At 42.6% G+C, this 72,089-nt stretch overlaps 1 protein-coding gene across 1 annotated transcript; it reads left to right on the plus strand.

Annotated features, from left to right (window-relative positions):
* Positions 1-18,469: 18,469 nt before the first annotated feature.
* Positions 18,470-38,958, plus strand: LOC138367118 (uncharacterized). Its single transcript, XM_069328523.1, has 4 exons — positions 18,470-18,827; positions 22,326-22,508; positions 26,058-26,201; positions 36,382-38,958. The coding sequence occupies exons 1-4, from the start codon at positions 18,641-18,643 to the stop codon at positions 36,612-36,614; spliced, it is 747 nt and encodes a 248-aa protein (XP_069184624.1). The 5' UTR covers positions 18,470-18,640; the 3' UTR covers positions 36,615-38,958.
* Positions 38,959-72,089: the final 33,131 nt, after the last annotated feature.

Consider the following 72,089-nt stretch of genomic DNA (forward strand, 5'->3'; position numbering starts at 1 on the left):
ACTACACCACGCCACTACACCACTACACCAGGCCACTACACCACGCCACTACACCAGGCCACTACACCAGGCCACTACACCACGCCACTACACCACACCACTACACCAGGCCACTACACCACGCCACCACACCAGGCCACTACACTACACCACTACACCAGGCTACTACACCACACCACTACACCAGGCCACTACACCAGGCTACTACACCACAACACTACACCAGGCCACTACACCACACCACTACACCAGGCTACTACACCACACCACTACACCAGGCCACTACACCACACCACTACACCAGGCTACTACACCACACTACTACACCACGCTACTACACCACTACACCAGGCCACTACACCACGCTACTACACCACTACACCAGGCCACTACACCACGCCACTACACCACACCACTACACCAGGCAACTACACGCCACTACACCACACCACTACACCAGGCCACTACACCACACCACTACACCAGGCCACTACACCACACCACTACACCAGGCTACTACACCACACCACTACACCAGGCCACTACACCACACCACCACACCAGGCCACTACACCACACCACTACACCAGGCTACTACACCACACCACTACACCAGGCTACTACACCACGCCACTACACCACTACACCAGGCCACTACACCACACCACTACACCAGGCCACTACACCACACCACTATACCAGGCCACTAGACCACACCACTACACCAGGCTACTACACCACGCCACTACACCACTACACCAGGCCACTACACCACACCACTACACCAGGCTACTACACCACACCACTACACCAGGCCACTACACCACACCACTACACCAGGCCACTACACCACACCACTACACCAGGCTACTACACCACGCCACTACACCACTACACCAGGCCACTACACCACGCCACTACACCAGGCCACTACACCACACCACTACACCTGGCCACTACACCACACCACTACACCAGGCCACTACACCACGCCACTACACCTGGCCACTACACCACGTAACTACACCACGCCACTACACCAGGCTAATACACCACGCCACTACACCACACCACTACACCAGGCCACTACACCACACCACTACACCAGGCTACTACACCACACCACTACACCACGCCACTACACCACACCACTACACCACACTACTACACCACACCACTACACCACACCACTACACCACGCCACTACACCACACCACTACACCACACCACTACACCACACCTCTACACCACACCACTACACCACACCACTACACCACACCACTACACCAGGCTACTACACCACGCCACTACACCAGGCTACCACACCATGCTACTACACCACGCCACTACACCAGGCCACTACACCAGGCCACTACACCGCGTCACTACACCACACCACTACACCAGGCCACTACACCACTACACCAGACCAGTACACCACGCCACTACACCACACCACTACACCAGGCCACTACACCACTACACCAGGCCACTACACAACGCCACTACACCAGGCCACTACACCACGCTACTACACCACACCACTACACCAGACTACTACACCACTACACCAGGCCACTACACCACGCCACTACACCACGCCACTACACCTGGCCACTACACCAGGCCACTACACCAGGCCACTACACCAGGCCACTACACCACGCCACTACACCACTACACCAGGCCACTACACCACTACACCAGGCCACTACACCACGCCACTACACCACGCCACTACACCACTACACCAGGCTAATAGACCACACCACTACACCAGGCTTCTACACCACACCACTACACCAGGCTACTACACCAGGCTACTACAGTACGCCACTACACCAGGCTACCACACCATGCTACTACAACACACCACTACACCAGGCTACCACACCATGCTACTACACCACGCCACTACACCAGGCTACCACACCATGCTACTACACCACGCCACTACACCAGGCTACCACACCATGCTACTACACCACGCCACTACACCACGCCACTACACCACGCCACTACACCAGGCTACCACACCATGCTACTACACCAGGCTACTACACCACGCCACTACACCAGGCTACCACACCATGCTACTACACCACGCCACTACACCAGGCTACTACACCACGCCACTACACCATGCCACTACGCCACACCACTACACCAGGCCACTACACCAGGCCACTACACCAGGCCACTACACCAGGCCACTACACCAGGCCTCTACACCACGCTACTACACCACGCCACTACACCAGGCCACTACACCACGCCACTACACCACACCACTACACCACGCCACTACACCAGGCCACTACACCAGGCTACTACACCAGGCCACTACACCAGGCCACTACACCATGCCACTACACCAGGCCACAACACCACACCACTACACCAGGCCACTACACCAGGCCACTACACCACACCACTACACCACGCCACTACACCACACCACGCCACTACACCAGGCCACTACACCAGGCCACTACACCACACCACTACACCAGGCCACTACACCAGGCCACTACACCACACCACTACACCACACCACTACACCACGCCACTACACCACACCACTACACCACGCCACTACACCACACCACTACACCACACCACTACACCACGCCACTACACCACACCACTACACCACGCCACTACACCAGGCCACTACACCACACCACTACACCACACCACTATACCAGGCCACTACACCAGGCCACTACACCACGCCACTACACCACACCACTACACCACACCACTACACCACGCCACTACACCACGCCACTACACCACACCACACCACTACACCAGGCCACTACACCAGGCCACTACACCACACCAGTACACCACGCCACTACACCACGCCACTACACCACACCACACCACTACACCAGGCCACTACACCACGCCACTACACCACGCCACTACACCAGGCCACTACACCAGGCCACTACACCACACCACACCACACCACTACACCAGGCCACTACACCATGCCACTACACCACGCCACTACACCACACCACACCACTACACCAGGCCACTACACCACGCCACTTCACCACACCACTACACCTGGCCACTTCACCACACCACTACACCAGGCCACTACACCAAACCACTACACCAGGCCACAACACCACGCCACTACACCACGCCACTACACCAATACACCAGGCCACTACACCACACCACTACACCAGGCCACTACACCACGCCACTACACCAGGCCACTACACCACGCCACTACACCAGGCCACTACACCACACCACTACACCAGGCCACTACACCACACCACTACACCAGGCCACTACACCACGCCACTACACCAGGCTACTACACCAGGCCACTACACCAGGCCACTACACCACACCACTACACCAGGCCACTACACCACGCCACTACACCAGGCTACTACACCAGGCCACTACACCACGCCACTACACCACGCCACTACACCACGCCACTACACCACACTACTACACCAGGCCACTACACCAGGCCACTACATCAGGCCACTACACCACGCCACTACACCACGCCACTACACCAGGCCACTACACCACGCCACTACACCAGGCCACTACACCAGGCCACTACACCACACCACTACACCAGGCCACTACACCAGGCCACTACACCAGGCCACTACACCAGGCTACTACACCACGCCACTACACCACGCCACTACACCAGGCCACTACACCATGCCACTTCACCACACCACTACACCACACCATTACACCAGGCTACTACACCACGCCACTACACCACACCACTACACCAGGCTACTACACCACGCCACTACACCACACCACTACACCAGGCTACTACACCAGGCTACTACACCACGCCACTACACCACACCTCTACACCAGGCCACTACACCACTCTACTACACCACACCACTACACCACGCCACTACACCAGGCCACTACACCACGCTACTACACCACACCACTACACCACGCCACTACACCACACCACTACCCCAGGCTACTACACCACGCCACTAAACCACACACCTACACCATGCCACTACACCACACCACTACACCACACCACTACACCAGGCTACTACACCACACCACTACACCACGCCACTACACCACACCACTACACCAGGCTAGTACACCAGGCTACTACACCACGCCACTACACCACGCCACTACACCAGGCCACTACACCACGCTACTACACCACGCTACTACACCACACCACTACACCACGCCACTACACCACTACCCCAGGCTACTACACCACGCCACTACACCACACCACTACACCATGCCACTACACCACACCACTACACCACACCACTACACCAGTCTACTACACCACACCACTGCACCACGCTACTAGTAGTAGGGATGGCTCCACACAGACGATTTTTTTTGGGGGAGGAAAAATCGTCTGTGCGGGCCAGGGTTTTCAGGTTCCAAAGGGAAAATATCGTCTGCGCGGGCCAGGGTTTTCAGGTCCAAAATCGTCTGTGCGGGCCAGGGTTTTCAGGTCAAATATCGTCTGTGTGGAGCCAGGGTTTTCAGGTAAATTTGGGGAGTCACAGATTTGGAAGTAAGGATTTCTTATGAGCAAGTAATTTCTGAGATCTTAGAAGTTTGTTAAAAATTTCTTATGATGAAAATAAGTAGGAAAATCTTAAAGAAAAGTTTTAGAAAAAATCGTGTTTGTGTCTCAGTATTTCCAGGAGAACTCTACGGACATGTTTTACATGTTTTCAACTTACAAATATCGTCTATGTAAGCCATAGTTTTTCAGGTAAATTTAGAAAGTTATCTGTGTAAGTCAGGGTTTTCAGGAGCTCGTACCTCACATCACCTCCCTCCCCCCTTACCTCGCAATCTCTCGCGTCACCTTTATTTACCTTACGCCCGGCCAGCCAGTCTCCTCTTATCATATCTTATCTTCTCCATAATATCTGGACCGTCCCTCCTCTCTCTCTCTCTCTCTCCTCCTATGTCCTTACAACTATTTTCAGAGTTTCAAATAATCATAGAAGTTTATTTATATGTTTATGACCGAATTTGTAAAAGGACCATTTTCAGAGAATATTGTCTTAGATGTTTTGTTAAGGAAAACAGACAACTTATCCATAACATTTAGTTTTATATCCATTTACGGCTATTTCATCTGTAAAGACCAAATTGAACAGAGCCCAGTTTTAAGCTCATATTTCATCAGAGTCCAGTTTATACCGAAAATTCGCCAGAGTCTACTTTGAGAGCAAAATTAGTCAGAGACAGTTTTAAGCTCATATTTCATCAGAGTCCAGTTTATACCAAAAATGCGCCAGAGTCTACTTTGAGACCAAAATTGAACAGAGACAGTTTTAAGCTCATATTTCATCAGAGTCCAGTTTATACCAAAAATGCGCCAGAGTCTACTTTGAGAGCAAAATTAGTCAGAGACAGTTTTAAGCACATATTTCATCAGAGTCCAATTATCAACAGAAATTCGCCAGAGTCTACTTTGAGATCAAAATTAGTCAGAGACAGTTTTAGCTCATATTTCATCAGAGACCATTTTATACCTAAAAATGAACAGAGTCCACTTTGTGAGCAAAATTAGTCAGAGACAGTTTTAAGCTCATATTTCATCAGAGTCCAATTATCAACAGAAATTCGCCAGAGTCTACTTTAAGAGCAAATTTCATCAGTGTCCTGTAATCTGTGAAAACTTGACAGAGTCCATTTTATACCCAATTTTCGGCAGAGTCCAGTTTATGCTCAAATTCCCCAGAGTCTACTTTGAGAGCAAAATTAGTCAGAGACAGTTTTAAGCTCATATTTCATCAGAGTCCAGTTTATACCGAAAATTCGCCAGAGTCTACTTTGAGAGCAAAATTAGTCAGAGACAGTTTTAAGCTCATATTTCATCAGAGTCCAGTTTATACCAAAAATGCGCCAGAGTCTACTTTGAGACCAAAATTGAACAGAGACAGTTTTAAGCTCATATTTCATCAGAGTCCAGTTTATACCAAAAATGCGCCAGAGTCTACTTTGAGAGCAAAATTAGTCAGAGACAGTTTTAAGCACATATTTCATCAGAGTCCAATTATCAACAGAAATTCGCCAGAGTCTACTTTGAGATCAAAATTAGTCAGAGACAGTTTTAGCTCATATTTCATCAGAGACCATTTTATACCTAAAAATGAACAGAGTCCACTTTGTGAGCAAAATTAGTCAGAGACAGTTTTAAGCTCATATTTCATCAGAGTCCAATTATCAACAGAAATTCGCCAGAGTCTACTTTAAGAGCAAATTTCATCAGTGTCCTGTAATCTGTGAAAACTTGACAGAGTCCATTTTATACCCAATTTTCGGCAGAGTCCAGTTTATGCTCAAATTCCCCAGAGTCTACTTTGAGAGCAAAATTAGTCAGAGACAGTTTTAAGCTCATATTTCATCAGAGTCCAATTATCAACAGAAATTCGCCAGAGTCTACTTTAAGAGCAAATTTCATCAGTGTCCTGTAATCTGTGAAAATTTGACAGAGTCCAGTTCATGATCGAAATTAATCAGAGTCCAATTAAAGACCCAAATTTGGCAGAGACCACATTTTCGCTACTAGCAGTCCAATCCCCCTGAAATTTTAAACAGTCATATTTCAGACGTAGTAAATAAGATCAAGTCAGTTACAGAGCTCCAGCTCTTGTCCCCCTGTATTTGCATATTTTCTCTATATTCAGCTGCGTTCTCCACATTTTGTCCATGTTTTCTGTGTTCATTCCATGTTCTACAAATGTTCACAGCATGCTCAGTTCAATTCTTTTCACCTGTTTTTTCTCATTTTTTCTGTAATCTTTCTCTTAGTCTCATTATGTTCTCTACAAATTCTAGTCATATTTTCTATGTACATCATATATTCTCTGTATAACTTTTATACTCAATATTCATGTTCTCAATGTTCTAGCTTGTTCTTCACACGTTCAGTGTTCATTCTTTGTATTCCCTATGTTCCTTATCATGTCTTCATATTCTCTATAAGTTCATATTCCCTGCATGTTCACTCTATTCTTCAACTTTTTCTTACATGTTTTCTGTGTTCACCGTATGTTCACTGTGTTCATTCCCTTACTTAACCTCAATTTTTTTTATGTTCTTTGTTTCTTCCATTCGCTAACTAGTTCTTTGTCAAATATTAGCATCAGCAATACAGTTACCTCAACAATTTTAGTCACCAAGTTTTATTTTCAAAACTATATCAAAGTAATTCTCGTTGTCAACTTAATAGTTCTACCAGCCATGTTCTTAAACAAATCTACACTTTATTCAGTTCCAAATTTACAAAAGACAAACCTTTCTTGTAACTTCTTAACTAAAAATCTTTCGCCAATCAACTGAAACATAGTCACTTTCCTCATTTCTCAACTAACTTATTATCCAATCAACCAAAAATTGCCAAAGGAATCTTTCCAACACTGTTCATAACTAAACTTATTCCCTAGTCATCAGAAAATAACCGTGTTCTTCATGTTTCATTGTCATTTCATAACTAAAAAATCTTTCGCCAGTCAACTAAAAAACATAGTCACTTTCGTCATTTCTCAACTAAACTTATTATCCAGTCAACTAAAAATAGTCAGAAATAGCCTCGTCCAACAATGTTCTTAACTAAAACAACCTTTCTCTTAGCTAAAAATTGTCAAAGGAAACTTCTTTCAGCACTTTCTTAACAGCCGCTATGTTTCATCAAGAAAAAATTGTCAAAGGAAACTTTCCAAAACTGTTCATAACTAGCTTTTTATCCATCGTCAATCAACTAAAAATAATAACTTTCATCATTTCTTAACTAAACATATTCCCCATTCATCAGAAAATAACCGTGTTCTTCATGTTTCATTGTCATTTCATAACTAAAATTATCCATCAATCAACAGAAAAAGCCATGTTCATCATGTTTTTGTCTTTTTGCTTAACTAAAATTATGTTTTGTCAAGTAAGAAAAAATAACCAAAGATATCTTTCATCGCTGTTCTTAACTGACATTATACTTTGGGGAGCACAAAAATAGTCTCCCTCGTCATGTTTTATCTTTTCCTTAACTAAGTATTCATCAGTCAACTAAAAAATAGTTACTTCATCATGTTTCCTTGTCATTTCTTAACTGAAATATCACTTCTCTCATTTAAAATAGTCATGTGTAACCTCTTTCCAACACTGTTCTAACTAAAGCAACCTTTCACATCGCTAAAATAGTTACTTCATCATGTTTCCTTGTCATTTCTTAACTAAAATATCACTTCTCTCATCTGAAATAGTCATGTGTAGCCTCTTTCCAACACTGTTCTTAACTAAAGTAACCTTTCACTTCGCTAAAACAGTCATATTCATCGTTGTTCCTAACTAAAATATATGTCGTTAAGTAAGAAATATAGTCAAAGACACTCTTCGAGACATCAAGGACATCCTTTAAGACTTCAATGGGACTCTTCGAGATATCAAAAGACACTCTCAAACACTCAAAAATTTACTTGCATCCTCAAAGTTATTCTCAGAGGCATAAAAGTAATTCTCAGAGCTATCAAACTTGTTCTCAAAGTCATCAAAGTTATTCACAGAGTCATCAAAGTTAATCTAAGACATCATTTTTCATCAAAGATATTCTCTCTAAACCATCAATGTTCTTCTCTAAGACATAAAAGTTATTCTCTATGTCATCAAAAAGTTATTCTCTGAGCTAACAAAATACTACTCATGTTCTCAAAGACGTTCTCCAATTCATCAAAGTTGTTTCAAAGACATCAAAGTTAATCTCAGAGTTATCCAAAGATATTCTCATGTCCACAAAAGTTAATCCAAGAGACGTCAAAGTTAATCTCAGACATCTTCGTTCATAAAAGTTATTCTCAGAGACATCTAAAGTTAATCTTGGTCATCAAAGTTGTTCTCTAAACATCAATGTTGTTCTCCAAGACATCAAAGATGTTCTCAAAATCATAAAAGTTATTCCCAGAGCTATCAAAGTTATTCTCAAAGTCATCAAAGTTATTCAAAGAGCTAACAAAAGTTATTCTCTAAGTAACCTTTCGTTCATCAGAGAAGCTTTCTAAGACATCTTCGTTCATCAATGTTGATCTCTAAGTCACCTTGGTTCATCAAAGAAACTCTCCTTCTTCCATCAAGTTATACTTTAAGACAACATTGTTGTTCTCTAAGACATCTTCAGGCATAAAATTTCTCTCCAAATGTAACTAGTTCAGCTTTTCATATCAAACTTACACTTCTGGTAAATATATTTTCTTAGACATTTTACCTTTTAAACTGTTCTCTGAACTACACTGTTCAAACCTACGTAACCTATCCTCTCCACCCAATGTTACTTAGTTAACGTAACGTTCCTAAACCTAACTTTACCTATCCTAACATAACTTACCTTACCTTACCTATCTTACCTAACTTTACCTATCTTACCTAACTTAACCTGCATAACCTAACTTTACCTATGTTACCTTACCTTACCTATCTTACCTAACCTAACCTAACTTATCCTGCTTAACCTAACTTACCTATCTTACCTAACTTAACCTGCATAACCTAACTTTACCTATCTTACCTAACTTAACTTTCATAACCTAACTTTACCTATGTTACCTTACCTTACCTACCTTTCCTAACTTAACCTGCTTAACCTATCTTACCTATCTTACCTAACTTTACCTATCTTACCTAACTTAACTTTCATAACCTAACTTTACCTATCCTAACATAACTTACCTTACCTTCCCTATCTTACCTAACTTTACCTATCCTATCCTAACCTAACTTGTCTTACCTAACTTAATCTTACATTCCCAAACTGATGTATCCTAACTTATCTAGTCAAACCAGACATGATCTAACTTACATAAGTATTCCTTCTTGTCTTTTGTGTTTCGTCAATCATTGTCTCATATTCATTTACTCATTTCATTAGTTAATTTCTCAAATGGTCACTTATGCATTTCAAGTGCTATTTGTTAGAGATTGGATATTTAAGCATTTCAAAGAATTTTTGTTATATATGGGCATTTACTCATTTCAAGGAATAATTTCTCAAATGGACGTTTTTGCATTTCAAGTGTTATTTGTTTAAGATTGGGTGTTTAACCATTTCAAAGGTTTTTGTTATATATGGGAACTTACTCGTTTCAAGGGCCAATTTCTCAAATGGTCATTTTTGCAGATCAAGGGTTATTTGTTAAAGTTCATCAAGTTGCTCATAAGTTGTATTTATTATGTTTGTTATCATATGTTCTTATTCCCCAACCCCTTAACCTAACCTCTTGTAATCTTAGTGTATTTGGTAGGTTCTAGCATATGTTCTTATTCCCCAACCCTTTAACCTAACCTTTCAGATGTAGTTTGTGGTGTTTTTGACGTATTTGTTGAATATATTATCCTTTTCCTAACCTTTCAGATGTAGTTTTGTTTCTCCTTTTTGTATATTTTTACCCAAACCCACCATCCCACTTAACTTTCTTTCCTTCTTTTACTTTGATTCTCCTACTCCTTCTAACCCTCCTTTTCTATCTCTCTCCCTTATTCGCTCTCTTCCTCCCCCTCTCTCTCCCTCATTTGCTCAAATGCTCTCTTGTTTCTCAAATTCAAGTCTTAATGCTCCCATTCTCACACCCTCACTCTCATTCACTTAGTTTTCTTTTTTCTCAAATTCAAGTCTTAGTTCCCCCATGCCCACACTCTCTCTATCATTCTCTCTTCTTTGGTCCCATTTTCTTCCGCCCCCTCTCTCTTACTCCTTGCTCTTCTTTCATGCTCTCACTCCCTTGAGCTCTTGTTTCTCAATTTCAAGTCATAGTAGATCTGATTCTTTACTATTGTAATTTTATTATTACTAAGATAAAGAATAAACTTATATGTGAAAACAAAGTAAAAGATGGAAAGAAAGTTAAGTGGGATGGTGGGTTTGGGTAAAAATATACAAAAAGGAGAAACAAAACTACATCTGAAAGGTTAGGAAAAGGATAATATATTCAACAAATACGTCAAAACACCACAAACTACATCTGAAAGGTTAGGTTAAAGGGTTGGGGAATAAGAACATATGATAGAACCTACCAAATACACTAAGATTACAAGAGGTTAGGTTAAGGGGTTGGGGAATAAGAACATATGATAACAAACATAATAAATACAACTTATGAGCAACTTGATGAACTTTAACAAATAACCCTTGATCTGCAAAAATGACCATTTGAGAAATTGGCCCTTGAAACGAGTAAGTTCCCATATATAACAAAAACCTTTGAAATGGTTAAACACCCAATCTTAAACAAATAACACTTGAAATGCAAAAACGTCCATTTGAGAAATTATTCCTTGAAATGAGTAAATGCCCATATATAACAAAAATTCTTTGAAATGCTTAAATATCCAATCTCTAACAAATAGCACTTGAAATGCATAAGTGACCATTTGAGAAATTAACTAATGAAATGAGTAAATGAATATGAGACAATGATTGACGAAACACAAAAGACAAGAAGGAATACTTATGTAAGTTAGATCATGTCTGGTTTGACTAGATAAGTTAGGATACATCAGTTTGGGAATGTAAGATTAAGTTAGGTAAGACAAGTTAGGTTAGGATAGGATAGGTAAAGTTAGGTAAGATAGGGAAGGTAAGGTAAGTTATGTTAGGATAGGTAAAGTTAGGTTATGAAAGTTAAGTTAGGTAAGATAGGTAAAGTTAGGTAAGATAGGTAAGATAGGTTAAGCAGGTTAAGTTAGGAAAGGTAGGTAAGGTAAGGTAACATAGGTAAAGTTAGGTTATGAAAGTTAAGTTAGGTAAGATAGGTAAAGTTAGGTTATGCAGGTTAAGTTAGGTAAGATAGGTAAGTTAGGTTAAGCAGGATAAGTTAGGTTAGGTTAGGTAAGATAGGTAAGGTAAGGTAACATAGGTAAAGTTAGGTTATGCAGGTTAAGTTAGGTAAGATAGGTAAAGTTAGGTAAGATAGGTAAGGTAAGGTAAGTTATGTTAGGATAGGTAAAGTTAGGTTTAGGAACGTTACGTTAACTAAGTAACATTGGGTGGAGAGGATAGGTTACGTAGGTTTGAACAGTGTAGTTCAGAGAACAGTTTAAAAGGTAAAATGTCTAAGAAAATATATTTAACAGAAGTGTAAGTTTGATATGAAAAGCTGAACTAGTTACATTTGGAGAGAAATTTTATGCCTGAAGATGTCTTAGAGAACAACAATGTTGTCTTAAAGTATAACTTGATGGAAGAAGGAGAGTTTCTTTGATGAACCAAGGTGACTTAGAGATCAACATTGATGAACGAAGATGTCTTAGAAAGCTTCTCTGATGAACGAAAGGTTACTTAGAGAATAACTTTTGTTAGCTCTTTGAATAACTTTGATGACTTTGAGAATAACTTTGATAGCTCTGGGAATAACTTTTATGATTTTGAGAACATCTTTGATGTCTTGGAGAACAACATTGATGTTTAGAGAACAACTTTGATGACCAAGATTAACTTTAGATGTCTCTGAGAATAACTTTTATGAACGAAGATGTCTGAGATTAACTTTGACGTCTCTTGGATTAACTTTTGTGGACATGAGAATATCTTTGGATAACTCTGAGATTAACTTTGATGTCTTTGAAACAAATTTGATGAATTGGAGAACGTCTTTGAGAACATGAGTAGTATTTTGTTAGCTCAGAGAATAACTTTTTGATGACATAGAGAATAACTTTTATGTCTTAGAGAAGAACATTGATGGTTTAGAGAGAATATCTTTGATGAAAAATGATGTCTTAGATTAACTTTGATGACTCTGTGAATAACTTTGATGACTTTGAGAACAAGTTTGATAGCTCTGAGAATTACTTTTATGCCTCTGAGAATAACTTTGAGGATGCAAGTAAATTTTTGAGTGTTTGAGAGTGTCTTTTGATATCTCGAAGAGTCCCATTGAAGTCTTAAAGGATGTCCTTGATGTCTCGAAGAGTGTCTTTGACTATATTTCTTACTTAACGACATATATTTTAGTTAGGAACAACGATGAATATGACTATTTTAGCGAAGTGAAAGGTTACTTTAGTTAAGAACAGTGTTGGAAAGAGGCTACACATGACTATTTCAGATGAGAGAAGTGATATTTTAGTTAAGAAATGACAAGGAAACATGATGAAGTAACTATTTTAGCGATGTGAAAGGTTGCTTTAGTTAGAACAGTGTTGGAAAGAGGTTACACATGACTATTTTAAATGAGAGAAGTGATATTTCAGTTAAGAAATGACAAGGAAACATGATGAAGTAACTATTTTTTAGTTGACTGATGAATACTTAGTTAAGGAAAAGATAAAACATGACGAGGGAGACTATTTTTGTGCTCCCCAAAGTATAATGTCAGTTAAGAACAGCGATGAAAGATATCTTTGGTTATTTTTTCTTACTTGACAAAACATAATTTTAGTTAAGCAAAAAGACAAAAACATGATGAACATGGCTTTTTCTGTTGATTGATGGATAATTTTAGTTATGAAATGACAATGAAACATGAAGAACACGGTTATTTTCTGATGAATGGGGAATATGTTTAGTTAAGAAATGATGAAAGTTATTATTTTTAGTTGATTGACGATGGATAAAAAGCTAGTTATGAACAGTTTGGGAAAGTTTCCTTTGACAATTTTTTCTTGATGAAACAAAGCGGCTGTTAAGAAAGTGCTGAAAGAAGTTTCCTTTGACAATTTTTAGCTAAGAGAAAGGTTGTTTTAGTTAAGAACAGTGTTGGACGAGGCTATTTCTGACTATTTTTAGTTGACTGGATAATAAGTTTAGTTGAGAAATGACGAAAGTGACTATGTTTTTTAGTTGACTGGCGAAAGATTTTTTAGTTATGAAATGACAATGAAACATGAAGAACACGGTTATTTTCTGATGACTAGGGAATAAGTTTAGTTATGAACAGTGTTGGAAAGATTCCTTTGGCAATTTTTGGTTGATTGGATAATAAGTTAGTTGAGAAATGAGGAAAGTGACTATGTTTCAGTTGATTGGCGAAAGATTTTTAGTTAAGAAGTTACAAGAAAGGTTTGTCTTTTGTAAATTTGGAACTGAATAAAGTGTAGATTTGTTTAAGAACATGGCTGGTAGAACTATTAAGTTGACAACGAGAATTACTTTGATATAGTTTTGAAAATAAAACTTGGTGACTTAAATTGTTGAGGGAACTGTATTGCTGATGCTAATATTTGACAAAGAACTAGTTAGCGAATGGAAGAAACAAAGAACATAAAAAAAATTGAGGTTAAGTAAGGGAATGAACACAGTGAACATACGGTGAACACAGAAAACATGTAAGAAAAAGTTGAAGAATAGAGTGAACATGCAGGGAATATGAACTTATAGAGAATATGAAGACATGATAAGGAACATAGGGAATACAAAGAATGAACACCGAACGTGTGAAGAACAAGCTAGAACATTGAGAACATGAATATTGAGTATAAAAGTTATACAGAGAACATATGATGTACATAGAAAATATGACTAGAATTTGTAGAGAACATAATGAGACTAAGAGAAAGATTACAGAAAAAATGAGAAAAAACAGGTGAAAAGAATTGAACTGAGCATGCTGTGAACATTTGTAGAACATGGAATGAACACAGAAAACATGGACAAAATGTGGAGAACGCAGCTGAATATAGAGAAAATATGCAAATACAGGGGGACAAGAGCTGGAGCTCTGTAACTGACTTGATCTTATTTACTACGTCTGAAATATGACTGTTTAAAATTTCAGGGGGATTGGACTGCTAGTAGCGAAAATGTGGTCTCTGCCAAATTTGGGTCTTTAATTGGACTCTGATTAATTTCGATCATGAACTGGACTCTGTCAAATTTTCACAGATTACAGGACACTGATGAAATTTGCTCTTAAAGTAGACTCTGGCGAATTTCTGTTGATAATTGGACTCTGATGAAATATGAGCTAAATACTGTCTGACTAATTTTGCTCACAAAGTGGACTCTGTTCATTTTTAGGAATAAAATGGTCTCTGATGAAATATGAGCTAAAACTGTCTCTGACTAATTTTGCTCTCAAAGTAGACTCTGGCGAATTTTCGGTATAAACTGGACTCTGATGAAATATGAGCTTAAAACTGTCTCTGTTCAATTTTGGTCTCAAAGTAGACTCTGGCGCATTTTTGGTATAAACTGGACTCTGATGAAATATGAGCTTAAAACTGTCTCTGACTAATTTTGCTCTCAAAGTAGACTCTGGCGAATTTTCGGTATAAACTGGACTCTGATGAAATATGAGCTTAAAACTGGGCTCTGTTCAATTTGGTCTTTACAGATGAAATAGCCGTAAATGGATATAAAACTAAATGTTATGGATAAGTTGTCTGTTTTCCTTAACAAAACATCTAAGACAATATTCTCTGAAAATGGTCCTTTTACAAATTCGGTCATAAACATATAAATAAACTTCTATGATTATTTGAAACTCTGAAAATAGTTGTAAGGACATAGGAGGAGAGAGAGAGAGAGAGAGGAGGGACGGTCCAGATATTATGGAGAAGATAAGATATGATAAGAGGAGACTGGCTGGCCGGGCGTAAGGTAAATAAAGGTGACGCGAGAGATTGCGAGGTAAGGGGGGAGGGAGGTGATGTGAGGTACGAGCTCCTGAAAACCCTGACTTACACAGATAACTTTCTAAATTTACCTGAAAAACTATGGCTTACATAGACGATATTTGTAAGTTGAAAACCTGTAAAACATGTCCGTAGAGTTCTCCTGGAAATACTGAGACACAAACACGATTTTTTCTAAAACTTTTCTTTAAGATTTTCCTACTTATTTTCATCATAAGAAATTTTTAACAAACTTCTAAGATCTCAGAAATTACTTGCTCATAAGAAATCCTTACTTCCAAATCTGTGACTCCCCAAATTTACCTGAAAACCCTGGCTCCACACAGACGATATTTGACCTGAAAACCCTGGCCCGCACAGACGATTTTGGACCTGAAAACCCTGGCCCGCGCAGACGATATTTTCCCTTTGGAACCTGAAAACCCTGGCCCGCACAGACGATTTTTCCTCCCAAAAAAAAAAACCGTCTGTGTGGAGCCATCCCTACTACTGCTACTACACCATGCCACTACACCAGGCTACTACACCACGCCACTACACCACGCCACTACACCACACCACTACACCAGGCTACTACACCACGCCACTACACCACGCCACTACACCACGCCACTACACCATGCCACTACACCAGGCTACTACACCACGCCACTACACCACACCACTACACCACACCACTACATCAGGCTACCACACCATGCTACTACACTACGCCACTACACCAGGCTACTACACCAGGCTACTACACCACGCCACTACAGCCATATGAGTGGCTGAGGTTGTGAGTGGCTGGGGTTGTGAGTGGCTGGGGTTGTGAGTGGCTGGGGTTGTGAGTGGCTGGTGCTGCGAGTGGCTGGGGTTGTTAGTGGCTGGGGCTGCGAGTGGCTGTGGCTGCGAGTGGCTGGGGCTGCGAGTGGCTGGGGCTGCGAGTGGCTGGGGCTGCGAGTGGCTGGGGCTGCGAGTGGCTGGGGCTGCGAGTGGCTGGGGCTGCGAGTGGCTGGGGCTGCGAGTGGCTGGGGCTGCGAGTGGCTGGGGTTGCCATTGGCTGGGGTTGCCAGTGGCTGGGGTTGCGAGTGGCTGGGGCTGCGAGTGGCTGGGGCTGCGAGTGGCTGGGGCTGCGAGTGGCTGGGGCTGCGAGTGGCTGAGGTTGCGAGTGGCAGGGGCTGCGAGTGCCTGGGGTTGTGAGTGGCTGGGGTTGCGAGTAGCTGGGGCTGTGAGTGGCTGGGGTTGCGAGTGGCTGGGGTTGCGAGTGGCTGGGGCTGCGAGTGGCTGGGGCTGCGAGTGGCTGGGGCTGCGAGTGGCTGGGGCTGCGAGTGGCTGGGGCTGAGAGTGGCTGGGGCTGCGAGTGGCTGGGGCTGAGAGTGGCTGGGGTTGCGAGTGGCTGGGATTGTGGGTGGCTGGGGTTGCGAGTGGCTGGGGGTTGCGAGTGGCCGGGGTTACGAGCGGCTGGGGGTTGCGAGTGGCTGGGGGTTGCGAGCGGCTGGGGTTGCGAGTGGCTGGGGGTTGCGAGTGGCTGGGGGTTGCGAGTGGCTGGGGGTTGCGAGTGGCTGGGGGTTGCGAGTGGCTGGGGGTTGCGAGTGGCTGGGGGTTGCGAGTGGCTGGGGTTGCGAGTGGCTGGGGTTGCGAGTGGCTGGGGTTGCGAGTGGCTGGGGTTGCGAGTGGCTGGGGTTGCGAGTGGCTGGGGGTTGCGAGTGGCTGGGGGTTGCGAGCGGCTGGGGTTGCGAGCGGCTGGGGTTGCGTTAAAGATTACTCAGTTAACTCGAGTCTCTTTCCTACCGCGGGCCACTTAAAGAAGCAATTGAAAGGTGTAGGAATGTACACCGGCGAGACACACTCACACACATACACATACACACACACACACACACACACACACACACACACACACACACACACACACACACACACACACACACACACGCAACATTCTACTTCTTATTTTAGACTTAGTTGAGAGACTGCCAGGTTACTGTAGTTGATTACAGAAACTTGCAAGTCTTGATTAGATTATTAAATATTTAAGTTCAATTTTACTTTCATTTGCTTTACCTAATGGGACAACACCCAGGAGGAACACGACAGCCAGACTCCATGTTGATCAACCACAGACTCCAGACACGCAATGTGTGTGGCCTCTTAGATGACTTAGGTTATTAGTGTGTGTTAAGAGATCGACACACTTCATCATGTCAAGTGGTCGACCCCAGCACAATGCGCAGGGGAGGAGTGGCCACAGGTCTTACACTCCACGCGAAGGGAATTGTTAACACTGCACCTCGATTGGGACGGAGTGGCCGCGTGCGCCCCCACCATAAACCCAGCACACACTTTAGGGAGGTGTGGCGGAGTGCTCTCAAGTCTTCATCAAAATAATATATCGCACCCAACGGCTGGGTGAGTGTACCAGCCCTGAGAGTGTACCAGCCCTGGGAGTGTACCAGCCCTGGGAGTGTACCAGTCCTGGGAGTGTACCAGCCCTGGGAGTGTACCAGTCCTGGGAGTGTACCAGCCCTGGGAGTGTACCAGTCCTGGGAGTGTACCAGCCCTGGGAGTGTACCAGCCCTGAGAGTGTACCAGCCCTGGGAGTGTACCAGTCCTGGGAGTGTACCAGCCCTGGGAGTGTACCAGCCCTGGGAGTGTACCAGCCCTGGGAGTGTACCAGCCCTGGGAGTGTACCAGCCCTGGGAGTGTACCAGTCCTGGGAGTGTACCAGCCCTGGGAGTGTACCAGCCCTGAGAGTGTACCAGTCCTGGGAGTGTACCAGTCCTGGGAGTGTACCAGTCCTGGGAGTGTACCAGTCCTGGGTGTGTACCAGTCCTGGGAGTGTACCAGTCCTGGGAGTGTACCAGTCCTGGGAGTGTACCAGTCCTGGGAGTGTACCAGTCCTGGGTGTGTACCAGTCCTGGGTGTGTACCAGTCCTGGGAGTGTACCAGTCCTGGGAGTGTACCAGTCCTGGGAGTGTACCAGTCCTGGGAGGTGAGATACAAGGTTGTAATGGTTGCCTGCAAGCACAGGCTTCAGGGCCTGCTGCTGAAGTCATCTCTGCTGCTGCTGCTGAACACTTCCACAGCAGACAAGGTGGCCGAGAGCCTTAACGATGGCTTCGGCTACTTCTACAAGATCTCTGGCTACGCCCTGAACGTCTCGTCAGACTACAAGTTGATTCACGTCAGCAGTAGATGTGAGTACTTGTTGCCTGAGGCTGGAGAGAGTGCTGAGGCAAGTGATGGTGAGTGTGGATGAGTTACGCTTGTGGCGGGGTGAGTGACCAAGTGACAGGTGAGTAATAACGATGCGATCACGACACCTCCACCTTTCCTCCTTGTAGAGCAGGATCCGTTGATAGGTTAAGTAATAATTGTAAATAAGAATAATAAGATGCTTATCTTAACATACTAAGAAGGTTAGGTGAGGTCGGTGTTTTCTATGAAGCTTTTCAAGGTAAACTAAAATATTCACAATCAATTAGTATGTCACATATGCACTTAATAAATAAGCCAATATTGACAGAAAGCAAGTGCGAGAACGGGTTGCAGGATCAGCAAGAGCCTAAGACACACTTAGTGTGCCAAGACACACTTGGCATACGGACACATACGGCACACTTAGCGCACTTTACACGGGTGACACATAAGATACACTTAATGCACCGACACATAACACACACTTAGTGCGCTCATACAGGATATACGTAAGACACAGGTGGCAAGAAACAGGAGACACTCAAGCCATAATAAACGAGTGATAGATGGCCCTAAGAGCTTCCACTTTACATCATCTAACATTGACACTCCGTGACGGCTGGAGGACGGCCGGGCATACATGTTCTCCCAAGAATCAGATGGTTGAAACTGCTGCAGTTATGAAGCAGTTTACAGGTGGCGTTTATAAGACGTATATATGAGGCCCTTAGGACGAGGAAGGCGCCCAGGAAACACGTCCAGGCCTCTGGCACTATGTCACTCCCCCAAACTGGCAGGAGGAATGGTCTGAGGTACGGGATGAACATAGGCTGGTCGGGGTGGCCAGAATTCAAAAGGGTACAGCGTGGCAGGGTATCATTCACACCCCCACGGCAATTTTTGACAGTGCCCGCCCGCTACACAGCTAAATATATTGAAAACAAACTTTTTAAAAAACTAAATTCTTACAGTAAAATGCATCGTTATGCACTGATCCCAGGAAAGTTAACAGACTTTATCTGCTATTCATAATTTAGCCGTACTGGCAAAAAAACAAAAATTACCCATTTTTCCAGCAGAAAAAGGGTTAACTATTCTATTTTTCTTCAGTATTTGACACCACTAATCTCCTCTGACTGGCGACCACCAGCACCTTAGAAAAAATACTTTTTTTTATAAGACAGACGGAGATGGAGACCGAGACAGACACAGAGATAGACAGACATAGAGACAGACATACAGTAGTTAAATAGATGCAAAGATAGATGGATATATAGATGTATGGATTGATGAACTGATAGATAAATGGATGTACTGATGCATGGATAAATAGGTAGACAGATGGAGTGGTAGATGGATAGATGGATTGATAGATGGACAAATACATGGATAAATGGATGAAAAGATAGCTGGATAGACAGATAAACAGATTGACTGATAAATAAATTGATGAATAGATGGATAGATGGAGAAATAGATAATCAGATACGTGGATGGTGAGATAGATAAACAGATGGGAGACAGACAGGCACCCGGGTAACGCCGGTTACCCCCCCCCCCCTTTAGTGTATATACATGTGTATATTCAATACATACAGTGTACATACAAAATACTTATACGCGTGAGAGAATTAAGCACTCTGCTGCCCTCTCGTCCTAAGTTGTTGTATACGATCTTGAAGATCTGTTGTAATTATTTTTCTTGAGAATTTTTGAGTAGTGGGATATCCTTGGGAGTAGTTGCTACATTAGAGAAATTTAAAAACGTTCTTTTGTTCACGTTACGTAATTTATAGAGTTCCTTTTGTAAGGAACAGTCCAGGAGAGTGTGTACACAAGAGGTTGATAGGACTATATATTTAACCCGTTCACTCAAATAATACATCGCATTTTGACGTACTGTTACGTAAATATACCGCATTTTGACGTACTGTTACGTAAATGTACCGCATTTTGACGTACTGTTACGTAAATGTACCGCATTTTGACGTACTGTTACGTAAATATACCGCATTTTGACGTATTGTTACGTAAATATACCGCATTTTGACGTATTGTTACGTAAAAATACCGCATTTTGACGTATTGTTACGTAAAAATACCGCATTTTGACGTATTGTTACGTAAAAAAACGCATTTTGACGTATTGTTACGTAAAAAAACGCATTTTGACGTATTGTTACGTAAAAAAACGCATTTTGACGTATTGTTACGTGAAAGTACCGCATTTTGACGTATTGTTACGTAAATATATACCGCATTTTGACGTATTGTTACGTAAATATATACCGCATTTTGACGTATTGTTACGTAAATATATACCGCATTTTGACGTATTGTTACGTAAATATATACCACATTTTGACGTATTGTTACGTAAATATATACCGCATTTTGACGTATTGTTACGTAAATATATACCGCATTTTGACGTATTGTTACGTAAATATATACCACATTTTGACGTATTGTTACGTAAATATATACCGCATTTTGACGTATTGTTACGTAAATATACCGCATTTTGACGTATTGTTACGCAAATATACCGCATTTTTGACGTGTAAACACCGTAAACGCCCGAAGACTGACTTACTAAAACTCACAGCGGCTCGTAAAGTAGACGTGATTTCCCGTTTTCTATTCGTCGGTCCTTGGTTAAGTTAGGTTTGGGCACTTTAGTGCATCAGTTTAGTGACGTTGCAAACGCTCGAGAGGACGGGCTAGTATATAGACCTAGGGCCAGATTCACTTAGCAGTTACGCAAGCACTTACGAACCTGTACATCTTTTCTCAATCTTTGGCGGCTTTGTTTACAATTATTAAACAGTGAAAGCGCTCCGAAGCACCAGGAGGCTGTTTATAACAACAGTTGTTTTGGGAAGTTTTCATGCTTGTTATCTGTTTAATAAATGTAACCAAAGCCGTCAAGGAATGATGAAAGATGTACACGTTCGTAAGTACTTGCGCAACTGCTTCGTGAATTTGGCCTCGCCGCTATTCAAATAGTAGGAAGGTGAATGGGCTTCCATCCAGGCATTCCCTCTCCTGATCTTAAGAATTTCCTGAACAAGAAACAGCGGGCTTTAACTCGTGATCTGTTGCAGGTTACAAGCGTGTTATCGCCCTCTGAAGGCGAGTGTTACCCCACGAGACATTAGCCTTGTTGCAGGCGATGAGTCACAATAACGTGGCTGAAGTATGTTGACCAGACCACACACTAGTCGTTGAACTTCACACTAGAAGTTGAAGTCGTCCCTTCAACTTCTAGTGTGTGGTCTGGTCAACAAATTAGCCTTGTTCTCATCAGCAAGAACTAAATAGATGGATGCTCAACACATACTTATTTTCCCTGATGTTAGCAACACATTAACTCCTTGTCTTGAGATTACCCACAAAGAACCAAATTACTCGTTTCTGTTGTGTGTGTGTATTCCATACGAGCAACTGTGCTTGCTAATAACCAGCCTCATATAATGCCAGGTCTTTTCCCACAGGTGAGTGCCTTCGCCGGTGCCAGGTGGTGCCAGCTTGCAGCTCTGTGTCGGTGGTGTCGTCAGCGAGTGCCGGGAGTGTGAACTTGGAGTGTCGCGTCTCTAACAGTCCCGCGCCCCTCACCAACCCCGCGTACCGCCCCAAGCTCTACCGCACGCCAGGAGCACTGCACTTCCTGTTTACAAGTATTAAGCTGTTGGTTCTCATCCCAACCTGTCCTCTTAAAAATAACGTTGATTTTGGCTGTTTGTCCGTATGGCCGAAAATGTACGTAATTTGAAAAAGAAAAAATGAAAATACATTTGGGATTTTTTTTTTCAACAACAGTAAGTTAAGGGTCCTCTGATACGTTAGGTGGGCAGGAAATTCTCGAAAAGTTTCAAAACGTTATGGAAAACGTTAATTGAAAGTTTCCTCTTCTAACCTTACCGAGTAAGCCGGACGACTCAAACAGAAAACAGGACAGTACGTCACTTTTGTGAGTCAATTTCATTTCAAATTACGTCCAAATTTGACCATAGTGCGCATACGAGCCAAAAGCGACGTCATTTTTAAGAGGACGGGTTGCTCATCCACCTTGATCACACGGTTGTAAGGCCTTGATAATCACCTTGATCACCTTGTGCACACTTCTGAACGAGTCCTTACACAAGTTGCTAAGGGCTCCTCCTATCTTGATCAACCTTGCATATGCCGCTGAATCTAAATATAAGTTTGATGTGGGATTCAGGGGAAAAAGTTTGTTGTGATATCAATCCCAAGACCTTTCTCTCTACCCAATTCTTGAAGGATTTCATATCCCATTGGTACCTTTTGTTTGATCTTCTGAATTTACTTCAGTTAAACTCAAGTAACCATTTATTTTACAATGCACACAGTTTGTCTAGGTCATCTTACCATCTGTGTGTTAATCTTCCTTATAATTTGTTTCATCATCAACAAAAATTCGGCTGAATAAAGCTGTTCTCTGTGGAATATCATTTACATATCAGAAACAGGATAGGTCCCAGGACTGAGCTCTGTAACACTCTGGTAGTGATATCTCGCCACTCTAAGAATTAACCCCTCACAGTAACTGGCTGTCTTCTGTTGGTTTGTAACTCCCATATTCACTGGAGTACCTGTCTGTCACTCCTGATTGCTTCTACAACTTGTACTATAAATAGTACATTAGAAAAGACTAGTATATATCAGTCTTTCTGGCAATTCAAACATATGCAGCTTGCCCACGTTTCCTTATCTCTTAATTTTTTATCGCCTTGTCATAAAATTCCATTAAACCTGTGGCAAGATTTAGCATCCCTGAACGCATGCTGGTAGTGTCCCGAAGTCCCTTCTCTCCAGATGTGATCCTCTTCTTTGTATAACAATCTTCCCCTTAACATTGAATGGCATGCGAGTTAAGGACATTGGCTACTAGTTCAGTGCCTCTTGTCTGTCTTGCTTACTGTATCCTGGGACAACAGTTCAGTGCCTCTTGTCTGTCTTGCTTACTGTATCCTGGGACAACAGTTCAGTGCCTCTTGTCTGTCTTGCTTACTGTATCCTGGGACAACAGTTCAGTGCCTCTTGTCTGTCTTGCTTACTGTATCCTGGGACAACAGTTCAGTGCCTCTTGTCTGTCTTGCTTAGTGTATCCTGGGACAACAGTTCAGTGCCTCTTGTCTGTCTTGCTTACTGTATCCTGGGACAACATTGTTTGTTTTCCAACTTTTTGGTGAAGGGAAGGGAACTATCAGGAGAAAGCGCTAAGCCATTCCGACTATATAGTACTTGGAAGGGGGTCAGGATAAGGATTTGGGATAGGACGGGGGGTGCCATCCTAGCCTCGTAATTACCTCGTAATTACTTTATTATTAATTTAATATTAAGACGTTTCTCGTACCCACATCTAATAGTTTAACTCTCCATGTATCTGTGCCTTTATGTGTTTTTTTTTTCTGGACCAGAAGACTCCTGGCTGGGTCTTCTCATTTAGAATCTTGAGATGATTTCGGGGCTTAGCATCCCCACGGCCCGGTCCTCGACCAGACCTCCTTTTTGTTACACATCCCCAGGAAGCAGCCCGTAACAGCTGTCTAACTCCCTGGTACCGGTTTACTGCTAGGTGAACAGGTGCATCAGGTGAAAGAAACTCTGCCCATTTGTTTCCGCCTCCGCCGGAACCTTAGGACTACGAATCCCGAGCACTGTCCACTCAGCTTCTTAGCTGAGTCCGTGATGATGTTTTGAAACACAGTTTAGCTCTCTTAAGGTTTTTCTCCAAGGCTTCTTTAGCTCTAGCAGCTTATACAGACTTCATGTTAGTGATGCTGGTCAGCTGCTCTTTAGTTTCTCCTTCCGTGTATAATAGCACGACATCAGCTGTTTCCCAATAGTCTGGAATCTCTTCGTTTTACAATGAGAAGTTGAATGTTCCATCAAGTGGTTTACCAAGCTCTTCTACTTCCACTAGTTGCTCTATTGCTCTCCTTGCTTCGTCTTGTGATTACTATTTCGGTGATTGTTTTTCCCTTGCGGGGTTATTATCCGTTGTGTTGGGGTATTTGCTCCTCCGGCAGATCGCATACTTTCTTGTCGTTCTCTGTGTTTACTTCCACTCTTTTGTGTCGTCTGATGACCTGGCCGCTGACAGACATCGTCACTATGATGTGGTTCTGGTGCACATTAGTCTGGTCGTTGTAAAAAGTTGCGTTTTGATTCTCCGCTTCGTTCCTAATTCACGTGCACTCGTTTCTCACTCTTTTTATACACGTTTTGGTGTCATTCTATTCCCTGCTATCTCTATTTTTACCTGCCATTATGTTTCTCGTTTTTTGCTTCCACCTATTACATGTCAAACCTTGTATTGGGGATTTTCCTGTTTTTCTTATATCTCAGGGAGGGGATGAGTTTCCCGTGTGGGTCTGTGAGTTTGGTCTCTGTAGTGTACCATAATTCATAATAATAATGATTCATTGTGTCGGGGGGACAGGAAGCCACTGTGTATTCATGCACGTTTGAATTTTATCAAGCCCCCCAGGATGCAACCCCACAAGAAGCTGACTCACTGCTGAGTACCTACTCACTGCTAGGTAAACAGAGGCATTAGGTGATAGGAAATGGGCCCAACCATTTCTGTCCCGCCTGGGATTCGAATCTCGAATTCTCAATTGTGCTTCGAGAACGAACCCGACTGAACTACCGGGGCCCCTCTTAACCATGTACTTGCAATGGTTGCAAGTACCATTGGTTGTTGCAATGGTTGAATTCTTGCAATGATTCTCCCCCACCCCCTCCCCGTATGATCGTCCTATTCTTTCCAGGAATTCTTTGACCCTCTGGTGCTCGCCAATATATGATACCTTCGGCTTCCTCGATGTCTTTATCCTATTTTGGTTGTGGGGACAACCTTCAGTGTTGGTCTCACTCTGTGCAGAGACCAGGTCAAGTCTCAGGGAATGATCACCTGTTGCTCGGGTGGATTCCTCCCACACAGGCTGTACCAAGATGTTCCTTACAACCATTTTACCATTTGTACTCTTTTTTTTCTCTCCTTTCGTGGTCATTATTACTTAATCAGTTTGGTCATAGTTGAAGTCCTCTTCATACTATTAACTTTTCTTGCAGTCTATAAACTGGCTCTGCCATCACTTAAACAATAATTAATTCATGTTGTGTTAGTGTTATCGTATTTTATTAAATTTTCCTAATCAAAATTTCGGAAAATTATATTCCCATTTCTGCATTTTCAGAGCTGCCATACTGGGACGAGGTAGACCACAAAGGCTTTGGCTTCATAGAAGGTTTTTGGCTTGATCTACACTTAATGTATGGATGTACGAAGGCTGTTATTACAACCCTGGAACAGATGATGTTTATTATGAGAACAACTACTCGTGAGTATCTAATGATCGCTGGGTGTGTTGTTAAGCTGAAAAACTTTGTTTTACTGTTTATAATTCTTGAGGAAAAACACAAAAAATCAAATAACACCTTGAATCTTGAATCTAATGTAATAAACACCATTGTAATTTCATTTGTCCTTCCATGCTCAGTCTTTTCTGTGATTAAATTAATAAAAGTAATTTAAGGGGGTGAGTACTGAAACATATTCGTATATGAAAAATAGTATGAAATGTTAAACAAATCTACCGTTATTTGGCACCAGAGTTGTGAAAATTTCATCCAAATATGTATAGAAATATATATTATTTGAATTAAAAAAAAAAGCTCGCAACTGTGTATTGATGATAACAATAGCACCTCCAAGTTAGTGAAATTCATGGATAATGCAGTGATAAAGAGCACCTGTCCGGAGCACAAAGAAGAACAGTAGTAGTAGTAAGGAAGGTCAACAAAGTGAAAATGCAATTGGCGCCTTCTAGGATTACCGATGGCTTTCTGGAGGGAAAAATTTCACACAAACAATATTTAGTATGTTATTTTGCTGTATTTCATTATATATCATTGTCCAGTTCCAATATTTCTTATGTCCTCCAATTTTGTTTGGGGTGGGGGGAAGGATTTTTTTCTCTTCTTTGTGTCGTATTTGTGTGGAGCTTCTATATCTTGGAGAATGCATACCAGTCACTAAGTATGTGAAGTTGGAACGAAGTTTGTCAACAGGTAAATCAGTCACAGGAGACAAAACTTGAGAAATTTAATTTTTTTTGCCCATTTTTTCACAGATTTTAAACTTTACTTTTTTTGTCTCATTACGTTGTATTACTGATTAGGGACCAAGTTAGGGTTTTATCACTTATATAAAGTGTTCATATATACCCCCCTAACCCATTATAATTATCCCTATATATTTTTTTTAGAGGGATTATATTTTATTGACTTCATTTCAACACATATTGACTTACAACTTTCACATATTCGAGAAAGAATGTCCAGAAACATTGACTGACACTTACATGAAAATCCGTGCAATAGAACGACCACAATTGTTGTCGTGAACTCCAAGTCAAGTTATTTACATGAAAAAATTATCAACTTTGCAAACCTTCAAAATCATTATTTACTGATCGATTTTAATAATGTTTATATATTATGTGCAGAGTTCCTTGTTCTAAAACTTTTATTCAAACACATTTGCATGAAGTCAAAACTTTATGAGTTAGAAATTATTTAGTTTTGAATGTGGCGGATAAAATTGTAAGGGTGCAGTAAAATTATTTTACACCAAACTATACTGTACAGATAAATCCATTTGAATAAATAATGCAGATTAGACTGAATTCTTATTTCAAAATGAAAATAAACAAAACTAGTAACAAATTTTAATTTTTTTGAAGCTTTTTGAAAAGTGCAAATTTTCGTTGTTTTCTTTCGTAATTTATTTTTGGTTGCCTTCCATTCTAAGTTACGATGTTGATTTATTGTGAAAAGTTAGTGCATTTATCATGTAGATTATGCTGTTCCTGCCTGTTTTACCCATACTGCCAGGAGCACTATACAACTGGTGTACAGATCTTAACTGCTCGACCATCACGACCGGGCAAAAGATAATGGTAGCCGAGGCTATTTCTCCATCATCCCGCTGGCGCTCTGATGGTAATTTTGGGCATGGTATTTTATCAAATCACCTCATTTTTTGGGGCCACGTGAGCAACACAAATGCAAAATTTTGTGAAATGCGAAATGCAAATTTTCAGTTGCATATACGCCTGGGGACCACTCAGGCTTGTTCGCATTTGTGTTGCTCATATGGCCCCACAAAATGAGGTGATTTGATAAAATACCATGCCCAAGAATCCCATCAGAGTGCCGGCGGGATGATGGGGAAATAGCCTCAGCTACCATCATCTTTTGTCCGGTCGTGATGGTCGAGTGGTTAAGGTGTCCTGTACACCAGTTGCATAGTGCTTCTGGCAGTATGGGTTCGAGTCACTTCTGGGGCATTGAGTTTTCATATATATATATATATATATATATATATATATATATATATATATATATATATAATATATATATATATATATAATGTCGTACCTAGTAGCCAGAACGCACTTCTCAGCCTACTATGCAAGGCCCGATTTGCCTAATAAGCCAAGTTTTCCTGAATTAATATATTTTCTCTAATTTTTTTCTTATGAAATGATAAAGCTACCCATTTCATTATGTATGAGGTCAATTTTATTTTATTGGAGTTAAAATTAACGTAGATATATGACCGAACCTAACCAACCCTACCTAACCTAACCTATCTCTATAGGTTAGGTTGGGTTAGGTAGCCGAAAAAGTTAGGTTAGGTTAGGTTAGGTAGGTTAGGTAGTCGAAAAACAATTAATTCATGAAAACTTGGCTTATTAGGCAAATTGGGCCTTGCATAGTAGGCTGAGAAGTGCGTTCTGGCTACTACGTACGACATATATATATATGCACAACTTGCCTAAACACGTAAGAGAAGTTATACAATCTTAGAACACTTTCCCACCAGGAGATTCGAACCCTAGCCAGCACAGAAGCCTTACAGCAACTGCCGTAACTAGTACGCCTTTAACCCACTGCACCACAACTCCCAGTAGTTATGCCAGTTGCTGTAAGGCTTCTGTGCTGGCTATGCGTGTTTAGGCAAGTTGTGCATTACTTTCTTTTGTGATCTGCATCAAAGCAGATTGTAAAAGCACCTATAACAGAAACATAATTGAATCTGCTTTGATACGGATCACAAAAGAAAGTAATTTGAACATTAGCAGTGGTTTATATAACTTAGATCCATTTTTAATATATCAATTAAAGGGCGATTTAAGTAGGATCATTGGAACACATTTGTCTCACTAATTCATTGTAAATATTTACTATTTTATGCTATAATTATCCATGTTTGGGTTTGTGTGTGATTGCTGCATCAGATGGGCCAATAGGCCGTCTGCAGTGTCCACGTATTGTACCTCACCTCACTCCACTATTCTCTCCTGCCTATTTATGTCCAGTACTCGACCTGTAAAACCACTCCTGAAGGTGTATTAATATACAAAAGTACTTAAGGAAATTCCTGTTTCAATTTTCCTCCGTGGTCTGACACTGTCATATATATATATATATATATATATATATATATATATATATATATATATATATATATATATATATATATATATACCTAGAAGGGGTACCACCTCTGGTGCAAGTGTAGGGACCCATAGCCTAGGAGAAGAAAATAATTATACATTATATATTTATATATGTTGTACCTAGTAGCCAGAACGTCATACTTGGCCTACTATGCAAGGCCCAATTTGCCTAATAAGCCAAGTTTTCCTGAATATATATATTTTTCTAATTTTTTTCTTATGAAATGATAAAGCAACCCATTTCATTATGTATGAGGTCAATTTTGTTTAATTGGAGTTAAAATTAACGTAGATATAGGACCGAACCTAACCAACCCTACCTAACCTAACCTATCTCTATAGGTTAGGTTAGGTAGCCGAAAAAGTTAGGTTAGGTTAGGTAGTCGAAAAACAATTAATTCATGAAAACTTGGCTTATTAGGCAAATCGGGCCTTGCATAGTAGGCCAAGAAGTGCGTTCTGGCTACTAGGTACGACATATTATATATATATATATATATATATATATATATATATATATGTCGTACCTAGTAGCCAGAATGCACTTCTCAGCCTACTATTCAAGGCCCGATTTGCCTAATAAGCCAAATTTTCATGAATTAGTTGTTTTTCGACTACCTAACCTACCTAACCTAACCAAATCTAACTTTTTCGGCTACCTAACCTAACCTATAAAGATAGGTTAGGTTAGGTAGGGTTGGTTAGGTTCGGTCATATATCTACGTTAATTTTAACTCCAATAAAAAAAAAATTGACCTCATACATAATGAAATGGGTAGCTTTATCATTTCATAAGAAAAAAGTTAAAGAAAATATATTAATTCAGGAAAACTTGGCTTATTAGGCAAATTGGGCCTTGCATAGCAGGCCGAGTACGACGTTCTGGCTACTAGGTACGACATATTATATATATATATGTCGTACCTAGTAGCCAGAACGCACTTCTCAGCCTACTATGCAAGGCCCGATTTGCCTAAAAAAGCCAAGTTTTCCTGAATTAATATATTTTTTCTAATTTTTTTCTTATGAAATGATAAAGCTACCCAGTTCATTATGTATAAAGTCAATTTTATTTTATTGGAGTTAAAATTAACGTAGATATATGGCCGAATCTAACCAACCCTACCTAACCTATCTTTATAGGTTAGGTTAGGTAGCCGAAAAAGTTAGGTTAGGTTAAGTAGTCGAAAAAACATTAATTCATGAAAACTTGGCTTATTAGGCAAATCGGGCCTTGCATAGTAGGCTGAGAATTGCGTTCTGGCTACTAAGTACGACATATATATATATATATATATATATATATATATATATATATATATATATATATATATATATATGTCGAATAATATATATATATATATATATATATATATATATATATATATATATATATATATATATATATATATATATTGGTGTATACTGGCAGCAGGTTTTCTTTCAAACATGTTTCATTGAATATGACCGCATATTCTGTATTTATTATTTTCTGGTTTAGGGCTTCTATCCCTCTAACTATTTTCTTAGCATCAGGGCTTAATTGGAATAGGAGTTCTCCAAAACTCATTTTCGTACTTTTAAGGTGAAGAAAAGAAGTGATTTACTATAGAGTGTATTACACTTATTTGTATAATTTGCACGACGTTTCGAACCTCCATGGTTCATTCTCAAGTGAACAGATCTTACAATACTAGTTGATTTTATACCCGCATTAGGTCAGGTGATAATACAATGAAGGTGAAAAACATGGGGGGATACATAAGGGATAAACATAGGGGCTGCAGAAGGCGTATTGGCCCATACGAGGCATCTCCTATCTAAACACAAAGATTAATCCAGTGTAATTGGCCTGTTATGTTGGACATTGTCTTCTGTGTTGGCATCGATATGTTCTTGTCTTGTCCTTACTCTCATGGTGGGTAGAGTAAATAGTTCCGTGATTTGGGTGTTCATGGTAGGTCGCTCTATTCTTATGTGAATTGCCTCAAGAATTTGTAATCTTCTTGAATCTTGGGTTTTGTCTATTATGCAAGTATTCTTGTTCAACATTTCTCTTGTTAGAGTAATGTCATGGGCTTGTCTCATGTGATTCCTAGGGGCACCAGATTGAAGATGGCATGTCAAACGCCTCGTCAGCCACAAGGAGACATGTATTTACAAATAGACGGAGTAGCAATGGGCTCCCCCTTAGGAGTTTTATTTGCTAATTTTTATATGGGAACCATCGAAGATAGGGTCTTCAGTAGCAGGCAAAAACCAACTGTATACTGCCGTTATGTAGATGACATATTCGTAATAGTAAAAGACTCAGATGAACTAATTGACCTAAAAAGACACCTAGAGAGAGAGTCAGTACTCCGATTTACACATGAAAATAGTGAAAATAACAGTCTGCCATTCTTGGATGTACTAATAACAAAAACAGGAACCTCTTTAAGCACCAACGTATATACCAAGCCCACCAACATAGGATTATGCCTGAACGGTAGAAGTGAGTGCCCCCAAAGATACAAAGCCAGTGTTCTCAATGCTTATATTCGTCGAGCGCTTACCCACTGCTCTGAATGGAGCAACGTGAGTAGAGAGTTTGAAAGAGTAACTCAGGTATTGGTGAACAACGGATATAGCAACGCGGAAATAAACGCTGCTATAAGAAGACACTTGGACCGTTGGTATAATTCAGAACCTAGAACAGAAACCACAACACCCCCAATAAAATTATATTACAAATCAACCATGCACAGTGAACATATAAAAGAGGAAAGAATAATGAAAGAAATAATCCGTAAAGGAGTAAAAAGCACTACTCCTAACCAAAACATAAACCTGATAATATTCTACAAAACCAAGAAGACTTCCGAACTCCTTATCAAAAACAGCCCGAAGCCGACGGAGAACCCTCTACAGCAGTCAAGCGTTGTATACATGTACACTTGCCCCCACGAAGGATGTAACCTTCAATGTAAGTACATAGGTATGACGTCGACCAAGCTGACGAGGCGTTTGACATGCCATCTTCAATCTGGTGCCCCTAGGAATCACATGAGACAAGCCCATGACATTACTCTAACAAGAGAAATGTTGAACAAGAATACTTGCATAATAGACAAAACCCAAGATTCAAGAAGATTACAAATTCTTGAGGCAATTCACAAAAGAATAGAGCGACCTACCATGAACACCCAAATCACGGAACTATTTACTCTACCCACCATGAGAGTAAGGACAAGACAAGAACATATCGATGCCAACACAGAAGACAATGTCCAACATAACAGGCCAATTACACTGGATTAATCTTTGTGTTTAGATAGGAGATGCCTCGTATGGGCCAATGCGCCTTCTGCAGCCCCTATGTTTATCCCATATGTATCCCCCCCATGTTTTTCACCTTCATTGTATTATCACCTGACCTAATGCGGGTATAAAATCAACTAGTATTGTAAGATCTGTTCACTTGAGAATGAACCATGGAGGTTCGAAACGTCGTGCAAATTATACAAATAAGTGTAATACACTCTATAGTAAATCACTTCTTTTCTTCACCTTAAAAGTACGAAAATGAGTTTTGGAGAACTCCTATTCCAATTAAGCCCTGATGCTAAGAAAATAGAGGGATAGAAGCCCTAAACCAGAAAATAATAAATACAGAATATGCGGTCATATTCAATATATATATATATATATATATATATATATATATATATATATATATATATATATATATATATATAGTGAGGGTACCACCTCTGGTGCCAATGTGGGGACCCATAGCCTCGGAGAAGAAAATAAAAAGTATTCAGAGGAGACCTTGTGGTTTCTCACTGAACATTAATATTATCTTCTCCTACCACCCCCATTCTTTTGTATGTACACATATATATTTACTTTATTTGAACTTTGTTACAAAAAAGGAGTTACATATGGGTTACAAAGATGGTTGTCATAGGTTGTCGAGTTCCTCCAGCTCCTCAGATGGCGGGCAGGAAACCTGGATGCAGTGCGCATTTCCCCTCTGTATCGCCACACTGAGGCGCTGGAAAAGAAAGCTTGCAGCTCTCGGGTCCCTTGTTGTTTCAATGAGCCTAGAACCCAGTTCCTTCAAAAAACTGGTAGCACTTTTACCCCAGGCGCCGAGCGTCTCGGAAGCAATGGGGACAAAATTGTAGTGGTGATCCAGTTCTCTATACTTACGGGATTTGGCTGCTTCCCTGTGGGTGGCAGCGCCACCTGGTTGTGCAACACTGAGGTTAATGTAGGTGTTAGCCAGGGTTGATACGCACGTGTAGTCCCATACCAACTGCTTGCCATTCTTCCAGGGGTTCACTGTGATACCATCCGGGCGACCAATAAGAGCATCAGAGTTACGGGGCGTTAGGTAACGGGGCTCTCTTTCAGCTGGGCATCCAGCTGTGGTGAGGCTCCTCTTGATGATGTCGTTAACTTCACTGTGCCTCGAGTGCCATCCCCCTGTGCTTTGGCAGAGTAGGCCATGGTGACCGTACCTGTCAGCCACCACCACGCCGCAAATACACCTATATCTGGTGTGGATTGGGGCAGCAAGGTGGAGGGCCACAGCAATTCGGAGGGCGTGTGGTGTGAGACGCGTGCCAGTTGCCGACATTGGGGTTGCTAACAGGAAATCCCCCTGCATGTGGAGCTGCTACTGCTGTGAGGCGAGCAATGTCGTGTTGTGTTGTTGCAGCACCCAGGCACTCTGCAGCAACTTGGTCTACAATGGGACCATCCCAGCTGGATTGCTTGTGGGATTTTGGGGATGGTGGTTGAGGTGATTGGCCTGCACGAGAGGCCCACTCTGTGGCACAGCGTATATATATATATATATATATATTATATATATATATATATATATATATATATATATATATATATATATATATATATATATATATATGTCGTACCTAATAGCCAGAACGCACTTCTGAGCCTACTATTCAAGGCCCGATTTGCCTAATAAGCCAAGTTTTCATGAATTAATGTTTTTTCGTCTACCTAACCTACCTAACCTAACCTAACCTAGCTTTTTTTGGCTACCTAACCTAACCTTACCTATAAATATAGGTTAGGTTAGGTAGGGTTGGTTAGGTTCGGTCATATATCTACGTTAATTTTAACTCCAATAAAAAAAAATTGACCTCATACATAGAGAAAAGGGTAGCTTTGTCATTTCATAAGAAAAAAATTATAGTAAATATATTAATTCAGGAAAACTTGGCTTATTAGGCAAATCGGGCCTTGAATAGTAGGCTGAGAAGTGAGTTCTGGCTACTAGGTACGATATATATATATATATATATATATATATATATATATATATATATATATATATATATATATATATATATTATTAAATATGACCGAAAAAGTAAGATTAATAATTCTAACACGAATTTTCTCAATCTTTCGTACATTACGCTTCACTGTTGGAGGTAAATCAAAAATTAATTCTCCAAAATTCATTTTTATTTCTAGTCTGACGCGACACGGGCGCGTTTCGTAAAACTTATTACAGGTCCTAGTCAATAACGGCTTCTCCAATGGTTTCGTCGAAGACATCATAAGAAGGAAAGTGAAAAGCCATACAACCTCTGAAGAGACAACTAACACAACACCTATACCCCCTATTAGACTATTTTACAGGAACTTCTTTTCCACAGCTCATAAAACGGAGGAAAGGGTCCTGAAAGATATTGTTAATAGAAACGTTATCCCTACAGACAAAAATCAGAGGATACAACTGACGATTTACTATAAAACCAGAAAAACGGCCAGCCTACTCATGAGAAACTCTCCAGACACAAAACAGAACGTTTTAAAAGAGACTAACGTCGTCTATGCCTTCAAATGCCCACTTGGGGACTGTAAGTTAAAAAAAACCCAGTATATAGGCAAGACAACAACATCTCTTTCTAGGCGTTTAACGATGCATAAGCAACAGGGCTCCATTAAGGAACATATAATCTCTTCCCACAACCAAACCATCGCCAGAGAAATCCTAGTAAACAACACAGAAATCATCGATAGATACAGCGATAGCAGGCGGCTTGACGTTTGCGAGGCACTACACATCAAGAAGTCAACACCAGCAATCAACAGCCAATTATTGCACAACTATATTCTACCCACCTCAAGACTCCGCTCCAATATAGAAGCATCAAGAAATATGGACCAATAGGCTTTCTACAAACACTTCTATTCAATACCCATTGTTTGTGTTCTGTCTTGTGTTGATACTTTTAATACCCTATTAATATCCCCTCTTGTTCTGTCTTGTGTTAATGCCACATCACCCCTCCCACCTCACTCAAATGTAGATATAAAATCTGAGATACGTAAGTTCTATTCAGTTGTGTATTTGTGAACTAAAGTCTTTGAAAATGTAATAAGTTTTACGAAACGCGCCCGTGTCGCGTCAGACTAGAAATAAAATTGAATTTTGGAGAATTAATTTTTGATTTACCTCCAACAGTGAAGCGTAATGTACGAAAGATTGAGAAAATTCGTGTTAGAATTATTAATCTTACTTTTTCGGTCATATTTAATAATATATGTCTACAGGAAAGACTGCTACCAAAATATACTAATATATATATATATATATATATATATTCGAACCAGCTGTGAGGAGAGGTGAAGTAGTTACCAAGTGGAGGGAACTGAGCAGTTTTGCCCTGCTCCCTCATTGGTCGGCCCGAGTGTAGAGAGACAATTCTGTCTTGGTCTTGATGATGGTGGGACACACCCAGATGTGAGCTGGTGATCGATAAAGCATGAGAGTATGTCACTTAATCTAAATATCATTCTTGTCGTCCCTTGTTAGGGACAAGACATCTGACCATTCTCCATGAACTGTCCACATACACGCTCAGGCAGAGAGAGAGAGAACATAGGAACAACTTAAGCATCAGAAATAAATATATATTACAAGTTACTGCTCGACAAAAATCTAATTTATCTCATTTATTTCCAGGAAACAGACAATTCCTCGTCAATCTATCTCCAGACAAGTCAGGCATTCCCACCTGGGACTTCGGGGGAGCCAACATACGCTACAACCAGACCCAGCTCGACCCTTCACGGATCATCAATTTGCAACAGTATTTCTTCCTGTATCATAACGGCTCTAATTACTTCTTTAAAGGAGTCTCCTCTCTGTCCTTTGGATATGCTCTCTGCCAGACGAACCCACTCAACCTTGTGTAGTCTCTGAACTGTTACATTTTCTCACTTGTTTTCTCTTAGAATAGCCAAGTGATTGTTCAAAAAGTAACACTTGAATATGTTTCTGCACTACTTTGCATTCTACAGAAAATGCCTTTACAACTGAGAGAACACCCCCCCCCTCCGGGTAACTGACCTCAATGAGTATTGGAACTCATAATTACATTAGAAACAGTTAATTATCGACAAACAATACTCACAGTTATGACTGCGTTTCTGTAATCTTGATGATTATCACACAACACATTCCATCCGAGACTGAAATCTAAATTTATGCAATGTCGGACACCCTTATCAAGCGTTTTAGCCATGTAAATGCACATTTAGATACAGACATGTGATCGTAATTATATTTATCGTTCAAGTATCCACGGAAAGTTGAAAATAATATTTGTTATAATAATTACAGGAAAAAAATATTGACATCAAATTCGAATGCAGTTATTACAGTAGAAAACTTTAATCTTGTGAGGTCAGAGGACAGAAGTTATTTATGTTCATCTGTTCACTGTTGTCCTCTTTATCATTTACTAGTTTGTCTTAGCTTTTCCCATGTACATCATGGGAAAACAAACTCTCCCGTACATTTGAGTGTTCGTCCCCCGTACATTTGAGTGTTCGTCCCCCGTACATTTGAGTGTTCGTCCCCCGTACATTTGAGTGTTCGTCCCCCGTACATTTGAGTGTTCCTCCCCCGTACATTTGAGTGTTCCTCCCCCGTACATTTGAGTGTTCCTCCCCGTACATTTGAGTGTTCCTCCCCCGTACATTTGAGTGTTCCTCCCCGTACATTTGAGTGTTCCTCCCCCGTACATTTGAGTGTTCCTCCCCCGTACATTTGAGTGTTCCTCCCCCGTACATTTCAGTGTTCCTCCCCCGTACATTTGGAATATTTACCACCGATGACCTGAACAATCACCTTCGTTAGCTAGCTGAAAATTTGCTCCCGAGACTGACAATTTACACCTGGCTTTTCACCCATGTACATCTGTGATTTTACCCATTTGTACTACCGTTTACGCTCGTAATCTTGGCTATTCCGATGTACCCCCGTACATCGGTAAAATGTTTTCCCATATATCTGACCATTTACGCCTATACACCAGACTATTCACCCTTGAACACCTGACTATTCATTTCTATCTACTAGACCTGCCAAAACCATTCACAAGAAGAGCCATTCCGTACTCATAAACCTGCCCAGTTTACCACATAGACGGAGATAAGCATCCTGGTAAACTCGTCTAGTTCCCCATGTAAACCGGACCAGTTACCCCTTCACATGTCACCATAGACTGTAAAATCAGCCTCGCAAACCATTGAAATAAAATAGTATTTCACTGTTCTATAATTATAAAGTCCAAAAATGTTCACCGTTCTAAGAGTTTCACCGTCAATATTCCCCTTGTGAATTTTTGAGGAATGTTACTGCGCACCATCCGTGAATGATACGCATTATTTGCGCTCTTGTATCTACACATGGAGACCTCAGCGTCCTGTTTAGATAGTAGGTTTTGTAACCATGTGCACCATAGTACAACGACTGACGTACTAAGCAATTAGATAGTAGAATTTGGGACTATTCACTTTATAGAGTACGGAAAAATTATTATAAAAAGCAAACATAAATACTCCTAGGCCTAGTATAGCATAAAATTGTATTATATTAGGCCTCATATATCGTGTATTAGGCCTAGAAAGGTTAGGTTAGTTTAGTTTAGGTTGTCTTTGCATCATAACTACTAAACCTTTTCTGGTTTGTCCAAATTCAATAGGGCAGACTTCTACTTTCTAATTGCATTGCGGGTCGCTATATGTATTACGGGCTATTCATGCCCATGCCACCTCTTGGGTGGCTTAACCTTCATCAACTAAAGATGGGCTGAATATTGAGACCTCATCTTAGGAAGGACATGTGTGCTTGGGAGAAGATCAACGACGGGCGACGAAAATCATTCCAGAACTCAGTTGACTCATACCAGGAGTGATTGAGGACCACAGGGCTGAGGGCCACAGGGCTGAGGGCCACAGGGTTGAGGACCACAGGGCTGAGGGCCACAGGGCTGAGGCCCGCAGGGCTGAAGGCCACAGGGCTGAGGGCCACAGGCCTGAGGTCCACAGGGCTGAGGCCACAGAGCTGAGGGCCACAGGGCTGAGGTCCACAGGGCTGAGGGCCACAGGGCTGAGGGCCACAGGGCTGAGGGCCACAGGGCTGAAGGCCACAGGGCTGAGGGCCCTGCACGCCAAACACCAGATAGCTGATCTCACTGAAGCTTTCAAAATTCTGAACAATTTGGAGGATAAAATGATCCAGACGACTACTTTAAGAGGCCAGATATAACACAGACCGGGGGGGGGGGGTGATACTTGTTTGACTTAAACGGGTTCAAGCTCGACAAGTCACAATAGACAGGAAACCGTAGATGTTTTTTCATAGGTTATAAACATATAGAACATTAGTATTGAGTTACTCACCGAGGCCGTAAATGCCAAGACATTTTTGCAATTCAAAGTCCAACTGGAAAAAATCATCAGGACAAATAGGGGAACCTTTGATAAGCTGCCGGCTTCCTGTCCTCGTCGAGGCCACTAGCAAGGTGGTGGCCTCTTAGGTAAATTATGGTAAACTTCGTCAGTCACTAACAAGAGACACACACGAAAGGCATTTTTCTGAAAGTACCTATAGTACAAGTACACACCAAGAGTCACCAAGGATTCCTATTCTGATTCACTATTTAGGTCTTGAAATGTGACCTAGACGTGACCCCCTCCATCTTCCAGCAGTACCTGAAATATAGCGGCATTACTATTGAAGAGATCTGTGAATACGTTTTGTATTCACTCTGTATTAGAATTATCCTCTCCTTCGCAACACAGGGTAATTAGCAACGTGATACATAATGAAATTACAGTAATGTAATGGTATCTATGTCAAAATCTTTAGAGCAGGATGAGAGGATCGAACCAGCGTCCTGGGTGTACCACAGAGACGCTCCTGAACCCATAGACCATGATATGCTTAAGGACGCCCAACTTGGCGTCCACTCGACACCCGAACCTACTAATAATCTGTAAGCACCAAGTTGGTAGCTAATTAGAGTTTTACAAATAGGTATCAAGTCCTAGTTAGAGTCTGAGAGATATATTAACGCCTCAGTAGAGATAGGGAGAGTCCTGTTATCAAGTCCTCTTTAGAGTCAGAGTCCAGGTATCAGGTACTCATTAGATTCAGGGGAGTCCAGATATCAAGTTTACGTTGGAGTCAGAGAGGATCCGGGTTTTAACTCGTCTGTCGAGTGGAAGAGAGTTTAAGGATATCAAGTCCTGGTTAGAGTTAGAGTCCAGGCATCACCGAGGTAGGGTGTGGTGAGCGGGGCTTCAGCTAGTGGGGGGTCAAGTTTGATTTTTCTTACATTTTTATTTGTCCTCGCATCCCCACTCCTCCAGAGTCTTGTCTCACTGTGTTGAGAAATTCTTACACTTGTTTTGAGTGAACACAAAATCACACTAGACTCTGGGGACAGTCAGCCCATACTTAACATTTGTAAATTTTTACGTGGCCATAATACTCAGACTAGCCTAATCTAGCTTGTCTGTTATCCAGTCCAGCTTACTCTCTCTCTCTTGTGGGCAGTGATTAGTTTTACATATTCTAATGAGTGAGTCCATCTAATTTTATGTAATTAGTTTAATTATAACATTTTTTGCTATGGTAATTTTGTGAAATAATCTAGAAGTGTATGATTTGTGTGAGGTAAGTCTCTGATACTTGTAACTTCAGAGCAATTATAGTAGATGTGTTACTTCTTGATGGGTGTTGAGACTCTTGTGTCTGTTGGTCAATACTGTAGTGCAGAACACATTGTGCGGAGGTTTGTTTCATAATTTTTCTTGTTGTTTGTTATAATTATATGTAAGACATTAATTGTATATCATTATACTTATGTGCATCATCTGGGTGTTTCTCTGACCATTCTCCTCTCACAGCTACACACGAAAGTAAATTAAAAGTTCTTTATAAGAGAATAAGGAAGAGAATGATTATTATATTTGAAAATACACTGCAGGAGGGTGATGGCCTATTACAAATATTCTGATAACTCTACAAGCAATTGATGTGACCAAACTGTGAGATACATTGTTACTTAACATTGTTACGTAACATCTTGTGAGTGAGACCGGCTAAGATTACTCACATTTCTTAGTGAAAGTTAAACTAAAATGTAACATTCTACAACCCTAACCTTACACTGTGACGAGTTATGGTAGGTTACTGAGTACTGTCACTAACACTGGTGGTTACTGAGTACTGTCACTAACACTGGTGGTTACTGAGTACTGTCACTAACACTGGTGGTTACTGAGTACTGTCACTAACACTGGTGGTTACTGAGTTCTGTCACTAACACTGGTGGTTACTGAGTACTGTCACTAACACTGGTGGTTACTGAGTACTGTCACTAACACTGGTGGTTACTGAGTACTGTCACTAACACTGGTGGTTACTGAGTTCTGTCACTAACACTGGTGGTTACTGAGTACTGCCACTAACACTGGTGGTTACTAAGTACTGTCACTAACACTGGTGGTTACTGAGTACTGTCACTAACACTGGTGGTTACTGAGTACTGTCACTAACACTGGTGGTTACTGAGTACTACCACTAACACTGGTGGTTACTGAGTACTGCCACTAACACTGGTGGTTACTGAGTACTGCCACTAACACTGGTGGTTACTGAGTACTACCACTAACACTGGTGGTTACTGAGTACTGCCACTAACACTGGTGGTTACTGAGTACTGCCACTCTTACTGGTGGTTACTGAGTACTGCCACTAACACTGGTGGTTATTGAGTACTGTCACTAACACTGGTGGTTATTGAGTACTGTCACTAACACTGGTGGTTATTGAGTACTGCCACTAACACTGGTGGTTATTGAGTACTGTCACTAACACTGGTGGTTACTGAGGACTGCCAATAACACTGGTGGTTACTGAGTACTGCCACTAACACTGGTGGTTACTGAGTACTGCCACTAACACTGGTGGTTACTGAGTACTGCCACTAACACTGGTGGTTACTGAGTACTACCACTAACACTGGTGGTTATTGAGTACTGCCACTAACACTGGTGGTTACTGAGTACTGCCACTAACACTGGTGGTTATTGAGTACTGTCACTAACACTGGTGGTTATTGAGTACTGTCACTAACACTGGTGGTTATTGAGTACTGCCACTCTTACTGGTGGTTACTGAGTACTGTCACTAACACTGGTGGTTATTGAGTACTGTCACTAACACTGGTGGTTACTGAGTACTGCCACTAACACTGGTGGTTATTGAGTACTGTCACTAACACTGGTGGTTACTGAGTACTGTCACTAACACTGGTGGTTACTGAGTACTGCCACTAACACTGGTGGTTCCTGAGTACTACCACTAACACTGGTGGTTACTGAGTACTGCCACTAACACTGGTGGTTACTGAGTACTGCCACTAACACTGGTGAGTACTGAGTACTGTCACTAACACTGGTGGTTACTGAGTACTACCACTAACACTGGTGAGTACTGAGTACTGTCACTAACACTGGTGAGTACTGAGTACTGTCACTAACACTGGTGGTTACTGAGTACTGTCACTAACACTGGTGGTTACTGAGTACTGCCACTAACACTGGTGGTTACTGAGTACTGCCACTAACACTGGTGGTTACTGAGTACTACCACTAACACTGGTGGTTATTGAGTACTGTCACTAACACTGGTGGTTACTGAGTACTACCACTAACACTGGTGGTTACTGAGTACTACCACTAACACTGGTGGTTCCTGAGTACTCCCACTAACACTGGTGGTTACTGAGTACTGCCACTAACACGGGTGGTTACTGAGTACTGCCACTAACACTGGTGAGTACTGAGTACTGTCACTAACACTGGTGGTTACTGAGTACTACCACTAACACTGGTGAGTACTGAGTACTGCCACTAACACTGGTGGTTACTTAGTACTACCACTAACACTGGTGAGTACTGAGTACTGCCACTAACACTGGTGGTTACTGAGTACTGTCACTAACACTGGTGAGTACTGAGTACTGCCACTAACACTGGTGGTTACTGAGTACTGCCACTAACACTGGTGGTTACTGAGTACTACCACTAACACTGGTGGTTTCTGAGTACTGCCACTAACACTGGTGGTTACTGAGTACTGTCACTAACACTGGTGGTTACTGAGTACTGTCACTAACACTGGTGGTTACTGAGTACTGCCACTAACACTGGTGGTTACTGAGTACTGCCACTAACACTGGTGGCTACTGAGTACTGCCACTAACACTGGTGGTTACTGAGTACTACCACTAACACTGGTGGTTTCTGAGTACTGCCACTAACACTGGTGGTTACTGAGTACTGCCACTAACACTGGTGGTTACTGAGTACTACCACTAACACTGGTGGTTACTGAGTACTACCACTAACACTGGTGGTTACTGAGTACTACTACTTACACTGGTGGTTACTGAGTACTACTACTTACACTGGTGGTTACTGAGTACGCCACTCACTGGTGGTTACTGAGTACTGCCACTCACTGGTGAGTACTGAGTACTATCACTCAATCAACCTGTCCTCTTAATAAGAACGTTTCTTTTTGCCGTTTGCCCGTTTGGCCGAATATGGAAGTAATTTGAAAATGAAAAAAAAAAAATTGGGATTTTTTTCAACAACAGTAAGTTAAGGGTCCTCTGATAGGTTAGGTGGGCAGGAAATTCTCATAACGTTTCAAAACGTTATGAAAAACGTTAATGGAAAGTTTCCTTATCTAACCTTACCGAGTATCCCGGACGACTCAAACAGAAAACGGAACAGTACGTCACTTGTGAGTCGATTTCATTTCAAATTACGTCCAAATTTGGCCATAGCGCGCTTACGAGGCAAAAGTGACGTTATTTTTAAGAGGACGGGTTGACTCAATGGTGAGTACTGAGTACTACCACTCACTGGTGAGTACTGAGTACTACCACTCTCACTGGTGAGTACTGATTACTGCCACTTACTGGTGAGTACTGAGTACTGCCACTTACTGGTGAGTACTGAGTACTGCCACTCACTGGTGAGTACTGAGTACTACCACTCTCACTGGTGGTTACTAAGTACTGCCACTTACTGGTGAGTACTGAGTACTACCACTCACTGGTGAGTACTAAGGTGGCAGTAAGCCTTTTTATTCTCTTCACGTGAAAGCTCCGAGCAGTGAACTCTGTAATTACTTCCGGTGATTTTTTCTTGTGTTGTATGAAACTTGCCAAAAGGTTTTCCTGGTGGCGAGTCCAGTTGCCATCAATTCTTACCACTGTCAAGTCCAGCAGGTCTCACAGAGAAAATCGGGTTTTCATACAGCTCTGATATTCACGGTAAACATATTTCAGGCATTCGAAGCTTCTATTTAAAACAATTTAGAACATTGTTTCATTAATCAACACTACTTACAAAGCAGTATTTACATAGCTTTCTCTGAATCTGAACTTAGATAATTTGTATCGATTTTGTCTTCATCTACTTTGTGTTATATGTAATATTTATATTCTCTTCATTTGTATGCTTCAGTTATGTCGTCTCTTCGTCTTTCTAGATAATGTAAATTAATACTATTTAATCTCTTCTCTTCATTGTGTTCCCCACTCCCTAAATAGGCAAATAAAAGTATAATGACGAGATGACAACAACTCTCTCATGGCGCTGAGCAATATACAAACAACAGGACTCTACTAAAGAACATAAAACGTGTCCACAACTAGACCATCACCAGAGGTATCCTGACAAGCAGCATCAAAATAATCGACTTATATAATGTGACGTGAAAGTGAGAGAATAGAGCAGTGGTTATTCTGGCTGGTGGAAGGCCAAACACATTAAATAAAAAAAAGTAAATCATATTAATATAACTGCTTCTGACCTCTTTACGGTGTGAGAGTTGCGGGATAAATTCTAAAAGAATGAAAAACTTAAATATTTAATATAATAAAATGACTTTTAACAACTAATAATACAAAAATTTCCCTACGATACATGGCGAGAACACAAAATACAATGCAAAAGAAATATAAGCATGTAACAGTTACGTTAATAGCAAAATTAAAGGAGCAGGACATATAATTTATACAAGAGCTGCTCGAGTCTACCGACACCCGGGGGAGTGAGAGTGGATCTTACAGCTTGGAGCACTAAGAGTATTCTGAGGTCTGGCCGGTGGTGAGCTGCTTATATACACGGCCAGGTCCTACTGTAGGTGGCGCTGATGTGCAGGGAATTGTCGCCGGCAGTTTCAAAGAAGCAGTTAGACTGGTTGACCAGCGAGTGGCGCTGGGCCTCCAGACAGCAGGTGTCCAGGTGTGTTGGGTACTTGAGGGGGGAGGGTGGTGGTGGTGTCTGTCTAAACACGGCTTCCAACGTAAAGTTCATTTTCACATTTTCATATATGGTCTGATGCCTAGAAGCGTTTCGCAAGAGACTTTTCACATTTTTAAAGACAATGCACTCCGTTTTATGCATATATTTGTTTTTGGGTGAGGTGATAGAACACGAACCAATGGGTAGTCATTGGGTAAAGATACTTTTACATAGTCAGAAAACGAATTATTGCATATTTTCTCTTCTTGCTTCTGCATTGGTTCGAGGTCTTGAAGTGGGTAGAATGTACTTTTGTGTTAATTGGCTGTTGATTGCTGGTGTTGACTTTTTGATGTGTAGGGCCTCTCTGATGTCAAGGCGCCTGCTGTCACGGTATCTATCGATAATTTCTGTGTTGCTTGTTAAGATTTCTCTGGTGATGGTCTTGTTGTGTGAGATTATATGCTCCTTGATGGAGCCCTGCTGCTTGTGCATTATTAATTGCCTAGAAAGAGACGTTGTTGTCTTGCCTATATACTGAGATCTTTAGGGCTGATAGTCCCCAAGTGAGCATGTGAAGGCACAGACGATGTTGGTTTAAATATAATTTTTTTAAATTTTGCCCCGAGGGGCGAATTTATTGGACAGTGCCACTCACCTCACCCGAAAACAAATATAAGAATGAAACAGAGTATATAAAAATTTGAAAATGTACTCAATATACTTGTATTTGAAAATGTGAGAAGTCCCTTGCAAAACGCTTCTAGGTGTCAGACCATAAATAAAAATGTGAAAATGAACTGTGGAGAGTTAATTTTTCAATTACCCTCGACAGCGAAGAAAAACGTAAGAAATATTGAGAAGATTCGTGTTAGAATCATTAATCTTACCCTTTCGGTCATATTCAACAACATATGTTTACACAAAAAAGACTGCTACCAAAATACACTAATATACTAACTATATATATATGTATATATATATATATATATATATATATATATATATATATATATATATATATAATATATATATATATATATATATATATATATATATATATATATATATATATATATATATAGTCACGGGGGGGGTCTTCTTTTTACCAGAGAAATCTTAGCAAACACCACAGAAATCATCGATAGATACAGCGATAGCAGGCGGCTTGACATCTGCGAGGCACTACACATCAAGAAGTCAACACCAGCAATCAACAGCCAATTAATGCACAACTATATTCTACCCACTTCAAGACTCCGCTCCAATATAGAAGCATCAAGAAATATGGGCCAATAGGCCCTCTGCAATTACTTCCATTCTTACCTTCAATACTCATTGTTTCGTGTACTATGCTGTGTTGAAAGTTTTGTTCACCTCATCCAAAACTGTTGTAACATATCACCTCACCAAAATGCGGGTATAAAATGAAAAATGAAAGCTGTTTAAATCATAAGTAATAAGTAATAACTCTGTTTAGTGTTTGCAGGTAATAGTTGTGTGTGTGTAAACTAAAAGTCTTTGAAAATGTAATAAGTTATTACGAAACGCGTTCAAGTGTCGTGTCAGACTAGAAATAAAAATGAATTTTGGAGAATTGATTTTTCAATTACCATCAACAATGAAAAGAAACATAAGAAAGATCGAGAAAATTCGTGTTAGAATTATTAATCTTACTTTTTCGGTCATATTTAATAATATATGTCTACAGGAAAGACTGCTACCAAAATATACTAATATATATATATATACATATGTGTGTGTGTGTGTGTGTGTGTGTGTGTGTGTGTGTGTGTGTGTGTGTGTGTGTGTGTGTGTGTGTGCGTGCGTGTGTGTGTGTGTGCGTGTGTGTGTGCGTGTGTGTGTGCGTGTGTGTGTGTGTGCGTGTGTGTGTGTGTGTGTGTGTGTGCGTGTGTGTGTGTGTGTGTACTCACCTAGTTGTGCTTGCGGGGGTTGAGCTCTGGTTCTTTGGTCCCGCCTCTCAACTGTCAATCAACAAATGTACAGTTCCTGAGCCTATTGAGCTCTATCATATCTACACTTGAAACTGTGTATGGAGTCAGCCTCCACCACATCACTTCCTAATGCATTCCATTTGTCAACCACTCTGACACTAAAAAAGTTTTTTCTAATATCTCTCTGGCTCATTTGGGCACTCAGTTTCCACCTGTGTCCCTTAGTGCGTGTGCCCCTTGTGTTAAATAGCCTGTCTTTATCAACCCTGTCGATTCCCTTGAGAATCTTCTATGTGGTGATCATGTCCCCCCTAACTCTTCTGTCTTCCAACGAAGTGAGGTTTAATTCTCGTGGCTCTCCTTGTAGCTCATACCTCTCAGCTCGGGTACAAGTCTGGTGGCAAACCTTTGAACCTTTTTCCAGTTTAGTCTTATGCTTGACTAGATATGGACTCCATGCTGGAGCCGCATACTCCAGGACTGGTCTGACATATGTGGTATATACTGTTCTGAAAGATTCCTTACAAAAGTTTCTAAAAGGCCGTTCTTATGTTAGCAAACCTGGCATATGCTGCTGATGTTATCCTCTTGATATGAGCTTCAGGCGACAGGTCTGGCGTGATATCAATCCCCAGGTCTTTCTCTCTCTCTGACTCTTGAAGTATTTCATCTCCCAAATGATACCTTATATCTGGTCTCCTGCTTCTTACCCCTATCTTCATTACATTACATTTGCTTGGGTTAAACTCAAACAACCATTTGTTCGACCATTCCTGCAGCTTGTCCAGGTCTTCTTGAAGCCTCAAGCTGTCCTCCTCTGTCTTAATCCTTCTCATAATTTTGGCGTCGTCTGCAAACATTGAGAGGAATGAGTCTATACCCTCTGGGAGATCATTTACGTATATCAGAAACAGAATACGTCCGAGTATGGTGTGTGTACTCACCTATTTGTGTCTGCAGGATCGAGCACTGACTCTTGGATCCCGCCTTTCGAGCATTGGTTGTTTACAGCAATGACTATGGTCCTATTTCCCTATCATACCTAGTTTTAAAATTATGAATAGTATTTGCTTCCACAACCTGTTCCTCAAGTGCATTCCATTTTCCCACTACTCTCACGCTAAAAGAAAACTTCCTAACATCCCTGTGACTCATCTGAGTTTCCAGCTTCCACCCATGTCCCCTCGTTCTGTTACTATTCTGTGTGAACATTTCGTCTATGTCCACTCTGTCAATCCCCCTGAGTATTTTATACATTCCTATCATGTCCCCCCCTCTCCCTTTTTTCTAGTGTCATAAGGCACAGTTCCCTCAGGCGCTCATCCCCCATCCCTTGTAACTCTGGGACGAGTCTCGCTGCAAACCTCTGAACCTTTTCCAGTTTCCTTATATGCTTCTTCAGATGGGGACTCAATGATGAGGCGGCATACTCTAAGACTGGCCTCACGTAGACAGTGTAAAGTGCCCTAAATGCCTCCTTACTTAGGTTTCTGAATGATGATCTAACTTTTGCCAGTGTAGAGTATGCTGCTGTCGTTATCCTATTTATATGGGCTTCAGGAGATAGATTAGGTGTTACGTCCACGTCCAGGTCTCTTTCTCGCGTCGTCACAGGTAGGCAGTTCCCCTTCATTGTATACTGTCCCTTTGGTCTCCTATCACCTAGTCCCATTTCCATAACTTTACATTTGCTCGTGTTGAACTCCAGTAGCCATTTCTCTGACCTGCAGAGAAATGCATCTCTGCAACATCTCTGCAGCCTGTTCAGGTCCTCTTGGAGGATCCTGCAATCCCCCATCTGTCACAACTCTTCTCATCAACTTTACGTCATCCGCGAACATCGACATGTAGGACTCTACTCCTGTAAACATGTCGTCAACATATACTAGAAATAAAATTGGGCTCAGCACCGATCCTTGAGGTACTCCACTCGTTACTGTTCGCCAGTCCGACTTCTCGCCCCTTACCGTTACTCTTTGGCTCCTTCCTGTTAGGTAGTTCCTTATCCATGCTAGGACCTTTCCTCCCACCCTGCCTGCCTCTCGAGTTTGAACAGCAGTCTCATGTGCGGTACTGTATCAAAGGTTTTTTGGCAGTCCAGAGATATGCAGTCTGCCCAACCATCTCTGTCCTGTCTTATCCTCGGTTTTTTATCACAGAATTCCAAAAGGTTTGTTAGGCATGATTTCCCTTTCTAACACCCATGTTGATGTTTGTTCACAAACTTGACGTTCATCAGGTGTGCAACCAGTCTTAACCTAATTATTCTTTCCAGTATTTTACAGGGGTTTCTTGTCAGAGATACAGGTCTATAGTTAAGTGCCTCCTCCCTATCGCCTTTCTTGAAGATCAGTAAGACATTTGCCTTCTTCCAACAACTGGGCAAATCTCCCGACATAAGTGACTCATTAAAGATCATTGCCAGAGGCACGCTGAGGGCCTGCGCTGCTTTTTTTAGTATCCACGGTGATACTTTCTCTGGTTCAACTGCTTTAGTTGCATCCAGTGTTGTCAACTATTTCATTACCTCCCCTGCTGTCACCTCTATATCTGATAGTCTTTCATCTAGGGTAGATGAAAGCCTCACCCTTCTAACAATGGGAGCTGCTCAGGCTCGGTAGTAAACACTCCATGGAAACTGGCATTCAGTGCCTCGCAGATTTTCTTGTCACTTTCAATATATGCCCTCTCTGTTTTCCTTAGTCTTGTCACTTGGTCGTTCATCGACATTTTTCGTCATATATGGCTGTGTAGTAATTTAGGTTGCTTTTTTCCTTTGATCGCAATATCGTTCTCATAGTTCCTTTCCGATGTTCGCCTTATGTTAATGTAATCGTTCTTAGCTCTGTTGCATCTGATCCTATTGTCCTCTGCCCTTTGTCTTCTGTACTTCCTCCACTCCCGCCTGCTGGCCATTTTTACTTCCTGACACTGTCTATTAAACCATGGGTTATTATATTCCCTCTTATTTTTTCCTTTTACTGTTGGTAAAAATCTCTCTTCGGCCTCCTGGCATTTCCGTATGACTAGGTCCATCATATCTTGGACTGTTTTTCCTCTAATTTCTTCCTCTCACTGCTCTTCTCCCAGATAGTCCCTTATCCTCCTACTGTCTCCTTTCCTGTAGTCAACTCTCCTTTCCCAGACCTCTTGTCCCATGGTCACAAGTTTGAATTCCATCATGTAGTCAATGACTAGGACACAATGGTCACTGGCTCCTAGAGGTATTTCATGCTCCAAATTCTCGATGTCTTTTACGTTCTGGGTGAAAATCAGGTCTAATATGCTCGGTGCATCTCCTCCTCTTTCCCTTGTCTCCCCCTTCACATGTTGTGTTAGGAAATTCCTGTCTATAACATCTACTAATTTTGCTCCTCACGTTTCGTCCCCTCCATGGGGATTCTTGATTCCCAATTTCTCTCTCCATGATTTAGGTCCCCCATGATCAGCAGCTTCGCTCTCATTCTGTGGGCTAGTGTTGCTGCCTTCTGCAGTTCATCTATACATGCCTTGCTGTTGTCATCATACTCCTGCCTGGGTCTTCTACTGTTTGGAGGGGGATTGTAGATTACCAAGATCACAATCTTCCTCCCATCTGCTGTCAGAGTTCCATGTATGAAGCTTGTGCTCTCATTGGTAACCCGATTTCCCTGGTCTTCAAACTTCCATTTCCGCTTTATAAGGAGTGCTACTCCCCCTCCCTGTCTCTGTGTCCTCTCTTTTCTTATCACCTGGTACCCCTCTGGAAAGATTGCATCCGAGATTGTCATTTATTTTAGTTTCCACAATTGCAACTATGTCAGGATCTGCTTCACTCATTCTTTCTTTTATCTCTTCTGCTTATTTAGATACCCCATCAGCATTTGTGTACCAAACCTTGAGATTCTTCATGGAAACTCTTGTACCAGAGTTCGCCCTTTTTCTGGGGGTCTGGGGGTGTCCGGGGGGTGTCTGGGGGCATCCGGGGGTTGTCTGGGGGCATCCGGGGGTTGTCTGGGGGGATCCGGGTGTGTCTGGGGGTGAAAGGGGTCAGGAGGGGTGCTTAGGGAGCGAATGGGGGGCTGGGCATCTTGGAAGGTAGGTAGGAAGGTCTGGGGTAGGGCCTGGGTAGGTAGGTCTGGAGTAGGAAGGGAGGTCTGAAGATTAGGGAGGGTCTGATAGGCATAGAGAGGTTGGGAGGTAGCGTAATGTTTGGAGTCACATAGAGGTTGAGAGGTTGGGGGGAGAAGGATAGAGAGGGTGGGGGGGAAGAGGGGCAGATGGAACATGGATAGTGAGAATGGGAGGGAGGTTGTATTAATCAGGGGCAACTCAGGGGTAGGTGTGGGCATTAGGGCAGAAGGGGCTGAAGAGGGAAATGTAGGAAGAGGTAGGGGGTCCCCCTGTTCCCCACGGGGGATCCATGTGCCCCCCCCTCACATGGAAGGAGAGGGGATGAGGAGGGGTGAGGGCTGGGCGGATTTTGGGGGTTGAGGGAATGAGGGCTGGGTGGGTTTTGGGGGTTGAAGGGATGAGGGCTCGGTGGGTTTTGGGGGCTGAGTTCCTTGGAATGTGGGATGAAGCAGATGGATTTGAATGCTGTGGGGTCAGAGGGGTCAGGGGAGGTGTTGGGGAGATAAGCAGGGACAGGGAGAGCTGATTTGGGGAGGGAGTGACCTGGGAAGCAGGTGTGAGCTGGTTAGTATGGAGTGGAGCATGGGGCGGGTTAGCACTGGGGTGTGTAGCTACGCACAAATGGGACGATGTATTGTGGAGGTTTGCTCGCCCTGTGGGCCATCTGTTCCTCTTTTGTCATGTATCTGTCAATATACACGTTGTAGTAGTTTTCGCTACCTCTGAGTGTTTGCGATGCAGTATGTAATCCACTGCCTCTTTGTTAGTGAACTGTACCAGGTCAGGTCGTTTCTTGTCACAGTTGTATGGCCCAATGCGTCGGTGGACTTGCACCTCATTCCCTGCCATCTGGGCTCTGATATCTCCCAAGATCCCCTGTAGCTCCAAATCTTCAATCTCCATCTTTTCCTGCCTCGATGGTGCCTTGGCTTCAAGCAGTCCATGGATTATGATTGACCTCAGTGCACGGGCATGCTGGTCGGCCCCCCCCCCCTCTGGCTGACCCCCACCCCTCTCACACTCACTACTCCGTCCACTACTACTCCCCCTTCCCCTGCCAAGCTTCCCTTATTCCTGCCAAACTCATTAGTAAGCCTAGCTATTTCTCCTTGCCATTCTACCCTGCTCTTCCTGATTTCCTCTTGAATATAATCCATAAACTCTTGTTTGTGTCTTTGAATCTCATCCTGTACCTTATTATAGATTTCACTTTTAATCCCCTGGATTAAATCCTTTATCCAAATCCATCTTCTCTAAAATTATCCCAGTCATCTCCACAAACCTATCCTCTTCTTCAATCATAATACTGCTGGACCTAGACGCCCTTCCTGACCTAGTCATTGCTATAATCCAACCTTACTCACAGGGGTTCCAAGTACCTTACCGTCCTGCTAACACAATAGGCTCCAAGCGTCTCCCCACGTGGTGTTGGGAGGGTTGCTGCCGGGGGTGCAGCACACACAACCTACTGGTAGCAGGCTGTGTGTGTGTACTCACCTATTTGTACTCACCTATTTGTGCTTGCGGGGGTTGAGCTTTGGCTCTTTGGTCCCGTACCAGGACCGTATGACAGGACACAGGCCGTATGACACAGGCCGTATGACACAGGACCGTATGACAGGACACAGGCCGTATGACAGGTGTGTATTAAAGTCTTTTCCTACCATGCTCCTCCTGTTAACAAAAGTGTTATCGTCTCTATCTTCCTCTCTCTTTTTTATTGTAAAATTAATCTTCTTAACAAGTCACTCTTGCCTTGTTTATCCCATAAATTTTATTAACAAGCTAAAAAGCACTTTCTTTCATCCTAAACCTGAACCCAAAACTTTCCCTAATAATACCCTTCGTCCTCTTGATGTAAAACTCGACTTTCCACCCGCCAAACACACGACCAAACTACGACGTTGCTACAACGTTCGAACAAGTTTTAACGCCTAACAAGTTGTAACAACGTTCTAATACGTCATAAAAACGTTATACCAAGATGTAAGAACTTTATTGCAAGTTGCAACAACTGGAAAATAGACACAGTTACGTTGTATTTGCAGGGATGCACAAACTAACACCGTAGCCACACTGCTCCTCCACCTCTTCCCAATGCTGCTGCTGTCTAAGGTCCTCCTCGGGTTGTCGAGTCCCATCTACCCGGAGCAGCTGGTTGTGCGGCGCCAGAGGCACGAGCCCAATGACGAGGACGAGGACCTGAAGGACCGCCCCTGGTACTTCTCCTGCAGCAGGCTGGTAGCCTCCTGGTACTACTGGTACCAGGAGGCTGGTACTACTCCTGCAGGGCAGGAGGCAGGCTGGTACTACTCCTGCAGGGTCCTAAGGACAAGCTGAGGGCCCTGCAGGACCTCCCGAGGCAGCACTGGGAGTCATCCGGGGACTACCACACACAACACAACTCTAATATTATAATATCATCATCTTCCTTGATGATGATATTACCAAAATTATCACTTAGAGCAAGAGACCGAGAAAATGTATATTACAATGTTCATAAGTCTGATTAATTACATTGACACACTTTTCCATGACCATTACGCCATCCGGAATTAATGAATTTCGCCCCCAAAAGTCACTAACGTGTTGAGTTGCTAAGAAAAAATTGGTTATCAAAAACTGGTTGTGTGAGCATAATTTGTGGTGGTCCATTATGAGAGGCGCTCACCCATGCCCGCCTCCGTGCCCCCAGGGTGCTGCCCCTCCCCCCGGGGGCACAGAACCATCAGATTTTCAATCACGAGATCGGCTCCGACGTCTGCTCCATCCTGCCTCAGTCTCCCCAACAATATCACAAATCATATTCTCTCGCTCCAGCACTGAAATGAGAAATTTGGGTACATATTAAGTTTCTCTTTTCCCAGGTGTGTGTGTGTGTGTGTGTGTGTGTGTGTGTGTGTGTGTGTGTGTGTGTGTGTGTGTACTCACCTATATGTACTCACCTATATGTGCTTGCAGGATCGAGCATTGACTCTTGGATCCCGCCTTTCTAGCTATCGGTTGTTTACAGCAATGACTCCTGTCCCATTTCCCTATCATACCTAGTTTTAAAAGTATGAATAGTATTTGCTTCCACAACCTGTTCCCCAAGTGCATTCCATTTTTCTACTACTCTCACGCTAAAAGAAAACTTCCTAACATCTCTGTGACTCATCTGAGTTTCCAGTTTCCACCCATGTCCCCTCGTTCTGTTATTATTACGTGTGAACATTTCATCTATTTCCACTTTGTCAATTCCCCTGAGTATTTTATATGTCCCTATCATATCTCCTCTCTCCCTTCTTTTCTCTAGTGTCGTAAGGTTCAGTTCCTTCAGCCGCTCTTCATATCCCATCCCTCGTAGCTCTGGGACAAGCCTCGTCGCAAACCTCTGAACCTTCTCCAGTTTCTTTATGTGTTTCTTCAGGTGGGGGCTCCATGATGGCGCGGCATACTCTAAGACGGGTCTCACGTAGGCAGTGTAAAGCGCCCTAAAAGCTTCCTCATTTAGGTTTCTGAATGAAGTTCTAATTTTCGCCAGTGTAGAGTACGCTGCTGTCGTTATCCTATTTATATGTGCCTCAGGAGTTAGATTAGGTGTCACATCCACTCCCAGGTCTCTTTCTCGAATCGTTACAGGTAGGCTGTTCCCCTTCATTGTGTACTGTCCCTTTGGTCTCCTGTCACCTGATCCCATTTCCATAACTTTACATTTACTGGTGTTAAACTCCAGTAGCCATTTCCCTGACCATCTCTGCAGCCTGTTTAAGTCCTCTTGGAGGATCCTACAATCCTCGTCTGTCACAACTCTTCTCATTAATTTTGCGTCATCTGCAAACATTGACATGTATGATTCCACTCCTGTAAACATATCATTTACGTAAATTAGAAAGAGCATTGGTCCCAGCACCGATCCTTGAGGTACTCCACTTGTTACTGTTCGCCAGTCCGACTTTTCGCCCCTTACCATTACCCTCTGGCTCCTTCCTGTTAGGTAGTTCTTCACCCATACTAGGGCCTTTCCGCTTACTCCTGCCTGCCTCTCAAGTTTGTATAGCAGTCTCATGTGCGGTACCGTATCAAAGGCCTTTTGGCAGTCAAGAAATATGCAGTCTGCCCAGCCTTCTCTGTCCTGCCTTATCCTTGTTACTTTATCATAGAATTCTAAAAGGTTTGTTAGGCATGATTTCCCTGTCCAGAACCCATGTTGGTGCTTGTTTACAAACCCAATGCTCTCCAGGTGCTCAACAAGTCTTAGCCTAATTATTCTTTCAAGTATTTTGCAGGGGATGCTTGTCAGTGATACGGGTCTGTAGTTAAGTGCCTCCTCCCTATCACCCTTTTTGAAAATCGGTACGACATTTGCCTCCTTCCAGCAACTGGGCAATTCTCCCGACATAAGTGACTCATTAAAGATCATTGCCAGAGGCACGCTGAGAGCCTGCGCTGCCTCTTTGAGTATCCACGGTGATACTTTGTCTGGTCCAACAGCTTTATTTGCATCCAGTGTTGTCAACTGTTTCATTACATCCTCTGCTGTCACCTCTATATCCGATAGTCTTTCATCTTGGGTAATCTCTTCTAACAATGGGAGCTGCTCAGGCTCAGTTGTCTATGTGTGTGTGTGTGTGTGTGTGTGTGCTCACCTATATGTACTCACCTATATGTGCTTGCAGGATCGAGCATTGACTCTTGGATCCCGCCTTTCTAGCTATCGGTTGTTTACAGCAATGACTCCTGTCCCATTTCCCTATCATACCTAGTTTTAAAAGTATGAATAGTATTTGCTTCCACAACCTGTTCCCCAAGTGCATTCCATTTTTCTACTACTCTCACGCTAAAAGAAAACTTCCTAACATCTCTGTGACTCATCTGAGTTTCCAGTTTCCACCCATGTCCCCTCGTTCTGTTATTATTACGTGTGAACATTTCATCTATTTCCACTTTGTCAATTCCCCTGAGTATTTTATATGTCCCTATCATATCTCCTCTCTCCCTTCTTTTCTCTAGTGTCGTAAGGTTCAGTTCCTTCAGCCGCTCTTCATATCCCATCCCTCGTAGCTCTGGGACAAGCCTCGTCGCAAACCTCTGAACCTTCTCCAGTTTCTTTATGTGTTTCTTCAGGTGGGGGCTCCATGATGGCGCGGCATACTCTAAGACGGGTCTCACGTAGGCAGTGTAAAGCGCCCTAAAAGCTTCCTCATTTAGGTTTCTGAATGAAGTTCTAATTTTCGCCAGTGTAGAGTACGCTGCTGTCGTTATCCTATTTATATGTGCCTCAGGAGTTAGATTAGGTGTCACATCCACTCCCAGGTCTCTTTCTCGAATCGTTACAGGTAGGCTGTTCCCCTTCATTGTGTACTGTCCCTTTGGTCTCCTGTCACCTGATCCCATTTCCATAACTTTACATTTACTGGTGTTAAACTCCAGTAGCCATTTCTCTGACCATCTCTGCAGCCTGTTTAAGTCCTCTTGGAGGATCCTACAATCCTCGTCTGTCACAACTCTTCTCATTAATTTTGCGTCATCTGCAAACATTGACATGTATGACTCCACTCCTGTAAACATATCATTTACGTAAATTAGAAAGAGGATTGGTCCCAGCACCGATCCTTGAGGTACTCCACTTGTTACTGTTCGCCAGTCCGACTTTTCGCCCCTTACCATTACCCTCTGGCTCCTTCCTGTTAGGTAGTTCTTCACCCATACTAGGGCCTTTCCGCTTACTCCTGCCTGCCTCTCAAGTTTGTATAGCAGTCTCATGTGCGGTACCGTATCAAAGGCCTTTTGGCAGTCAAGAAATATGCAGTCTGCCCAGCCTTCTCTGTCCTGCCTTATCCTTGTTACTTTATCATAGAATTCTAAAAGGTTTGTTAGGCATGATTTCCCTGTCCAGAACCCATGTTGGTGCTTGTTTACAAACCCAATGCTCTCCAGGTGCTCAACAAGTCTTAGCCTAATTATTCTTTCAAGTATTTTGCAGGGGATGCTTGTCAGTGATACGGGTCTGTAGTTAAGTGCCTCCTCCCTATCCCCCTTCTTGAAAATCGGTACGACATTTGCCTTCTTCCAGCAACTGGGCAATTCTCCCGACATAAGTGACTCATTGAAGATCATTGCCAGAGGCACGCTGAGAGCCTGCGCTGCCACTTTAAGTATCCACGGTGATACTTTGTCTGGTCCAACAGCTTTATTTGCATCCAGTGTTGTCAACTGTTTCATTACATCCTCTGCTGTCACCTCTATATCTGATAGTCTTTCATCTTGGGTAATCTCTTCTAACAATGGGAGCTGCTCAGGCTCGGTAGTGAACACTCCATGGAATTTTGCATTCAGTACCTCGCAGATTTCCTTGTCGCTTTCTGTATACGCCCCTTCTGTTTTCCTCAGTCTTGTCACTTGGTCATTTACCGACATCTTCCTTCTTATATGGCTATGGAGTAATTTTGGTTGCTTTTTCGCTTTGACTGCAATATCGTTCTCATAATTTCTTTCCGACACTCGTCTTATGTTAATGTAATCATTCCTAGCTCTGTTACATCTAATCCTGTTGTCCTCTGTCCTTTGTCTTCTGTACTTCCTCCACTCCCTCCTGCTTCTCACCTTTGCTTCCTGACACTGTCTATTAAACCATGGGTTATTATATTCCCTCCTGCTTTTTTCCTTTATTGTTGGAATAAATCTATCTTCAGCCTCCTTGCATTTCAATATGACTTGGTTCATCATACCTTGCACTGTTTTTCCTCTAAGTTCTTCCTCCCACTGCACTTCTCCCAGGTAGTCCCTTATCCTTCTGTAGTCCCCTTTTCTGTAATCAAGTCTCCTTTCCCGGACCTCTTGTCCTTTGGTCACAATTTTAAGCTCCATCATGTAGTCAAAGACTAGGACACAATGGTCACTAGCTCCTAGTGGTATTTCATGTTCCAACTGCTCGATGTCTTCTACATTCTGAGTGATAATGAGATCTAATAGGCTGGGCGTATCCCCTCCTCTTTCCCTAGTATCTTCTTTCACATGCTGTGTTAGAAAATTCCTGTCAATAACGTCTACCAGCTTCGCTCCCCAGGTCTCCTCCCCGCCATGGGGATTCCTCGTTTCCCAATTTATCTCTCCGTGATTTAGGTCCCCCATGACCAGCAGCTTCGCTCTCATTCTATGCGCTAAAGTTGCTGCCCTCTGCAGTTCATCCATACATGTCTTGTTGCTGTCCTCGTACTCCTGCCTGGGCCTTCTACTGTTTGGTGGGGGATTGTAGAGTATCAAGATTACAATCTTCTTCCCATCCACTGTCAGAGTTCCATGTATGAAGCTTGTGCTTTCATTGGTACCCGGATTTTCCAGCTCATCAAACTTCCATTTCCGCTTTATTAGTAGTGCCACTCCTCCTCCCTGTCTCTGTGTCCTTTCTTTTCTTATCACCTGGTACCCCTCTGAAAAGATTGCATCCGAGATCATGCCATTTATTTTAGTTTCCACTATTGCCACTATGTCTGGGTCTGCCTCACTAACTCTTTCTTTTATCTCTTCTGCTTTATTGGCTACCCCATCAGCATTGGTGTACCAAACCTTGAGACTCTTCTTGGAAACTCGGGTGTCAGAGTTCCCCCTTTCACCAGGGGTCTGGGGGGAACTGTGGGGTGTCTGGGGGGCAAGTGGGGGCTGTGGGGGTGAGTGGGGGGGTGCTAGGGGGGTGCCTGGGAGTGCCTGGTAGGCGAATGGGGTCTGGGCATCTAGGGGGGTAGGAAGGGCATAATGGGTCTGAAAGTTAGGGGTCTGAATAGCATAGGGGGGTTGAGAAATAGAGTGAGACTGAGAGTCAGATAGAGGTTGAGAGGTTGGGGGGAAGAGGGATACTGAGGGCGGAGAGCTGAGATGAGAATGGAGCATGGGTGCTGGGAGTGGAAGAGAGGGTATATTAGTTAGGGGGGAATCGGGGGTAGGTGGGGGTTTTGGGGTAGAAGAGGGGAAGAGGGAGATGGGGGAAGGTGTTAGGGGGTCACAAGGTGAGGGGGTTAAATGTGGGCTGGAGGTGCATAGGAGGGGTGAGGGTTGGGTGGGGTTTGGGGGTGAGTGGAAGAGGGGTGCAGTGGAAGCTGGGATGGAGTAGATGGAATTGAAGTCAATGGGGTAGAAGGGGCAGGGGAGTGGGAAGGGGTATTTGGGGAGGGGGGATGGGAAGGTGGGTTTGGGGAGGGCATGGCTTGACCCACTGGGGTCGCTGACAAGTGTGATGTAGCAGGGGCAGGGGAATCGTTGTGGAGGTGCAAATGTGGAAGGGACAGGGGGGTTGTGGGAGGCTGAGGCAGGGGGGATGTATAGGAGGGCTGAGTTGGGGAGGATGCGACCTGGGAGGTGACCTGGGATGTGACCTGGGAGGTGAGACTATTTCGGTGTCGTTGTTGCCATCTATTTTTGTGGGCTGTTTGCTCATCTTTCGTCATAAACCTCTCTATAAACACATTGTAATGGGTTTCACTTCCTCTGAGTAAATGCTTGCTCCTCATTATGTACTCCACTGCCTCCTCATTGGAGAATTGCACCAGAACAGGTCTATTCTTGGTACAATTGTAAGGTCCAACCCGTCGATTGATATCCACCTCGCGTTCTGCCATCTCTGCTCCAATACACCTCAATATCTCGTGCAATTCGTATTTTTCTGTTTCTATTCTCTCTTGTCTTGTTGGTGCCCTAGATTCGAATAATCCATGTATTATAATAGACCGTCTCCTCAGTAATTCATTGTCATGCTGGTAGCCTGTCCCCTGGGGATTCCCCATCCCAACCGCAGTCACTAACCCATCCCCCATTACTCCTCTATCCTTAGCCATGCTGCTAATCCTTCCTAATTCGTTTGTGATACGAGCACATTCCCTCTCCCAGTCCTCTCTTCCCTTCCTAATCTCTTCCTGAACATAGAGCATAAATTCTTGTTTCTGCCTCTCTACCGCATCCTGTATTTGCTGAAATACCTCACTTTTAATCCCCTGGATTAGATCCTCCAACCAATCACTCCTTCTCTCTACAAATTTCCCTATTAATTTGTCTATAAATCTGTCCTCCTCCTCATCCCTGCTGGTGATTGACCTTGAACCCCTTCTAGTCATTGCAGTAACAATCTAGCCAAAAAGGCGCTCCTCAATACCTTGCACAATCTGCCAACACAATAGGTGAGTGAATCTCCAATCGTCGTCCCACGTGGTGATAGAAGGGTTGCTGCGAGGTGAGGTCACGCGGTCAGAGGTCGGTGATGTCTGCTGCTTCCACACTGCACAGTATTTCCTCACTATTTTGAATTACGCTAATTAAACTGTTTTTCTTCACTACCTTATGGCTCTGGTCAAAACCCAAGGTTTTTTCATTCACTTGTACATTCACTTATAGTCTTTTTCACTTCGAAGTTGCCTGATTACCCCTCCCACTCCACTAGTGACCCAGGAGCTCCCAACCCAACGTCCACCCAACACGATGGTCACAAGACAAGTAAGTGTGTGTGTGTGTGTGTGTGTGTGTGTGTGTGTGTGTGTGTGTGTACTCACCTAGTTGTACTCACCTAGTTGTGTTTGCGGGGGTTGAGCTCTGGCTCTTTGGTCCCGCCTCTCAACCGTCAATCAACGGATGTACAGATTCCTGAGCCTACTGGGCTCTATCATATCTACACCACATCACTGCCTAATGCATTCTACTTGTTAACTACTCTGACACTGAGTTCTTTCTAACGTCCCTGTGGCTCATTTGTGTACTCAGTCTCCACCTGTGTCCCCTTGTTCGAGTACCACCCACGTTAACATTTTTATCCTTATCTACCCTGTCAATTCCTCGGAGAATTTTGTAGGTAGTGATCATTTCTCCTCTTACTCTTCTATCATCCAGTGTCGCGAGGTGCATTTCACGCAGCCTTTCCTCGTAACTCATGCCTCTTAGTTCTCGGACTAGCCTAGTGGCATTCCTCTGAACATTTTCCAGCTTCGTCTTGTGCTTGACAAGGTACAGGCTCCATGCCTGGGCCGCATACTCTAGGATTGGTCTTACATATGCTGTGTACAAGGCTCAGTATGATTCCTTACACAGGTTCCTGAAGGCTGTTCTGATGTTAGGCAGCCTCACGTATGCCGCAGATGTAATTCTTTTTTATGTGGGCTTCAGGAGAAAGGTTTGGTGTGATATCAACTCCTAGATCTTTCTCTCTGTCCGTTTTATGAAGTACTTCATTTCCCATTCGGTATCCGGCGTCTGGCCTCCTGTTTCCACTGCCTAGTTTCATGACCTTGCATTTACTCAGGTTCGTCTTTAGCAGCAATTTGTTGAACCATTCATTCTGTCTGTCTAGGTCATCTTGTAGCCTCCTACTAGCATCCTCTGTTTTAATCCTCCTCATAATTTTTGCATCATCAGCAAATAATGAGAGGAACGATTCTATACCCTCTTGGAGATCATTTACATATATCAGAAACAGTATTGTCCAAGGACTGAACCCTGCGGGACTCCACTGGTGACATCTCGCCAATCTGAGACCTCACCCCTCACAGTGACTCGCTGTCTTCTGTTGCTTAGGTACGCCCTTATCCAATGGAGTACCTTCCCTTTCACTCCTGCCTGCATCTCCAGCTTTTTCACTAGCCTCTTGTGTGGTATTGTGTCAAAGGCTTTCTGGCAATCCAAAAATATGCAGTCTGCCCAGCGCTCTCTTTCTTGCCCGATTTTTGTTGCCTGGTCAAAGAATTAAATTAATCCTGTGAGGCAGGACTTGCCATCCCTAATCCCATGTTGATGCTGTGTTACAAAGTTCTTTCGCTCCAGATGTTTCACAAGCTTTTTTCGCACGATCTTCTCCATCATCTTGCATGGTATGCAAGTTAGGGACACTGGCCTGTAGTTCAATGCTTCCTGTCTATCCCTCTTTCTTGTATATCGGGACTACATTAACAGTCTTTCAAATTTCTGGCAATTCCCCTGTTACCAGTGATTTGTTATACACTATGGAGAGTGGCAGGCACAGTGCTTCTGTTTTTCCTTTAGTATCCATGGGGAGATTCCATCCGGACCTATAGCCTTTGTCACATCCAACTCTAGCAAGAGCTTCCTTACATCCCCACTGAAAATCTCAAACTCTTCTAGTGGTTCCTGGTTACCTATTCCCTCTCTTATCTCTGGGATGTCCCCTTGCTCTAATGTGAAGACCTCCTGGAATTTATTATTCAGTTCCTCGCACACTTGTTGTTTGTAGTGAATCTGTCTGCCCCTATCTTCAATTTCATTACCTGTTCCTTTACTGTTGTTTTTCTCCTGATGTGGCTGTGCAACAATTTAGGTTGAGTCTTTGCCTTGCTTGCGATGTCATTTTCGTATTACCTTTCTGCCTCTCTTCTCAACCTGAAATATTTATTCCTGGCACTCTGGTATCTTTCTCTGCTCTCAAGTGTCCTATTATTTTTATAGTTTCTCCGTGCTCTTTTACTTTGCTGATTAGCTAGCTTACATCTCTGGTTAAACCATGGGTTTCTCATCTGCATTTCGTTGTTTTCCTTTTAGAGCGAGACAAACTTGTCTGCTGCCGCCTCACACTTCTGCGTGATGTAGTCCATCATGTCTTGGTCCGTCTTTCCTCTGAGCTCTGTTTCTCATGTTATATCTGTTAGGAATTTCCTTATCTCCTCATAATTTCCCTTTCGGAATGCCAGCCTTTTGTTTTCAGTACCCCTCCTCGAGTTCGTTAACCCTTCTTCAACCAGATACTCAAACGTCAGTACACTGTGGTCGCTCTTTCCTACCAGGGACTCGAAACCGATATCCCTTATGTCGGAGTCGTCCAGAGTGAAGACTAGGTAAAGTCTCGCTGGTTCATCGTTTCCTCTCATCCTTGTGGGTTTCCTGACATGCTGGCTTAATTAGTTTCTTGTCGCCACCTCCAATAGTTTGACTCTCATTGTATCATCTCCTCCATGTGGGTCGTTGTTCTCCCAGTCTATTCTTACATGATTGAAGTTCCCCATGATGAGCAGATGGAATCTATTTCTACAGGCAGCAGAGGTTGTCCTCTCAATTATAGTGTTAACTGTCATGTTGTTGTTATCATACTCTTGCCTGGGTCTTCTGTCATTCGGTGGAGGGTTATATATATATCACTGCTACTACTATTCTTGGTCCTCCCATTGTCATGGTGCCTGTTGTGTAGTCTCTGAATCCCTCGCAGCCCGGGATAGCCATCTCCTTGAAACTCCATTCCTTTCTCATTAGTAGGGCCACTCCACCACCTCCCCTTGCTTTCCTCTCTTTCCTTATTACAGTGTAGTCCTGGGGAAACACCACATTTGTTATGAATCCTGAGAGTTTTGTTTCTGTGAGTTCGATTACATCTGGGTTCACTTCTTGTGCTCTTTCCCATAGTTCACTTGCCTTGCTTGTAATCCATCTATGTTCGAGTGCATCACCCTGAAACTCTCTTATAGTGTCAGTTTCAGGGTGTGTGTGTGTGTGTGTGTGTTGTGTGTGTACTCACCTATTACTCAATAGTGCATTACAATAGTTTGTAACTATTATTACAGTAGTGTGTTTATTATTCACCTGTACTCAAGTTTCTGAAGGATGTTCTGACTTTTGCCAGCGTAGAGTATGCTGCTGATGTTATTCTTTTTATATGAGCCTCTGGAGCTAGATTTGGTGTTATCTCCACTCCCAGGTCTTTTTCTCTAGACATTATAGAGAGTTTGTTTCCCTTTATCGTATATTGGCCTTTCGATCTCTTGGCACCTGTCTCCATTTCCATTATATTGCACTTATTAGTGTTGAACTCTAGCAACCATTTCTCGAACCATCTCTGCAACCTGTTCAAATCATCCTGGAGACTCTTGCAATCCTCATCTCACTCCTCATTAGTTTTGAATCATCTACAAACATCTAGTCATTGTCATACATGAGGAATAGTATGGGACCCAGTACTGATCCTTGAGGCACTCCGATTGTTACTGTTCGAGTCCTCGCTCCTCATTGTCACTCTGACACCTGTGTAAGGTAACTCCTTACCAATGATAGTGCGTTTCCGTCTACTCCCGCCTGCTTCTCAAGTTTGTATATTAGCCTTCTAAGTGGCACTCTATCAAAGGATTTTTGGTAGTCCAGAAATATGCCATCTGCCCAGCCTTCTCTGTCTTGCCTTATTTTTGCTACCTTGTCATAAAACTCCAGGAGGCTCGTCAAGCATGATTTCCCTTCTCTCAAGCCATGTTGTTGTTTATTTACTAAACTAATTCCTTCTAGGTTTGCAACTAGTCTTAGTCTTATAATCCTTCCAAGTACTTTACAAAGGATGCTTGTGAGCGACACTAATCAATAGTTAAGTGACTCTTTATCTCCTTTCCTGTAGATTAGCACCACATTTGCCTTCTTCCAGCAGCTGGATAATTCCCCCCGTGTAAGTGATTCATTATAGATTAGTGCTAGAGGTAGGCTGAGGGCCTGTGCAGCTTCTTTTAACACCCATGGTGATTATCTGTCCCAGTAGATTTAGCTACCTCTAGTGATGCTGGCGGTATTCTTACTTCCTCTGTTGTTACCTCAATATTGTGCAGTTGCTCATCATGGGCTGCGTCCTCATCTACCTCTGGGAGCTGCTCAGGCTCAGTAGTGAACGCTCCATGGAAGCTGGCACTGAGCTCCTCACAAATGTCTTTATCATTTTCTGGACTCATCTTTTTTCGTAACCTGGTCACTTGGTCATTCACTGTCATTTTCCTTCTCATATAGCTATGCAAGAGTTTCAGGAGTTTCCAAATCATGTAGACAAGTAGCCCAATACATCTAGATATTCCCCTAATACGTCTAACTTCATAGCTAAGTATACATAAGTAAGTTTAAACAATATTTTATAAGTGCATAAAATTATTGAACATATTAAGGACCCATCGATTGTTTCACAGTTGTTGCAGAATTTGAGTTTCGAATTTATACATGGAAGTCTTGCTCTTAAATATAGAACTTTCAAAACACCTGTGAGAGCTCTCCCAAACACCTGTGTGAGAGCTCTCCCAAACACCTGTGAGAGAGCTCTCCCAAACACCTGTGAGAGCTCTCCCAAACACCTGTGAGAGCTCTCCCAAACACCAGTGTGTGAGCTCTCCCAAACACCTGTGAGAGCTCTCACAAAAATCTTTCTGAACTCTCCCAAACATCTGTCTGAACTCTCCCAAACAGTTGACTGTTCTTCTGATAGTCATTGTTTCAAATTTCCGAATGCTTTCGACAAAAGCTCTGACAATAACACTTAGAGAAGCACTGTTTTCCGAAGTTCTAAAACTAAAAGTGTTTATGGGAAAATCCTTGTATAGTGCAAATACTTTTTTTGACCATGAAAATAATTCCATTTAAGATTGAAATAAGTTTATTTGCAGTTTCAAGCAATTCAGTTAAGGCGAGATTGCGTCTACTGCATTATATTTTCAAGGAGAGCTCTCCCTCTCCTGAATCTCACTATTGTCTCTATATTCTCTACACAGATGACTACTGGAGTGCAGCTTCTGAATCCTGTTAACAGGTTTGAAATTTCCTCTCACGTCTCTCATTGTAAGCCTTCCTCTACTTGTTTTCCCTGGAACACGATCCGCAAACCGGCTTACAACCAGGTTCAAATTACTCAAGTCACGTGACTTGAGAATTAACGTGAACGTGAAGCTTTGAAGTTGTGGGAGTATCCTCTGTTTTATGGGACAACGGGCAAATTATGAATTGCAGGAAAGTTCTGTTAATTTTCCCGAGATCAATTAATTTGTTTTTGTATATATTAGTTTAAAAAAAATAGCTGTGTGGCTGGCGGACAGTGTCAAAAATAGTCGTGGGGGTGTGAATGTGACCCTGCCACGCTGTTCCCATTGGAATTCTGTCGACCCCCGACCAGCCTATGTTCATCCCATACCCCAGACCTTTCATTATGTCTGGCCTCCAACTTTGGATAGACGAAGACAGACTAACAGACACTCTCTCTTACTGGCATATGGATATATGCGAACAAGCCTGAATGGTTCCCATGACTATATGCAACTGAAAACTCACACCCCAGAAGTGACTCGAACCCATACTGTCAGGAGCTCTCTGCTGGCGTACAGGATCCCTTAACCGCTTGACCAACACGACCAGACAAAAGAGGATGGTAGCCGAGGCTATTTCCATCCCCCCTCCGGCACTCGGTTGGTATTCTTGGGCATGGTTTTCCCAAGAATAAATATATATGGCATATATAAAGGGGCATACACATAAATATATATGTATACATATATATTTATACCTAAATATACATACACACATATTTATATAATATATATTATTATTATTTTCACATACTTTAGCTAATTAGTGACGCCCTTCCCCCCCCCCAAAAAAAAAATAAAGACCCTATTGCTCGTGCTGCTCTAAAGGCCTAAAAAATCGGCCTCCAACGGATCAGATACTGACAAAAATAATGTTTTTCTTCCGGCCTCAGAAACTTGGCCGAGATGAATCCCTTTACACTCAGGTTAAGCGCGGGCAACCCGGAATTTTTGACAACGGAAGGACTTATCGCTTTCATTTTATGCATACAAGATTACTTGACCCTGCCTGAAGTGGGAGGGAGGAGGAGGAGGACACGGAGAGGGAGAGGAAGGAAGGGGCGAGTGGGGAGCAGAATGTTAAGGAATAGAAACTTGATAAAGGAGGAGCAGTGCTGGGAAAGGGGCGAGGGCGTGTGTCATGAGGAGAGGAGGAATGGGTGCTGGGAATGGAAAGGGATGGTATAGAGCAGAAGGCGGGTATGAGACAGATAGTATGGGGAGATTATCTTGAGATTATCTTGAGATGATTTCGGGGCTTTAGTGTCCCCGCGGCCCGGTCCTCGACCAGGCCTCCACCCCCAGGAAGCAGCCCGTGACAGCTGACTAACACCCAGGTACCTATTTTACTGCTAGGTAACAGGGGCATAGGGTGAAAGAAACTCTGCCCACTGTTTCTCGCCGGCGCCTGGGATCGAGCCCAGAACCACAGGATCACAAGTCCAGCGTGCTGTCCGCTCGGCCGACCGGCTCCCTGGAAAGAGGGAAGGGCCGGGGGAGAGGAAAGAGAGGGAGAGGGGGAGAGGAGAGAGAGAGAGGGAGAGGGGGAGAGGAGAGAGAGAGAGGGAGAGGGGGAGAGGAGAGAGAGAGAGGGAGAGGGGGAGAGGAGAGAGAGAGAGGGAGAGGGGGAGAGGAGAGAGAGAGAGGGAGAGGGGGAGAGGAGAGAGAGAGAGGGAGAGGGGGAGAGGAGAGAGAGAGAGGGAGAGGGGGAGAGGAGAGAGAGAGAGGGAGAGGGGGAGAGGAGAGAGAGAGAGGGAGAGGGGGAGAAGAGAGAGAGGGAGAGGGGGAGAGGAGAGGAGAGGGAGAGAGGGGGAGAGGAGAGAGAGAGGGAGTGGAGAGAGAGGGAGAGGAGAGGGAGAGAGGGAGAGGAGAGGGAGAGAGGGAGAGGAGAGGGAGAGAGTGAGAGGAGAGGGAGAGAAGAAGGAGAGAGGGAGAGGGAGAGAGTGAGAGGAGAGGGAGAGAGGGAGAGGAGAGAGAGGGAGAGAAGGGAAAAACAAAGTAAATAAAGACAATAGTGAATGAGGCGGGACGAGGGTGGAGATGAAAAGTGTTCGATAATTTAATGAAGAAGAAGAAATGAGAGAGAACGTTGAAGACATTAACAGGGGGGGGGGAGTTAATGGTATCCATTAGTGGGGGGGGTAGTTAATGGTATCCATTAGGGGGGGGAGTTAATGGTATCCATTAGGGGGGGGAGTTAATGGTATCCATTAGTGGGGGGGAATTAATGGTATCCATTAGTGGGGGGGGAGTTAATGGTATCCATTAGTGGGGGGGTTTAATGGTATCCATTAGTGGGGGGGTTTAATGGTATCCATTAGAGAGGGGGTGGAGTTAGTGGTATCCATTAGAGGGGGTGGAGTTAATGGTATCCATTAGAGAGGGGGAGGGACGTAATGGTGGTCATGAGGCGGGTGGGGAATAGTGGTGACTATGGGGAGGTAATAGTGGTCAGTAGGGGTCTCCAGATAAGAGGAAATGTACATAATGAGGGGGAAGATAATAGAGGTCACTATAGAGGAGGGAATAGGGAGTCACCAGGGGGAGATAATATTGGTCACAAGAGAGAAGATATTAGTGGTACTCAGTCCGTCCCTCTAAGGTTTCCCATCGTCAAGACAATGGTCAGTGTAAAGTGGCCTCTCCTAACCTGCCAGAGGATCCAAAACAGAAAACGGAACAGTACGTCACTTTCCCCGAGACGCTTCCATGTTCTAGTACGACAATTTTTGGACTTATGTAACGCATACGAGCGAAATGCGACGTTTTCTGTGGGAGAACAGGTTAAGTGGTCACTAGTGGAGAGGAAACAGGGGAACGTTAATAGTGATCTCAAGGTGTAGGTAATAGTGGCCACTTGGGTGAAGGTAATAGGGGGAATCACATGGGGGGGGGGAGGTAACAGTAGTAAACAGGGGGAAGGTAACAGTAGTAGACAAGGGGAGGAAATAGTAGCCACAGGTTGGGAATTAACAGTGGTTGCCACTCATATTAAAATGCAAGTTTTTTTTTTTTATAGATGAAAGAGTACAGCACTTCCTTCCACCCTGGCAGATAGTACCTTTTAACATCCTGACCCCGGCATACCCCACCAAGAAACTAATCACAAACAACCCTCATGCTCAGCTTGCTGCTATTAAACACCATAGAACACATTCACAATATGCAAATTGAAAACAACATAGCACAGACCTTATACACTGACGGATCACTCAATACAGCTACAGGGAGGGCAGGAAGTGCTGTTATTGCTCATCAGCCCGATGGCAGCACAATTCAAAGTACATTCCGAATTAGTAACTGGGCGTCCACAATGTAAGCTGAGTTGGTAATAATACTGGTAACACTCGAAATTATTGACAACACTGAAGTAGACAGCTTAATTATTTCCGACTCCCTTTTCTCACTACGAGCAATAAACAGTTTGCAATCAAGTAATAACGTGCTTGTCTCAGAAGCCAGACATAGATATATAAGAATACTTAACAATGGGATAAATATAAAAATGTTGTGGATTCCTTCTCACATTGGCCTGCAGGAACATGACAAAGTTGACGCCCTTGCTAAGGCTGCAGTAAATAAAGATAGTATTGAACGGAATCTTGAGTTATCAAATAGGTCCCTTAAAAGTGTCATTAGACGAAAACTCCTGGATGAATCTGAAAAAAATAGAACAGTGCAAACTGGAACTAGCAGGTTCATTGTTCATCACAATGAAATGTGTGAAGTAAAACATGTGTATGGGGCAAGTAACAAAGTCAGTAGACTGACAAATGTTTTCACAGCTCGTATAAGACTTGGCTACAAGTATCTCTGGCAGTTCGGCTTGTATAGGGATCTAGATGAAGTAAAGTGTAAAGTGTGTAGACAAAGACAGGGACACACACTCGAACACTATATCTTGGATTGTAGTAAAATTGAGCCTTTGAGATAAATCTAAGTTCACGCTGTATGATATGGCAACCTATCTTATTACCATGGATAAAATACCTGAAATCCTTGCACTGTATCCATATTTCGCTTCCAGTAGATGAACGACATATGAGGTTAAGAAACAAGTAGTGTATTGTGAAGACTAATAATAAACAGAAGCTCCCCTATGACTCTGTAATATCTTCATTGGTCAAACAATTATGGATTAGTGAGAAGACCTACCATGCATGTATAATGACTTACTGTAAATATATAGCTCTTGAAATAGAACATTCTCTGTAACTAGCTGACATTGTAACTATAAGGTGTGAAGGATAGATGTAATTGTTTATGTAATAATCTCCGTTGAAGTCTGAAAAAGACCTTTTGTGCCCTCTGTAATGTTTTTTGCGCTACCGCTCACAGGATGAGTATGGGGTGCACAATAACTAGCCACCTCCGGCGGCAACCATCAATCAGTGGTTGCTACCTTATTTTGAGATGATTTCGGGGATCAACTTCCCCGTGGTCCGGTCCATGGTGTGTGTGGCTTCCTCGTTGCTGGACTGGTCAACCAGGCTGTTAGACGCAGCTGCTCGCAGCCTGACGTATGAATCACAGCCTGGTTGATCAGGTATCCTTTGGAGCTGTTTATCCAGTTCTCTCTTGAACACTGTGAGGGGTCGGCTAGTTATGCCCCTTATGTGTAGTGGAAGCGTGTTGAACAGTCTCGGGCCTCTGATGTTGATAGAGTTCTCTCTCAGAGTACCTGTTGCACCTCTGCTCTTCAACGGGGGTATTCTGCACATCCTGCCATGCCTTCTGGTCTCATGTGATGTTATTTCTGTGTGCAGGTTTGGGACCAGCTCCTCAAATATTTTGCATGTGTAAATTATTATGTATCTCTCCCGCCTGCGCTCAAGGGAGTACAGATTTAAGCTCTTTAGTCGGTCCCAATAGTTTAGATGATTTACTGAGTGGATTCTAGCAGTAAAGGATCTCTGTACGCTCTCCAGGTCAGCAATTTCTCCAGCTTTGAAAGAGGCTGTCATTGTGCAGCAGTACTCCACTCTAGAGAGAACTAGTGTCTTGAAGAGTATCATCATCAGTATAGCATCTCTAGTGTGAAAAGTTCTTGTTATCCAACCTTTCTTGCAGTTGTGACGGCTACTTTATTGTGTTCTTTAAAGGTAAGGTCTTCCGACATGAGTACACCCAGATCCTTTACATTGCCTTTCCGTTCTATGTTATGATTTGACTGCTTTGTACATGCTATAGAGGTAATAGGGGTCAATATATAATGGTTAATATATAACGGATAATAGTGTGCATTATACAATATATAACGGATAATAGTGCGCATTATACAATTTATAACGGATAATAGTGCGCATTATACAATATATAACTGGTAATAGTGCGCATTATACAATATATAACGGATAATAGTGCGTATTATACAATTTATAACGGATAATAGTGCGTATTATACAATATATAACTGGTAATAGTGCGCATTATACAATATATAACGGGTAATAGTGCGCATTATACAATATATAACGGATAATAGTGCGCATTATACAATTTATAACGGATAATAGTGCGCATTATACAATTTATAACGGATAATAGTGCGTATTATACAATTTATAACGGATAATAGTGCGCATTATACAATATATAACGGGTAATAGTGCGCATTATACAATTTATAACGGATAATAGTGCGCATTATACAATATATAACGGATAATAGTGCGCATTATACAATTTATAACGGATAATAGTGCGCATTATACAATATATAACGGGTAATAGTGCGCATTATACAATATATAACGGATAATAGTGCGCATTATACAATATATAACGGGTAATAGTGCGCATTATACAATATATAACGGATAATAGTGCGCATTATACAATATATAACGGGTAATAGTGCGCATTATACAATATATAACGGATAATAGTGCGCATTATACAATATATAACGGATAATAGTGCGCATTATACAATATATAACGGATAATAGTGCGCATTATACAATATATAACGGATAATAGTGCGCATTATACAATATATAACGGATAATAGTGCGCATTACGGGGAGGATAATACCGGTTACTAGACATAACAAAAAACTGTTAATGATTTATGGTAATTTCTTCCTGTTCGAAAAAAAATGTTTTCATCGAATGATTCATTTAAATGCCATTTGTAAGATGAACTTCAAAAAAAATATGTACAATGTTACTGGTGGGAGGAGCTTTGAAAGGTCGTGTGTCGGCGGTATGTACTCATGTATGTGGTGATCATGTCCCCCTAACTCTTCTGTCTTCCAACGACGTGAGGTTTAATTCCCTTAGTCTCTCCTCGTAGCTCATAACCCTCTGTTCAGGTACTAGTCTGGTGGCAAACCTTTGAACTTTTTTCCAGTCTTATGCTTGACTAGATATGGACTCCATGCTGAAGTTGCATACCTTAGTATTGGTCTGACATATGTGGTA

Source organism: Procambarus clarkii, chromosome 2 (genome assembly GCF_040958095.1).
Source record: "Procambarus clarkii isolate CNS0578487 chromosome 2, FALCON_Pclarkii_2.0, whole genome shotgun sequence".
Taxonomy (NCBI): Eukaryota; Metazoa; Arthropoda; class Malacostraca; order Decapoda; family Cambaridae; genus Procambarus; species Procambarus clarkii.

Coding starts and splice junctions, on each gene's coding strand:
- LOC138367118 (XM_069328523.1), top strand. CDS start 18,641: ATGGTTGCCTGCAAGCACAGGCTTCAGGGCCTGCTGCTGAAGTCATCT. Junction 18,828..22,325: donor GATTCACGTCAGCAGTAGAT/GTGAGTACTTGT, acceptor CTTTTCCCACAG/GTGAGTGCCTTCGCCGGTGC. Junction 26,202..36,381: donor TATTATGAGAACAACTACTC/GTGAGTATCTAA, acceptor ATTTATTTCCAG/GAAACAGACAATTCCTCGTC.